Raw genomic sequence first — 54,841 nt, 5'->3', positions numbered from 1 at the left:
TCTTTCTCTCTCACTCCTTTCCTTCTTTTTCTCTCTCTCTCTCTCCCCCCTTCCTTCTTTTATTTTCTTTTCCTTCTTTTTTCTCTTCTCTTTTCTTTTCTTTTTTCTTTTTTTCAGATGGAAAACTAAGGCTGAAAGAGAGGAAGTTATTTTCTCAAAGACCTTCAGCCTTTTAGAGTCACAACCCAGAGCAAGCTGAGCCTCTCTAACTCCTAATTCAGAGCCGCGCTATCCTGCTCCACTCCCAGCCCAGCCCGGGCCCCAGCTCAGCTCTGCTGTCGGCTGCCCATGAATTAGTCTCAGCACCAGCCCTCTTACCTGGTAGACCTCTCACAAGCTGTGGGAGGAGGAGGGTGGCGTGTCCTCTGGCAGAGGCAGAGCCTAAGTGTACTTCGTCAGCTTCAGCACACACTTCCCTTGCTCCGCAGGGGCAGCCACATACCTCCCCATTGGGAGGAGGCAATGGATCCAGCCAAGGCTGAGAGAGTTGTGGGGTATGGACCCAAGCTCGCTGCTCTCCTGGCTGAGCCTCAACTGGGGACCCTGAGGACCATTTCCCAAGCACAGGCAAAGCTCTCGTGTTCCCACCAGCACTTGCAGGAACAGCCTGTCAAAATAAATTGTGTATTATGGATTCTGGGGGGTTGGGGGGACCAGCTGTTACCAAAATGCTTGGGCTAATTTTAAATCTATTCATTATGCATGATTAATTACCAAAGCCCCGAGAGACGTAAGTGAACATAGCTCCTACAGCACATGTCGAAGTCACTCTGGGAATATATTAATGGAGCTATCCCTCTCCTCCTTTCATTGTTGTTGTTGTTTTCATAAAAATTTAAATCTTAGGATAGATGTAGATTTACGCAAAAGTTGCAAAGATAGTCAAGTCTTCACATATACCCCAAATGCAGCTTCTGCTCTTATTAATGTCTTACACTAGTGTGGTATATTTGCCACACTTAATGAAAAGTGTTATGGGCTAAAGTCCATAATTTATTCAGATTTTCTTAGTCTTTAGCTAATGTCCTTTTTCTGTCTCAGGATCCCACCCAGGGTCTCACATTCCATTTGTTATCATATCTCCCTAGGCTTCTTCTGGTTCCAATAGTCTCTTAGACTTTGCTGGGTTTTGATAACCTTGACAGTTTTGAGGGGTTCTGTTCAGGTATTTTGCAGTCTGCCTCTCTACTGGAATTTGTCTGATAGTTTTCTCATGATTCGACTGGTGACATGGGTTTTAGTTAAGAAGACCACAGATTAAAGTGTCCTTCATCACATTATGTCAAGGGTACATACTATCAGCATGACTTATCACTGTTGATGTTAATCACCTGGCTCAGGTGTGTTTGTCAGATTTCTCCACTGTAAGGCTACTCTTCTTTAAAACCCCTTTCCATACTGTCCTCTTTAAAAGAAAGTCACAGTGTGAAGGCAGAATGTTAAGGAGAGGGAAGTTATGCTCTGTCTCCTTGAGGATGAAGTATCCACCTTAATTACTTGGAATTCTTCCGTGTAGGAGATTTCCCTCCTCTCCCCCATTTATTTATTCAGTCATTTACTTGTAGTAGTATGGACTCATGGAGATTATTTTCTACTCTAGGTTATAATCAGATACTATTATATTTACTTTATTGCTCAACTTGGGAGCTCTTTCTATTGGTTTATGTGTGCCTTTGACATGCTTCTATCACTGTGCATGTGAGTGTGTTTTACTACTTCCTTACTTTCTGACACTGCGAGATGCTCCAAGCATATTTTGTATATTTCCTGCCTCAGCCCTAGAATCAGTCATTTCTCCAAAGAGCACTGGTTCCTTCTATTGGGGAATGGTGATAGAAAACTAGATCGGTTGCTAGGTGTGCTCATTGCTACTGGGATGTCATTGCTTCTAGGCCCTCTTAGCTGACAGAGCAAGGAATTTGTAGCCATGTGTATGTATACTAAGCCATATATATATATATACACATGGCTATAAATATATGCATATACATATATCCATCTGCATCTGTATTAAATTCAACATGAACTCATACTGATGTCTCCATCTCTCACTATGAGGATTATTCTAGACTTCTCTCCTTGCTTATCTACAACTTTCCATTCCAACAGAGAGAAACCTGGCTCCCACCTTCTGCCATCCATTTACTTAATTGTTCATTTCCAGGATACATAGACAGTGGCTTCCTCATTGTTAAACCATACCCCTGAGGGAAACAGTTTATCAACTAGAGCACAGCGCTTTTGTGCAGTTCCTTTGCCTTTAGTCTTACAGTCGCCACTCTTTCCAAAGTTGCTTAAGTCAGAACCTTTTGCCTTATCAATCTCAGTGAGGTTGTTTCATACATCTGCAATTTAGTTAGATTCTTTTTTAACATTCTGCATTCTATCCTAGGACCCCCTAATTTCCAAAATGATTTTTTAAAGTTTGCAAGTTAAGGTTCACTCTTCCTGCTGTAAAGTTCTATGGGTTTTGACACAGGCATAATGTAATTTACATCTCCTATTACAGTACCCTACAAAATAGTTCCACTGTCCTAAAAAGTCCCCAGTGCTTCAGTTATTCACCCCCTCTCACTCTGAACCCCTGTTTACCATCAGCATGGTTTTTCATTTCCCAGAATGTCATATAAATGGAACAATACAACATGTAACTTCTTCAGACTGGCTACTTTCACTTAGAAATGTGCATTTAAGGTTCTTCCATGTTTTTTTGTAGCTTCATGGCTCATTCTTTTTTATTGCTGCATAGCATTTCATTATACAGATGTACCACTATTTATCTGTTAATCTACTCAAAGACATCTTGGTTTCTTCCAGGTTTTGATGTTTGTAAATAAAGATGCCATAGCATTTGGCTGGGTGCAGTGGTTCATGCCTGTAATCCCAGCACTTTGGGAGGGTGAGGAGAGCAGATCACTTGAGGTCAGGAGTTCAAGACTAGCCTGGCCAACATGACAAAACCCTGTCTCTACTAAAAATACAAAAATTAGCCAGGCGTGATGGCACATACCTGTAATCCCAGCTACAAGGGAGGCTGAGGTAGGAGGATTGCTTGAACTCAGGAGGTGGAGGTCGCAGTGAGCTGAGATTAAGCCACTGCACTCCAGCCTGGGTAACAGAGCAAGACCCTGTCTCAAACAACAACAACAGCAAAAACATTTACTGTGCAGGTTTCTGTGTGAACATAATTTTTCAAATCAGTTGGGTAAATACCTAGCAGCAGGATTGCTAGACTACATGATAAAATAATGTTTGTCTTTGTAAAAAATTAACAAACCGTCTGTTATTTCACATTGTCATCAGCAATAGGTAAAAGGTTTTGCCGTTCTGTATCCTTGCTATCAATTGGCATTAATCGGTTTTTAAATTTAATCATTCCAGTAGGTAGGTAGTGCCTTTCTTTGTTTTGCATTTTGTTTCCTTTTGTTTTTAATCAGAAGAACCTTGAGGAATAAATAGGGTTGTGTGAATGATACTTCCTCCCCCAATGACTCTGGCCATGTGCTCAGACCAGGGTGCTAAAGTGGGGCAAGGTGTGGTTGGCCTGATCTGAATCTCCCCTTGGGATGGCCCCACTTAGGGGTGATCCTTGACTCAACCTCCTTTTCCTTCTATTTTACCTTTGTGTATTTCCTCACTACTCTATTACTTCTTTCAGTCTAACAAAAATTTTTGGAACACCTCATTTGTGCCTAGCTTTCTGTAGGTTGCAAAGATAAACAATGTCCACATACAGCCTAACAGGGGAGCTAGAGATGCAAACATCCACCATCCTGTGTGATTGTTACTGCTGCTCTGTGATGGCACGGGTAAAGAAGACAGATAGAAAAATGGTTGAATGTGTCCTCTGTGCCCTAATCACCCCATAACTGCAGGCAAATTACTGAAATCCTTGCTGCTGAAGTGTGGACAACAGACCTGCAGCATCAACATCAGCTGAGAGCTTATGAGAAATGCAAACTCTCAGGCCCCACCCCAGACCTGTGGAATCATTTTAACAAGATTCGCAGGTGATTCACATGCACACGAAAGGCGCAGAGAGGGGCAGCCTCTTGCTCAGAATCCCAGAATGAGCTAGGCACAAGGCCAGGCCTGCAGGAGGGCAGCCTGCTGATTTCTACACGAGGCCACTCTCCAATCCTGGGATTCATCAATCCCCCCAGCCGCCTCAGTTCATCTCTGTTACTGCTGGAAACTGGCTGATGCCATTTCCCTGGCAAGAAAGGTGCCTGGAAGCCACCGAGCTCTGCCAGCCCCAGGTTCAGACCCTGGGAGCTCCCTCTGGAGCAAAGTCTTCTGCAGCTGTGGGGGATGGCCAGAGCTCATTCTGAAAAGCTTGTTCTCAGAGAGGCTGGAAGTCAATGCAATCATACTGGAAAGTCTATGCTTCTTGGAAAGTCTATGCTTCCTGAAAAAGGACAACTATTGGAGAATTTCTTCTTTCCCAGCATCTATCCCTCCCCTCAGGGGCAGGACCCACCCCCACCTTGGCTGTGTTTCTCAAAGTGGCAGAGCTCTGACATGAGGGAAAAGAGCTTAGGGAAATTTGATTATATGGTCCTCTCCTACCCGACCCTAACCCACCCCTTTCATCTCCTCCCAGGAAGGCTCAGCTTAGCAATCTCCAATCAGAAGCCAACTGCCACACCCGCTTAAAGCTACCTCCACCCCTAGTCCTGACATGTCTTCCTTAAGTGAAGTCAGCTCTATTCCGCCCACTGTCTTTCAGTGGAAATCTTTCCCCTTCTCATTCCAACCTCCGCGGCGTGTGGAGTTTATTCCTGCACCTCCTCCTCTTTTTACCCATACCACCTCCATGGTGCGGACATGATGCGTGCAGTAGAAAGTGACCTCCTTCCTTCCCAGCTGTCCAGGGCACTTACAGGCAGAGGGGGCTCTGAACTCAGGGACCGGCTCAGCTCCTTCTTTTGCAGATAACCAATACACGGCTCAGAGAGGCAATGAGACCCACAGACCCACATCATCTCGCATCGCATCAAGACCCACAGCTCCGTGGAGACAAACCTGAATGGTCTAGACTAGATGTTCTATCACCAAATTATCTATCATTTATCTGTCTGTCGTCTATTGATCCAATCTATCAATTGATGGATCAATCATTTCTCTATTGAAATCCCCTCTCCTTGCACTTTGCTGTCTTCCACAGTGGAAGCCCTGTTGTGAGCAGGTGGCAATAGCCCTCATGGTATTGAAAGGGCCCATATACCCACCGGTCCTGGGGTCCCATTGGAATCTTAAGGAAGGAAAGCCTTCCTCACTGCCTGTCTGCCCCTGGCAGCCTTCAACAAATTCACTGGCTTCAGAGTCAGATGTCGAAATGTCACTGTCCTGGAAGCCACTGGAACTGCAGGTCCCCACTCTGTATTAGGCAGCCAGAAGAAAGAGGAGCCTTGGTTTCCTTGTCTGGACAATGAGGAACTTGCAGAAAGTGACCTTGAGCAAGGCCTTTTCTATGGTCTGAATGTTTCCTCCAAAACTCATGTTGAACCTTCATTCTCAATGTGGCAGTATGGAGAGGCGGGGCCTTTAAGAGGTGACTGGGTCATGAAGGTTCTGCCCTCATGAATGGATTCATCTATTGATGGATTAATGGATGAATGGGTTAATGGATGAATAGTATGAAAATAAATATATGTTTATTTTTAAAAATGAATATAGGCTGGGTATGGTGGTCACACCTGTAATCCCAGCACTTTGGGAGACCCAGGCAGGTGGATCACTTGAGGTCAGGAGTTCGAGACCAGCCTGGCCAACATGGTGAAACCCCATCTGTACTAAAAAATACAAAAATTATCTGGGTGTGTCATGTGCCTGTAATCCCAGCTACTTGGAAGGATGAGGCAGGAGAATTGCTTGAACCCAGGAGGCAGAGGTTACAGTGAGCTGAGATCGTGCCACTGCACTCCAATCTGGGTAACAGAGTGAGACACCATTTCCAAAAAAAAAAAAAAAAAGAATATAATTTAAAAGCTGCTGGAATCCCCAAACACTTTAAGCCTTGAAAGACATGTCACTGTGAATTGAATCACATATGGTTACAATTTATGCTTCTCAGATGAACTTGATTTCTTTCCTTGTTCTGTACAATGACTAGAGAGAATTAAATGACGTCAGGGACAAAAACCTCCTGCCTCCTGTTCATGATCCTTCTGATAGATTAACTTTCCCGTTGTTATCCTGCTTTGCTTAGATCAGGTGACAGAAAACCCCAGACTGTTACATCCTCTGTAAAAAATGCTAAATGTACCCTTCCCAAAAAGAAACACTGCTTATAACCAATCAAATTACCGTATATGTAACCTTATATGAATATTGTTGCAATCCTGCTAAAAACTCCTTTGTCTCTGCCTACATTAATGAAGTCTTAACTGTCCTACTTCAGAACACTCGTTCCATTCCTTTGGAATTGGTGTTTCCAGGCGGCTCACCCTCACACTTTGCCCTTGAATATGTTCTCTTTAAATTGGATTCCAACCGTTTTGATGATTTTAGGTTGACAATAGGTTTTCATGGGAGGGGAACTGGTGGCTTTGTAAGAAAAGGAAGAGAGACCTGAGGGGCACATTCGCATCCTCGGCCCCTTTGCTATGTGACGCCTTGTGGCTGGACTTTGCACTGAGTCTCCACCAGCAAGAAGGCTCTCACCAGATGTTGTCCCTCAACCCCTGGCTTCTCAACCCCAGTAACTGTAAGAAATAACTTCCTTTTCTTTATAAAGTACTTAGTTTCAGGTACTATGATATAAATGACAAAAATGGACTAACATAGCTTTTGAAGCCACTGCATGGGACCTGTTAAAATGCAGGCATAGGCCTCCCCTCCATTCTGGTGTAGTAAGTTTGAAATGGGATCCACCCATTTTATTTCTACCGAAAGCTCTGGGGGCAGGGGGATCTAAGATCCAGTGCATTTGAAAGTCACCAAGATAGGCCATTTTTGATACCAGGAGAATTTGCAAGGGACAATTAGCCATTGGGGCTAATAGAGCCACACCTTGGCTTCTGCAGTGGGCTGGGGCCTCTAGCGCTGTATGGCCCTGGCTTCTGCTTTTAATGTCCCTCCCTCACCAGAAAGCAGAGCTGGTCTCTACTTCCAAGCAGCTCTCACTCTGGAGCCTCTGAAGCGAATATGCACAGTTAAGTGCTTCAGGGAATGTCCATTCCCAAATCCAATTTTAATACCGATGTGCCGCTAAGAGCACTTGCTACTAAGAATTAGCTAATGCAAGACTGATGTTTAGAAAAATCTATACAGAAAAGTGCAGTGCCTGGACTTGGGAAGCTACTTAGTTTGCTTATTTCCTTCTTTTAATTTTTGAGACGGAGTCTTGCTCTGTCCCCAAGGCTGGAGTGCAGCGGCGCAATCTCGGCTCACTGCAAGTTCTACCTCCTGGGTTCACGCCATTCTCCTGCCTTAGCCTCCCAGCCTCTCAGTCCCTGTAGCTGGGACTACAGGCGTCTGCCACCACGCCCGGCTAATTTTTTGTATTTTTAATAGAGACGGGGTTTCACCATGTTAGCCAGGATGGTCTCGATCTCCTGACCTCGTGATTTGCCCGCCTCGGCCTCCCAAAGTGCTGGGATTACAGGTGTGAGCCACGGCATCCGGCCCCGTTCTTTCATTTTTCCCCCTTTTCCTCTCCTCTCTCCTCCTCTTCTCTCCCCTCCCCTGCCTCCCGTCTCCTTTCTTCTTCTTGCCTCTTTTTACTTGCATATCCAGGGAGCATTTTAAGTTTGGAATTAAATGCTATGTAAGCCAAAGTTCTGTGGTGTGTGAGAGTATGGGATGTGAGAAGGGAGAATTAGAGGAAGGGATTTTAACACCTGTCAAGGCAGGGTATTGCCTTCCAGGCAGTTTCTAGAAAAACAAAGAGCACAGCTGCAGCCATCCTAGAGGCAGGGCTCATCTCAACTCCAGGGGCCAAGCAGCCCTCACCCTGGGAAAGGTGTCAGGCGAGGGTGGTGATCCAGTTCCTTTGGTGCACCACAAAGTAATTCAACCCAGGGATGCTGCGTTACTGAGTCCCCCTGACTCTCCGTCAAGACTTTTGAAACATGTGATCAGTAAATCTTAATATTTCGATTACACAGGGAGAGTCAGAAATATAAAAGTAATCATGAAACTCAGTCTCTCGAAGAAGTAGAAGCAGCTTAGTTCCTGGAGCTGGGATGGTAGGTGACGGGTTCATCAACAGGCTGCGCAGGGTTTAGGGTGGTATCAGGGATATATTTTAAAAAGAGAGAGAGAACTGTAGGTTTACCTGGGGGATGGGTCAAGTAGGAGTCAGTTAAAAGAGCAACCATTCCATTTGAGAATTCCCAAATAACAGCTCTCACAGCATGTGGCTGCCTTCACAGGGAAGCTCGCAGCTCCTGAATGCTGAGAGCCAGGGCTGCTACCTAACAGACCTGGCCCCTTCTGCTCCGGCTGGAGCTGAATGTCTCCCAGGATCAGCTGTGCTTGTTATTGTAATTAAACAGTTTACAAAAACTGATGAAATAAGAGTGCCAAAAGAAAAGGGTTGTTTCCATAAAACTAAGTTTAGTTGTTCAGAAAGGCTCTTTCTATAAAGGGAAGTCACTAAAAATAATTGCAATTAAATTAGGTGTGGGCGAGATAACTTTAAAAGCTTGGGGAGAATTGTATGCATCTAAAAATGCCTGCACTTTCTTAAGTTCTCACTTATTTTAAAGAAACCAAAATCGGAAGTTATAGACAATATGGTTGGGGTGGGGTTTATGTAAGAAAGAAAACTGGAAATTCCAAACAAGGGACTCATTCTCAAAGAAAAGCTCTTGGCAGTCCATGAAATTATTGGTGAATGAATGACATAGGTTTTAAGTTAAAATAAAATGTTGAATGTACAGTTATTTTATGATTAAGGGGAATCATAAACATCATGATATGTCATAGATTTGGATGTTCCCTGCAGCAGTCGAAGCTGCTGAAGAATTCTGAATAGGCAGTGACATGCTGGGTTTGCCTGGTTAGGTGCGTCACTCCAACTGTGTACTGGGGAGCCATTGTATAGCCTGGGGTGGTGATCAGAGGAAAAGAGATCAGTAAAGTGGCTCTGTAATCTGTGAGTGGTAGGAGTCCCAAATCAAGAAAATGGAGATCGAAAGAAGGCGACAGAATAGAGAGATCTTTGGGAGCCTACATAGAACAAATAGGCTGAGATGACTGGATCTAGGGGTTTGTGGTCTGAGTGATGGGTGGGATGAAAATGCCTATAATTAGTTCATGTTAGGTTCCAATGCAAGTAACAAGGACCAAATATAAGTAGGATCTAATCAAGATAAGAGTTGGTACATGGTATGTGCTGTGTCTCAAACAAGCATCCCCTTCTCAGCTGTCTTCCCAGGACCAAAATGTCCACAGGAAAGGGGTCCCAATCCAGACCCTAAGAAAAGGATCCCAAACAGCATGTCTGTGGTTTTTCTCGCCATGGGCCTTCAGGCAGATAAATTTGGGTCCAATATATAAGGGCTGGTGAAATTGCTTTTCCTTCCATTCTGTGCATTTATGTATTTTTCCACTTTATTTTAAGGTAAAATCTGCATACAGCAAAATTTCTCCCTTTTAGTGTTCACTTTTTGCTATTGCGACAAATGTCTCCAGTTGTGTAACCACCATCACAATCAAGATATAGAACGGTTCCATCAAACCCCCCAATTCCTTTGTGTCCCTTTACAGCCAACCCTTTCCCTCACCCCTTGTCCCTGGCAACTGCTGAGCTGTTTTCTGTCCCCATAGTTTCGCCTTTTCTGGAATATCACAGAGGTGGAATCATGTGAATCCATGTCTCTGCGGCTATCAGTGGCTCATTGTTTTCATTGCTGGGTAGATTCCCTTGTGTGGAGGTAACACATCCATTGTTTACCCACTCACTGGTTAAAGAACATGTGGATTGTTTTCACATTTGGGTGATTACAAAAAAAAAAAAAAAAAACCCTATAAATGTTAGTGTATAGATTTTTGTGTGAACATAACTTTTCAAATCACTTGGGTAAGTACCTAGGAGTAGGAGTGCCAAGGCATATGGTAAGTGTGTGTTTAACTCTGTAAGAAAGGGCTACACTCTTTTTCCAGGGCTTAAAGCCTTTGTTCCATAGGAAACTGGGGGAGAAAGGTCAGGGCAGGACTTTCCGCCCCACCCCTAGCGGCTGCTACTCCTTCCCCTCAGCTGGGCACTACTGGAGGGCTTTCAAGGGTCTCCCACTGTCCCCCAGGCTTTCGTGTGAGTACCCAGCATTGTCTGTGGAGAGGACCAAGCACCTGTGTGGGTGCAACTTCCCTCTTCTGTCTGTGACCCCAGGGCCTCAATAGTCTCTCATTGGCCCACATGAAGCCCTCAGAAATTTGTTAAAATTGTAGCTGAATTCTCCTGAGTGGTGTTGACAGCATCTGCCCCAGCTATGTGCATGCAGGCAAATCTATACTTGAACGTGCCAGTCTTTCCTTAGACTTCTGGTTGGTTGGTTGCCCTGTGACTTCAGCTGTGATGGGTCAGGAAAAGGTGTGAGTTTGCAGGCTGTCTGCGTTTGTTGTTGTTGTTGTTATAAGGTTAGGAACAACGGTCTTCCCAGCTCTCTGCATCCCATGTGGAAACCAGGAGTCCTGCAGGTGAAATTTTAAGTATGTGGACTTTTGAACCCTGGTGTATTATTACACAAAATGAAAGATTGTTGTCCTCTATCTCAGGGTATTCAGAAAAGAACAGGTGAGGTCTGCTGGAAGATTGCTGTGTCACTTAATCATTCACTCAGTTTTTATTAAACCTCTTTGAGCCAAGAGCTGAGTGAGGTGCTGGAGTGTGAATAGTGGATTAAGGGAGGTTACTTGTTCCCAAGGAGCTTGCAATCTACCATGGAGACTGACTCACAGGTATTTGCCAAACAAAGTGTTGAAGGCCCCATTAGGGGAGCACAGGGTGAGCAAGGAATATAGGGCCTTGGGGAAGGGGGGACTAGGACAGCTTTCCAGAGAAAGCAACACCTGAGGCTTGTGTGAGATGGCCAGGGGAGGGGGAGTGGGTGGGTAGCTGGGGAGATCATTCACACAGCAGAAGCAGTGGGCTCAGGGTGCCAGAAGGTTGAAAAGAGATGGGTCTGGGGTCCTAAGCAGGTATATTCATGAAGGGATCAAATGTGTGGCCTCTGGAACCAGCTGGATTGAGTTTTGTCCCTGCCCCTGAGCCTCTGGGTGACCTCAGACAAGTTACATAACTGCTCTGTTCCACAGTATTCTCATGTGTGAAATAAAGATATAGTAGTGCCTACCTCATATATGTGTGGGGGGTTTAATGAGTTGCTATACAGAAGGCACTTGGTGCAGGGCCTGTCCATAGTGAGGCCATGTAAGGTTCAGCTGTGGTTAAACAGGGAGAAGACCATGAGGGGTCCTGGGAGCCATAGTAATGATTATGGACAAGGTTCTGAAGGAATTGGGAAGCCACTGGAAGGTTTTAAGTGGAAGAGTGATAGGATTAGATTTGCTTTAGAAAGTTAGCTGACTGTAGAACAGGTTGTTGGTTGAGATGAAAGGAGATCAGCGATTTGAGGGTCTGAGATGATGGGGGCCTGAGTCAAGGGGGCAGGGGGGCTTAGTACATTTGTGCTGTTACAACCAAATACCTGAGACTGGGTGACTTATAAAGAATGAAATTTTTTTCTCAGTTTTGGCGGCTGGGAAATCCAAGATCAAGGCACCTGCAGATTTAGGGTTCTGGTGAGGGCTGCTCTTTTGTTTCCAGGAAGGTGTGTTTTTGCTGTGTCATCTTCCAGAGGAAACAGCCGCTGTGTCCTCACATGGTAGAAGGGATAGAAGGGTGAAAAGGGCCTAGTTAGTTCCCTTCAGCCCTTTTATAAGGCCCCTAATTTCACAACTCTCGTGACTCAATCACCTCCTAACGGCCCCACCTCTTAGTACTATCCCATTATGGATTAAGTTTCAACATATGAATTTTGGGGGACACAGTCAGACCATAGCATAGGGGCTAGAGAAAGAAGAGGATGAATTCAGGGGATGCCCAAGAGGCAGAATGGACACAAGTGGAATGTCTTAGTCCGTTAGTGTTACAATAAAGGAATACCTGAAACTGGGTAATTTACAAGAAGCAAGAAGCCAGCATCTGCTTCTGTTGAAGGCCTCGGGCTGCTTCCACTCATGGAAGAAGGGGGAAGACAGCCAGCGTGTTGAGAGATCACATGGCAAGAGTGAAAGCAAGAGAGAGAGAGGAGGTGCCAGGCTCTTTTTAACAACCAGCTCTCATGGAAACTAATAGCGTAAGAACTCACTCTATTCTATTCATGAAAGATCCACCCCCACGACCCAGCCACCTCTGATTCAGCCCCCACCTCCAACCGTGGGATCAAATTTCAACATGAGCTTTGGAGAGGTCAAATATCCAAACCATAGCATGGTGGTTGACTTAAAATGGAACATGAAGTGGGAGACAGGAGCCAGTGAGGGAACCCAACCTTCTGTCTGTTAAGGATGTTGGACAGTTACAAGAAGGTGTAGAGATGCCCTTAATTCTCAACAACAGGAATCATGTGTTCTAAATTTTATATTCTCTGAGCCTGTGTATTAACTGGTATATAGAATACTCAAAAATACCTGTTGGTGGAAGGATTGACTTTCCTGCTTGGGTAAGCTGACAAGGTAAATATCAGCGGATACCTTTGAAGATCTAGATGGGACCTTCTAAGCTTCTTTAAAGTCTTCATTAGTCCAAAAGATAAAGGTCCGTGCAACAAAGGGATACAAGAAAGTACAAAACAGTAATAAACCCACTTCTCCAATAAATATCCAACACCTTGTAACAAAAATGTGACAGTTTTCTGCAACTGGCATCTCAGCCATGATTACAAGGCAAGTTCCCATCTTGTGCTGTGGGAAAAGATTTTCACTGCTGGGGAAACTGACAGGAACATCATATCTTCTGAAGTTTGATGAAGAGGATATTGTCTTTTACTCTCCCATTGAACTGCATCAAAGAGGCCCCCAAGGCACAAAAGATGACTTTTCTTTCCCACTCTCTTTCTCCAACACCCATGTTCCCAGCTTGTGATCCTCTTCAGGCAAATATTTCAGCAGTAAGATTGGTGTGATTTCATGCTCAAAAAGGGTCCATTTTCCCTGTAGAGAAAAGTCACACACATTCATTCAATTTATAAGAGGTGATTATGATACTTTGTCCCACAAAGGCCTCTTTGGCTTATAGTAGCACCAGAAGGAAATTCCTAAACAGCCCTCTCTGATATGCATTGTTCATGGAGAGGGAACAGGTCCAGCTTTTTCCAATAAGACATTTATTCTGTATGTTTTCTGTGTTCAGCCAGAAACAGTCATGGGTAAGAAGACACACACACACACACACACACACACACACACACACACACACACAGAGAGAGAGAGAGAGAGAGAGAGAGAGAGAGAGAGAGTCTGAATTAAAAAGATAATTTTGTATGTTCTGCCCAGGTTTAGCACTCAAGTTTCAGGGCTCCTAATGGCTTGTTTTGAGGGCTTACTTTGTGCCAGGTGCTGGAGGGACACAGTATGGTGGATGGCAGGGCTCCATCATGGAGTACCTGGAATACTAGGAGGGGAAAATCAGACATGACCAAGTGCCAGGGGTGGAAGGTATAAAATGTGGTCTGCATGGAGTAGAATGGGGAGGATGACATAGGTGGTCAGCTGGGAAAGTCAGGAGTTGCAACGGAAGTTCACAGCTGGGCCACCAATGGTGTGCCAAAGAGTGGTAGAAGGGCTTCTTGTCCAACCCTCCATCCAATCCCTGTAACATCTCTGCAAAATGGATGTCATTACCAAGCTGAGGAGGTTTAAAGAGGGTAAACGGCATGCCTAGATCAAGAGTCAAACTCAGGTTTGTCTTTACTAAAGTTACTATGGTGGCAGGTGGAAAAATGGCCCCCCAAAGATATCCATGTCCTGTTTCCTGGAATCTGTGAATATGTTATGCTGCAAGGCAAAGGGGCACTCAGGTTGTGGATATAATTAAGGTGTTAATCAGCAGACTTTGAGAGGGTAAGATTGCCCTGGATTAGCCAAGTTGGTCCAGTGTTATCACAAGGGTCTTTGTAAGTGGAAGATGAAGGCAGGAAAGAAAAATCTAGAGGGGTGGGGACTAGCGAAGAGCTTGGTTTGCCATTGCTGGCTTTGAAGATGAAGGAAGGGGCCATGAGCAAGGCCTGGGTGGCCCCTGGAAGCTGGGAAAGGCCAGGGCACAGATTCTCTCCTCCAGTCTGCAGAAGGAATGCAGCCCTGCGGCACCATGGTGTTAGCCCAATGAGACTGTGTTGGGCTTCTGACCTCCAGAACTTTAAGGTAATAAGTCTGTACTCTTTGAGACACTAAATTTGTGTTAAGTTTTAACAGCATCAGTAAAAAACTAAGCTGGAACTTAAGCTGGAATTTTAAATTCAGTCGCATTTCAACGGACATTTCACACCTGGAAGCCACATATACTAAACAAGCAAGCAAACAAACAAACAAACAAACCAACAGAGGTAAGTGAGTGAGACTGCCTGATTCACCCTCTGCTAGCTGTACTACCTTGGGCATGTTATTTAAAATTTTTAAGCCTCTGTTTCCTTCTATATAAAATAGAGACAATGAAATATCTGCCACACAATGGTGTGAGGATCAAATGAGATAATGCATTAAAATGGGTTTGCACAGTGCCTGCTGTAAACTAAGTGCTTAGTAAATAATTATCACCATCAACATCATCACCACCACTACCATGATCATTGTCTTTACATAATCATCATCATCAACAGGATTATTGGCATGACAGTATTTCATCACTGTCACTATCTCCATCACCATCGCTGCCACCATCATCTTCACACCACCATCTTCATCATCACCATCATTACTGGCATTGTCATCACCCCCATCATCATGATTGTCATTGGAGAGTCTCAGGGTTGGGGGGAGGTAGGAGTGAGGAGGAAAGGGACCATTGAAGAACATTACCTTACAAGTCCTTCCTCCTCCTCTTCCTCTTCGCTCCACATAAGGTGTCTCTGTATGGAGCTAAAACAGGAATCTCCCTATAGGTTAGATGTGGGGCTTTAGACCCAGGAAAGGCTCTGGCTGGATTTGGGGCACCCTCTGGCATGCATTCTGTGATATATGCCAGTGGGCCTTGCCTATCTTTAGCCCATTCCCCACTCCCATGCCCAGCCCCAATGCCCCAGGGACCCAGGCCTTCTTCAGCGGAAGCGCTAGTTAGGACAGAGCAGGGATGCCTCTTCTTATGAACGGGAACTTAAGTTCAAACTCTCAGAGAAACTCTATCTCCGGGATTCTGCCAGCTTTCCCAGAGATCATACAATTAAACTCAAATGCTTTGAGCTTGTAGGCCTATAGCATCTGTTCCAGCCCCACCCACCCCTGCCCCCAACCCTAGACCTCTGTGGCTCAGGGCCTCCATCCAGCAGAACTCCTGGCATTGTTCTAGCCAAATGGAGCAGAAAGGGCAGCTGGTTCAGCAAAGCGAGATTTGCAGAGAATTCTAGTTAGGGCTTTTAGATTACAAAGAAAGAGACCCACAAGTTTGAGTAAAAAGAGGTAACGCGGGTAAGGGGGATGGTACTGTTAAGATACTGCAGCTCCAAGAACAGAAAACCAAGTACAGCCAGACCTCTCACAAACTGGAAGCAGCAGAAAGTTGTGGGGAAACCAGCCTTGTCTCCCCAGTTCAGAGTCTGTGTGGTCTCCCACCCCTCCTGGGCGTTGCTGCTGGGCAATTCAAAGCCAGTGCCACAGGCCTCTTCCTCACCTTTCCCTCTTCTGAATTTGACTCTCTTCTCCCAGCGAGAACCCTTGTTCTCAATAGTCAATATGTTAATTTGCTTTGTTCTATGGTACAAATAACACAGTTTCAGAATTACTACATTGTTACCAATATCAAAGACACTCCTGCAACATTGGCCTGCTGCCCTTTGTCTTTAGAATAGATTGCCATGAGCTTGTGCATTCTGAAGGCTCTCACCAAAGACAAGTGCAGTTTTACCACCCCCACTGACAGGGCACCCAGAGCCCCAGAAAACAAGGCACTTTGGGTCTCGTTCTATGCCACAGTTGCCTGCCCACTCTTTGAAGCCCAATCAGAGCCCTGAATGGAGATTCTGTGATGCTCACTGATGAAAGCACAAGGAACCAGACCCTCAGCAAACCAGGCTACCAGATGACTCTATTTGAGCTGATGGCTGAAGCCAAATAGAGCTTCCGGGGAATCTAGGTGTTTCTACCAGTCCAGAGTTCAGGTCAGGCAGCTCTGGAGGCAAAATAATCATGCCTGCAACAGGTGGGGCACATGGTTTCCTGGGGCATCTGGGGCTGCTGCTAAGGGAGTTTCTAGGCATTCACTGAGCAGCCACTATGTGTTCAGCACAGAGTCCGTAGCCAGGTATGGCAGTAGTTCACAGAGTTTTGGTTGCACATCTGCTGCTCTCCCTAAGGCTCCACAAGCATCTTGTCACCTGGCAGAAGAAAATTATAGCATTAACACCAGAGCAGCTTCTGATGCAGCTACATGACCAGTTCATCCTGGTTTGCTCAGGACATTCCAGGTTCTAGTACTTAAAGTCCCAAATTCCAGAAAACTCCTCAGTCTTGAGCAATCTGGGCTAGTTGGTCACCCTAGATGCACCCTGGATCTGTCTTTTGTACCATTAAATAGAAACTTGGGCTTGCAGGGACCTTAGAGACCATCTTGTCTAAGCCTCATGCCAGGCTGAACCCTCTCCCTTTGTGGTTTTCTCATCTCTGCTTTTATATATCCAGGGATCAGAAGCTCCCAGCTATCTCAGACAGCCCCTGCTGTCTCGGCAGCTCTGACTGAACAAGGCAGAGAGATGAGTGGAGGAGCAAGGACACTGTAGGGGAGGAACCTGACCTCTGATCCCAGCTTTTCAGTTCACCAGCTGGGTGGTCCAGGCTGAGTTCCCATATCCCACACAAATGGGTACACAGATCTCAACCCTCTGCCACCCCTGCCTCCTGCTAGGTGTGGGGGCCCTGGGTCTGTGTGTTGGGCACCTTTGCTGGCAGCCTTGTGGAGCTCTGAGCTTGTTGGAGCCCCATTTGAAACCTCAGGTCTGCATGGCTCTCATTCTCAATGTGCCAAGCTTGATTCATACCTGATGGACCTCCACTTCAAATTTGGACGGGGAGGTCATATTGTGGGGCTTCCTGAGAGCTAAATAATACTCCCCAGAAGGCAGGGGGCAAGTCTTGATTCTTAGGAAGCAGGAGCCAGGCACATCAGTTCCTGCTGCTTCCCCACTTCCATGGAGTGGAGCATGACAGGCAACAAATGGATATATGGCATCTTTTTGGGGAGTGATGAAATATTCTTAAGTTAGATGTATTGATGGGTGCACAGCTCTGAATGTATTAAAAACTACTGAACTGTACATTTTTAATGGATGAATTTTAGAGTAGGTGAAATATATCTTAAAGCTGTTTAAAAAACAGTGACATAGGCCTGGCGCACTGGCTCACGCCTGTAATCCCAGCACTTTGGGAGGCTGAGGCAGGTAGATCACCTGAGGTCAGGAGTTCAAGACCAGCCTGGCAAACATGGTGAAACCCCGTCTCAACTAAAAATACAAAAATATTAGCTGGACGTGGTGGCGGGCACTTGTAATCCCAGCTACTTGGGAGGCTGAGGCAGGAGAATTGCTTGAACCTGGGAGGCAGAGGTTGCAGTGAGTCAAGACAGTGCCATTGCACTCCAGCCTGGGTGACAAGAGTCAAACTCTGTCTAAAAAAAAAAAGTGACATAAATGACTTATATTTTAAAGTACACATATATGTATATGCATGTATGTTAAAATATATGTATACTGAAAGATACCTTTAATGAAAGACATATATATGTGGAGGGCAGGGAGAGAGAGAAAAAGGAAATGAAGAACATACTACCAATTGTAAATAGAGATGAAGAACAACGTGTGTATGTGTTACAGATGTTTCTTGTACTATTTTTGTACCATTCTCTCAACCTTTCCGTAGGTGTTTTAATTTTTCAAAATGTTGAAGAAAATAAACTTGCCATCCTTGGACTCAGGAGAATATCCACCCATTTGAGAGCCTACCAATGGCCTCTGCCCATTTGGCAAAAGCATCAGCTCTGCTTCTAACTGTTCAGTCTCCCACCCTGAGCTGCCTGTCTCCAGACCTCATAGTCAGAAAACTCAGGCTTTCAAAGCTTGGTCCTGCACACCTGCCGATGGACTCCTGGGCACACTGGTTTCACTTTACTGAGGTAAACAATAACTTGATTTGCAGCCCTGCAGGTCCTTTCTCAGGCGTGCTAACTTAGTGAGAAGACACCCTGCATAGGAATTACCTGGGAGCAATTTTCTTATCATGCAGAGCCCAAGACTTCAGCCTGCACCTTCTGAATTGCAACCTCAGACTGAGAAATTCTAGATGAATAGATGTATCTCAATGTACTTTTCCATCTTCATTTCACTGTTGGTTTGGCAAATACATAGTAAAGATTCCAGGTCAGAAAAGGGAGCAATGGGTGTGACTGACAGATGTAAAATGGAGTCACCCCAGGGAACAGACTCTGTAGATGTCCACAGCCAGTGTCACATAGCCACCAGACATAGCAGGCCCTTGTCAGACAAGATTCCTCTTGACTACATCATCTCCTGGTAGAAGCCTCAGGAAGCCCTGGCATTGTCCCCCCGGCCATCAAAGCACACCTGAGGAACAGTGAGAACAGCACGCAGGCAACACCTTCTGACTTTGGCCAAGAATGGTCCTGTGAGATATCATGGGTCACTGCGTGTGTTTCCTCCCATGTATCCCTCGCCTGGCACCTGACATCAGGCGGATGACTCAGCTTCAGAGGCTAGAACAGGCCTCCAGCAGGAAGCAGGAAATCTGCAGAAAGGCTGCTCCACTGGCATCCCGGGACTCGGGAAGGAGGTTAGCCCTATTTTTCACAAACCTACCTCTAACTGTGAGTTTTATTAGTAACCCAAAATATTACATTTGATTACCTGTGGGCCTTTGACAACAAGAGCGGGAAAGGTAACCTCATTAAGTCCTCTGTCTTTAAATGTTTGAAAAATGTGACCCACTCAGAAGGATCTCAAGTTCTGCTTCATTGAATAAGATGAATCTTGGCAGGTAAAAAACACTTAAATCGCTTGACAAGGTTTTGCTTATTTGCTGTTGAACTATACATATTTTTAACAGCCAAGTAAAACCCCAAAGCGGTAATTGCTTTAAATCACCTTCATGTAAATGGAGAAAGAAAGTTTCTAGTCTGAATGAGGCTCTGCTCCTGGGGTTGAGGAAGATTTGAGGCTTTGCTTGAATAATTTTACGAAGTCTATTCGAAGTGGAAGATTTAAAAATCTAAGCAATTGTTAGTTTACTGGCATCATTAGATGAAACCCATTCAGCTGTTTGCTAGAAGTAGCTGACTTGTTCCCTGCTCTGAAATCTGTCAGGTGAGTCAGGCAACATTCTCCACTTGGTACTTTACCGGGGTGGAAGTTTTGATTGATTGCCCCCAGCAGGCTGACTGTCTCGGAAGAGAGACCTCCAGAGGAGAGGCTTGAGGTGCAATGCAGGCCACTGCCCAATGCTGAAGACTGACCAGGTCGATAGTGACCTGAGTCCAGGCCACATCAAGTGATCCTCCTGCCCAGAAATTTCAAGACTGCAATGAGCTACAGTCATACCACTGCACTCCAGCCTGAGCAACAAAGTGAGACCATGACTCTTAAAAAACAAAATAAAATAAAACAATTTTAAAAAAGGTTTTGATGGGACTTTGCCTCTACTTTTTCTCTGGGAAATACTTGAACAGTGACCCAAAGTAATTCTTAAGAATTTGGAAAAGATCAGGAAATAGAAATGAACTCATATTGATTGGTTTTCTACTGTTTTAAGCATTATATGTGCCAGTTTTTTTCACATTTATTATCTAATTTTACTCTTCAAAACCATGTTATTGTTACCACTTTTCAGACAAAGAAAGTACAGCTTCAGAAATCTAAGCCATTTGTCTGATGCAGACCAGCATTTGATAGCCATGGAGGTGACTCTGATGGCCCGGCTCTACCTTAGCATGGGGCCCTGTGACATTGATAAGTGCGGTATTAGCCGCCTGATTCGCTGACCCACAGTTCAGAGCAGGGGTGGCCCAGACAGAGATTGGAACAGAAATAAGGACCAAGACTTGCTTAAATAAGCAGGCAGCAAGATCGCTGTGCAGGCAGGATCCAGATGACGCAGATGTAGTAACGGAGGGGTTGTGGTCAGCACCGTGGACAGCTCCCGTGGTGCTTCATATTGAGGAATAGGAAAGCGCCGCTATCTCCGGATCCTAGTTAGCTCCCGTCCCTCCAGATTACTGTCTTCAATGGGCTTAGAAAGTTGTCTAGAAACCAAACTCCAGCCTTCCTGGGGCAAGAACTGATCATGCATCACCAAAAAGACTGGTGATGTCTGTAGTGAAGGGCTGGCAGTGGATGTGGGGCCTGCCTGGGCGATTCGGGTCTCTGCAGACTGATGATGGAGATGTTCCCTCAGGCCTCTGTGGTTTTCCTCACTAGTGTCCACTTTGCCTAGGGCCTAGATCATCCCTGGACTCAGGCAAAGATCCAACTGAGAGCCACTTCGCCAAGATATTAGCACACATAGTGTCAGGAGCTCCTCGAAAACATTTAACATTGGTAGAAAAGGTGGGATGAGTAACAAAAGAATCTTTAAATTCCCCAAATGGAAAAATGTCATCTGGCTACAACTCTTTAAACAACATTTCTAAATCTCTGCTTCAAATGCTCGCAAAGCCTGGAAAAGAAACAACCCAGCACAACAATATTGAGAACTAAGATTGATGTTATGTGAGCTAAGGCCAAAATCTGCGAGTATTTATAAGGGATATGAAGCTTAAACAGCAAAACCTAACCAGGTTTTGTCCAGCAGAAAAGCAAATCTCTGGCACTTCCCAGGCTCACCTGGAAGGAGGTTGGTGGCTCAGTGTGCAGCCCTGGGTTGCTCGTTTCCAGGAAGCTTCCCATCCTCTTCCCCTTTCCTCCCAAAATACAGAACTAGGGAAGAAATCCTTACATCAAGCAAAATTGGTGCACATTTATCTCTGATTATGTGTTAAAACACATTTGCAGGCATCTGTGCCCCATGCATTTTTTTGTAGTGGCTCCATGAAGATACATTTAGAGCATATGTAAGAGTTCTTCAGTTGCATAACAATATGAATGTACTTAATGCCACAGAACCTAAAAATGTACACTTAAGAATAGTTAAGATTGTGCTATGATCTGAATGCTTGTGTCTCCCCCAAACTAGAATGTTGAAACCTAACCACCAATGTGATGGTATTAGGAGGCGGGGCCTCTGGGGGTCTCTCATGAGTGGGATTAGTGCCCTTATAAAAGAGGCCCCAGAGAGCTGCTATGTCTCTTCCACCATGTGCAGACACAGTGAGAAAGTGCCATCCATGAACCAGAAAGAGAGACCTCTTCAGACTCCAAATTCACTGACACCTTGATCTTTGACTTCCCAGCCTCTAGAACTGTGTGAAATAATTTTTGTTTGTTTGTTTGTTTGTTTGTTTTTTGAGATGAAGTCTTGCTATTGTTCCCCAGGCTGGAGTGCAATGGCATGATCTCGGCTCACTGCAACCTCTGCCTTCCGGATTCAAGCAATTCTCCTGCCTCAGCCTCCCGAATAGCTGGGATTACAGGGGTGTGCCACCACACCCAGCTAATTTTTGTATTTTTAGTAGAGATGGGGTTTCACCATGTTGTCCAGGCTGGTCTCAAACTCCTGACCTCAGGTGATCCGCCCATCTTGGCTTCCCAAAGTGTTGGGATTACAGGCGTGAGCCACCATGCCCAGCCAATTTCTGTTGTTTTTAAGCCACCTAGTTTATGACATTTTGTTATAGAAGCCTGAACAGACTAAGAGAGTAGATTTTATGTTGTGTATATTTGATCACAATTTACAAAAAAATTAAATAAACGCAAAAAAAAAAAAAAGGAATTCTTCAATTAGTTTTTGCTGTGTAACAAGACAAATTTTCTTGGCTTAAAAAGCAACCATTTTATTGCTTGTGATTCTGTTTGTGCAGGACTTGCGGGGAAGTTTCCTCTCTCCTGCACTTGGTACCAACAGGGCAGCTCACCTGCCACCAGAGAATCCAAGGTGACCTCACTCACATGTGTAGGGCTTTGTCTGGCTTTCAGACAGAAGGCTGTGGTTCTTTTTCATGTGATTGCTCTCTATTCATGGACTCTCATTACTCAACAGTCTAACCTGAACTTTTTTATACAAAAACTGGCTTTAAACGGGCAAAAGTAGAAGCTGCCAGTCCTTTTAAAGTGTAGGACTTTGACTGGCATATTGTCACTCCTTTTACATCCTTTTAGTCAAAGCAAATTACAAGAGCTGAAATTCAAGGTGAAAAGCAGGAAAGACTGCACCGCTTGCTGGGAGAAATCTCACACCTGGAGGGGAGGAATTGTTGGTGGCAATTTTTTTCTTTCTTGTTTTTTTTTTGAGACGGAGTTTTGCTCTTGTTGCCCAGGCTAGAGTGCAATGGCACATCTCAGCTCACTGCAACCTCTGCCTCCCGGATTTAAGTGCTTCTCCTGCCTCAGCTTCCCAAGTAGTTGGGATTACAGACATCTGCCACCATGCCCAGCTAATTTTTTGTATTTTTAGTAGAGACAGAGTTTCACTATGTTGGCCAGGCTGGTCTTGAACTCCTGACCTCAGGTGATCCACCTGCCTCGGCTTCCCAATGTGCTGGGATTACAAGTGTGAGCCACCGTGCCCAGCCTGGTGCCAATTTTTTTTAGATGATCTCCACAGTGAATCTCATCCTCCTCCTTCTTAGTTCTGTACTGAAGTGGCAGGGGAAGCAAGGACCCCAATGTCAACTTTGGAATTGCATTTAGGGTATAATTCACACTAGGGGGGAGTTTCAATATGGGATCTCAGAGATGTACACATATGTGCACATATAGATTAGGGTTTGGAAGAAGAAAAGGGTCTTAAAGTTTATCTCTCTTTTTACATAAGAAGGAAAAAAGCCCACTTGTTACAAGATTCACCATTATTTAGTAGGAGAATAAGAATAGATACTAGGCTGGCAATATCCCACTGCCCTCTACCAAACACACACACCTCCCCCTCCCCACCACCACATACAGACTCACACAGTGGGGAGAGGGCTTTAGAGAGGCATGTTTAGGTCATGGCATCACTTACAATTATTACAGAGCAAATTCATCCAATTTAAAATCTCAATGTGGCAAGTTAATTTCCCATTCAATATTTAGCCAGAACTCCAGCTGGAAGCAAAGTCATCTTCCCCATAATTTCTCCTGTTGACTGAGCTGCACACTGACAGGTGTTCTGAGCATGCAGATTAAAGTTAGATGAGATTGGCTTCTGAGGTCAAACATTTTCAGACAGACCTGAATGACTGCAACTATAGGCATTTTGGATTTTTCCACTGTCTTAACTGGTCCTGTGAGCTTCCTGAAGAAAAACTTGGGCAAGTCATTTCTTGTAGATATTAACATGGAAGAGAAGCAAGATGTGACCTTGGCAGGGTCCCCCTGGAAAGGCTAGGACACCCTGGGGCTTCCTATCTCTGGACCAAGAAGTGATGCTGGGAGAGTGACCAGGACACATACAGCTAAATAATGCACTGTGCTCCCTGATGCTGTTTAAGGACCCAGCAGCCAGCAGGGGCCCCCACAGTTTACGTATGTTCAAACCAGAACGTATGAAAACAGTCAGGGGTCAGCAGGTCACACTCAGCTATGCACACAAGTCATTGCCTTGCCCATCTCTTCTCCAACCACCCTATCTTTAGCAGATCTCACTCAGAGTTTTATTGACATCACCCTGTTTATATCCCTCCTATATTGATTATATGTGATCAACTTGTTTATTTGTTTCCTGTTTATAGTGAGGTTCACCCAAGGGGCTGCAGCTGACTTGTTCATGGCTGTGTCCCCAATGCCTGGAACGTGGTGGGTATCCATTGTTTGTTGAACAAATGAATTGAATAAAATTAAATTCCATGATCTTGTGACCGGGGGAAGGTGTGTTACAAAGTCAGAGGGAGTAGGGTTTATGGGTCTTCGAAAGAGGAGACATGGCGTCAATCCTAGGCCTGCCATTTTGTGTGTGGTCTATTCCTTCAGAGAGGGATTTTAGATGAGAGAATGAAGCTGAAAGGAGTTTATTGAATGGACATTTGGAATTTCACATAATTTTTGAAGGAAGAGAACTGGCTTCTAGGAGCAGTGCTGAAAATGACACTGAAGAACTGGCCTGATGAGAAACCACATCTGCGGCTGGCATTTTCTTGCTGTTCTATTGCAAAGCACTGACTTGTCCACAGTCATTCCCTTAAGCCTCTCTCACTTTCCCCATCCTCACAATGTGTCTTGCAAGGAGCCACTTTCCTCAGTCCAAACACATCCAATATACTCAATAGATGAAGCCCAGGTCTAAGTCTGTACCCAGCTACAGGGGGAGCGGAAACTGGAGCTGGTGGGAAGAAGACTCAGAGGAGGAAAGTTACCCAAACATAGGAAGACTGTTCAAAGGGTCCTCGTTGAACACAAAACTTGGCAATGGTTCATGACAGCAGCTTCTGCCTCAGTTTTTCATTTGCAACACAGGGCCAGCCCTGCTTCCTCCTCAGGGAGTTATAGAAAATTGTAATGTAAATTGCTAGAGTGCCCAAATGGCCTCTGAAATTGCTCCCAAAATGCTGAGGTGGGAGCACTACTCTACTTTTTAGAAGAGAAGGAGAGAAAAGGGAGGAGGGGAGAAGGGGCCGGGGAGCCCTAAAAGAGCCACACTCCCTGTGCCACTCCTGTCCTCGGACCTGTAGTCGCTATGACCTCTCCTAATAACAGAAGCAACATGTGCTGTTACATGGTGTTCACCTATTTGGGGGCCAGCCAGGCTTTTGCATCCCAGCACATCCATCATTTCAATTGATACTGAGAAGGAGGAAATTATGTTCTCATTACACAGATGAGGGGTGCAAAGAGGTGTGAGAGCTCTCAGATACTTGGCAGTTTGGATAAATTAAAACTGGCTTATCTCTTTTGGAAAAAAAAAGGATGAATGGTGATAGTGGACCCTTGGAGAGGGCCTGCTAAGGTGAGGAAAAGAGAGATCTTTCCCTACCTCTCTCTGAATTCGTCGTGTCCCCATTCTCTATTCAGAAAGGCCAAAGCCACTGGTCAAGACAAAGAGATGTGCTGGACCAGGGTACTGGGGGTCAGAGGCTACAGCATGAGGACAAAGTATTCAGACCCCTCCTGGTGTAAGCTTACCTGGAAGCATTTCATCTCTTAGAACCATCCCCCAAATCTAGCTTGTCTTTTATCTCCAGGGCCTCCTTTGGTTTAGAAGCAGAAGCCCACCTCTTCCTCAGAAAGCCAGGAAGGGACTGGCTGGTGGCCCAGAGGAAAGGAGGTGCTATTCAAGTTGTTTAAGACAAGCAGAAGGGGTCCTTGCAACTCCAGTGACCTAGCCATTTTTGCTAGAGAGAGGGACCAGAGAGGGACTGAGGACTGACCTCAGCTGCAGCAGGGCGACTTCTCTGAGAGGTACTGTGCACTCCAAGGACAACAGAGATGCCTGAGGTTTCTTAGGAGGGGCCTATTTGTCAGATGCAGTGCTGGGTCCTTGCTTAGGCTTTTCTCATTTTGGCTCATCATCAAAGTTTCATGACTACCTGTAGGTCAAACGATTATTTTCATTTTAAAGATCAGAATCTGACACTCAGGAGACATGGGCCATGCATGCTGGGAGTCACCTGGGCAATAAGTGACTGAGCAAGAATGGATGGCAGATGTGGCTGCTCCCAGGCTCATGACTCCCAGCTGCCATCCACTTCCTCCATTGATATTTTTCTGCATCCTCGGCTCTGCCTCCACCTGCAGCTCAGTGGTCACTGTTGCTCCACCAGCTGCAGTCTTAACTGCCCTCCAGCCACCAGGGCTGTCTCTGATGCAAGAGGGCACCAACTGTGTCCCCTGGTTAATGCACTCTTGCCCCACCTGGGCCGTGGGACTCTCCCACCCCTATACCACACAGATCTTGACATGTTAACCGCCTGACACCTCAGTTTTCTTATCAGAAAATACTTAACCCACACTGGGTAAGATGATGTGTGTGAAGCCCTTCTCCACTGTCAGACACTCCGTCAGTGCTCCATGCATTCTGCTGTGCTGGTGTATTGTTGCTGCTTCTCTTAGCAGTTCTATTTATCTGGCCTGTTTCAGCCTCACCAACCAGAGGCAGATGTCAGAAAGCCCATCCCTACATCTCTAAGGCATATGAGTGAACTTGGCAGCTGGGTGTTGTGAGGAAATCACATTTAAGCTTCTAGCTAATGTGTAAGTTACAAAGGTTAGAAAATAAAGAGAAAGAGAAATAGAAGGAAAATGTGTATTTTTGTACCATGAGACAGACAGCCTTAGCAAAGTAGCAGGTTCTTTTCAAAGTGCTCTATGAAAATAAGTTTCCTATTTTTAGCTTAATGACATTCCAGACTAGCCAAATGATTAAATATTGAAACAGGACAGGCGATCTTGAGTTTCATCCGGCTTATCAATTTAAGATGAGGCAGCAGAAGAAAATGCAAATGTCAAATTACCAAATCCAAACGAACTCCACGCTGAGCCTTGGCAAAATGTTACAGGAGGCCCACCAGGGCATTTTATATTATTTTGCCCTACAGGTAAGACGCAGGGAGAAAGGATCAGAATTCTCACCACCCAGTTCTGCCCTGAAGGCCAGCACTGCTGGGAAAGGTGGTTTATGTTGGCTAACAGTGTACACAGTGGAAGATTCCAAGCAGTTGGGAGAAAAGCCAAGGAACCAGAGGCATGGCTTCTGCCTGGGCTTCCTCCTGTGAATCTGGAGCCAGTCCTGGCAGATTGACTCTAGAAAACTCACCCAGCCTCCTGAGAAGGCAGTGGGTGCCCTCCTATGTCAGAGATGGCGCTGGTGGCTAGAGCACAGTTGAGGTTGCAGCTGGTAGAGATGAGAATAAGCGCTGGTCTGAGGGTGTACACAGAGTCGAGGCTGCAGGAAAACATCAAAGGCGGAAGTGGATGGTGGTTGAGAGGCACGAACTTGGAAGCAAGCACACCTGCCATCCTTTCTTGCTCAGCCTCTTACTGCCCAGGTGCTTCCGTGTCTCTTTTGGGCTGTAAACACAATTGCTTTAGTCACTGGGATTGATAAGCAGGAAAAGTTAAGAAAACACCACCACCATGCCCCACATATAAAAATATTACAGCTATGATGCACAAGAAATACAAAACCAGAAAAAGCCCAAATGCCTGTGGAATAGGGGGTCCACTTAAAGGCATTGCGGTATGTGCCTTTTCAGTGGAATTCCTTGCAAGAGAGATGGGAGAGGGATTCTTTCCACTGAATACCTTTATATGCTGTTTGGGCTTGTTAAACATGTGTGTGTGTCACCTGTTTAAAAAATAAAATATGCGATATTTAAAACTTTAAGATTACAAAACACAATCAAATAAGCTCAAAGACTGTTCTTTCTCAAACCCGCCTTCTGTTCATCATGCCCTCCCCCCCAGCTTGCATCTACACAATGTCAAAACCACAGATTTATTGAAGGAGCAGAGTCTGCATGGTTCAAGAATCATATTACTCACATTGTGAAATTAACTTGCCAAAATAGTTACCCCAGCAGCCCCATCTGGACACAGTTCTGTGGACCCAGCTGTCATATTTTCAAAATCAAGTCACATCCTTACTTAAATTGTTTCTGCATTGCTCTTCTCCTGGCACCAAATTGACTTTATCCTGTTCCTCACACATGCACCTCTATGATTTGACCCTTAACAGCCTTCCTAATCCTCTTGCCATTTTCCCCCACTGTCCAGCACTGTGCTTAGTCAACATATATTCATTGAACAAATAACTGAAATTCATCCTTCATGGACTATTCTTCTCCAGCCACTGTTCTACATCTGTTACATGAAACACACTTTCTACACTCCCAACTTTGCACCTGCTGATCCCGCAACTTCAGGTGCCTTTCCAAGTCCTTTCTTCTCCACTCAGAACATCCTCATTCGCCTTTCAAAGCCTGGTGCCAGTGCTGCATCTCATGTGGGCCTTCCCCTTTTTCTTTCCATACAGTTCCAGCTCCATATTGAGCACAGGGCTGGGATGTGAATGGGGGAGTAGATGGCATGTGCTGGGGTCTTGACATTGGTGTACAACACCCCCAATTCATACATTGGAAACTAATGCCCAGTGTCATAGTATGAAGAGATGGAGCCCTTAGGAAGTCATGCTGGCCCTCATGTATGGGATTAGTGCCCTTATAACAGATTTTGAAGGGGGTGTTCCTACCCTTCCTCCTTCTGCCATGTGAGGATGCAGCAAGAAGATGCTATCTATGAGGAACAGGCCCTCACCAGACACCAAAGCTGCTGGAGGCTTGATCTGGGACTTTCCAAAGATCAAAGAATTTATTGCTCCAAAACCATGAGCAACAAATTCTGTTGTTTAAAAATTACCCAGTCTAAAGAATTTTGCTATGGCAGTCTGAATGGACTAAGCCCACATGCAGGTAGCATCTCAGAGATCTGTGGCTCTGGATGACAAGGTCATCTTTTGCCTGCCCTCCTCACCCTCAGCATTTCACCTGCTTGAACCATTGGTCATTTAACCAAAACCTCTGGAAGTGAGGGGGAGTGTATTGTAAAGAAAGAGGTAAGGGGCTGATGAGGCCAGTGATGAACACTGAAGCTGGCAAAATATTTCTACAGAAAAAGTAGTCATGTTTATTTTGTGAAAACGGTAGAGAATATCATTGTCATTTTCAGAGAATTGTGATGGTTGATCTGCATTAAATGGTTCAGATATGTTTTATTGCAGTAATTGTCATTTGTGGCAAACTCATTTAAGAATTCTCCTAGGTATGGGGGAATATCTAAGTAATAAGATTCAGGTGCTTCCATGTAAGTTGGTGACATTAACCTCATATTTTTCCATTTGTATGAACAACTCTTGGAGTTGTATGTTTTAAATTACATTATGAAAAATGTAATGAAAAGGGAAAATGCATGTATAGAGTAATGCTTATCTTTCCATATATATGCTGCAGTTTTGTTTTTGGTTTTGTTTTTAAAGAGATGCTGATACTGCTGCTTTACCAATATATAGAAAAGATTTGTATTAGGAAAGCAAAAATGTCTTTTACTTTTACATTTTAAACTTTACATTTCTAGAAGTTACTTTTTAAGTTAGAATATTTAGTTTTCAATATTCATTTACTCAAAATAAAACACATTACATTTTCAGTGGTGTAGTTGCATCCCCTACACATTGCTCTTATTCTCCAGCATCTTATATTCACGTATTTAAAAAAAATGGTTGCACATTGGCTAACTTTAAACTTCATTTCATAGTTGGTGTAAATGTAACACTTGCCCTTTTTTGAGTATTTTGCCTTAAAAAAAGAATCAACACACTGATCTGAATTCTAAGAGTTAAACACACAAAACATTGTTCTAAAAAAAAGTTGATAAAAATTGCATACAAAAGGCTTGAATTACTTTAAAAGCTTCAAGAATATTGAGTAATTTAAATCTCTTCACCAAATGTTTTCAATAATTTCAAATATTTATTTTATAATATTATGATAATATAACAAAATTTTATATCTTAATAAATGATAAACATGAAAAACATGAAATTTATATGTGTAGAAATGCTTGATTTAGTTTTTTATCTCTAAAAACATTAGTTATCAAAATAAAAAAGATACTTTGATTATAGGCACTTATTTATAGTTTATAATTGTTCTACTTGAATTTCTGTAATTTTGTGGGTTTTGTGTTCATATAATTAAGTTTTAATTTGTCCCATATCTTTCTCTGTCTTTTACTGGGTGCTTTTTAAGAATAACCTCAATTTTTAAGAGATTGGATTTCTTATAAAGCTTTTTCTTGTGGTTATTGAAAAATTACTTTAGGAAAGAATTGTGTAGCCAAGTTGCTTATATAAGCTAAATGGAAAAAAGAATATATAAGATTTTTCCTCCATATCAGTTGAATGTTGTGACTGAGTAAAATGAGATTTCTAAAAGCTTTTCTTTTCTTTCTTTCTTTAACTATTAGGAATCTTCAGTGGGAAATAAAACATAAGGTAACAAAAAAGGTGAAAGTAATAAGAAAGGGGAAAAAAGATATACCAGGAAAATACTCACAAAAAGAGCTGAGTAGCTATATTAGTTTTAAACAAAATTAACTTTAAGACAAAAAAAAATATTAGGGATAAAGAAGATCAATGCATAATGGTCAGATAAAAACTTCCCTGAGAAGAAATAACAATTCTAAACTTATATGGACTCAGTCATAAAGCCTCAACACGTATAATAAAACAAAAATGGAAAGAATAAGACAGCATCCATCAGTGTGGCAAAAGTTTTATTTGTTTTAAATACGTGGGCTTGGCTGAAGGAGGTACAAGTTGCAATAACTTTGGAAAAGAACTTGGTATTATTTAATAAAGCTGATGAAAGCAAACCCTTAATGCTTTCTTTATTCCCATGCCTGGAGTCACCGCAAAGACACTATTCACCTTTGTGCAGGGGCAAGGACAAGGGTGCTTGATACACAGAAACATGAAAAAAATGCCTCAGTGTCGCTTTTTTAAAAAACTTTTAAGTTCAGGGGTCCATGTGCAGGGTGTGCAGGTTGGTTACATGGACTAGGTAAGTGTGTGTCATGGAGGTTTGTTGTACAGGTTATTTCATCACCCAGGTGTTAAGTCTAGTATCCATTAGTTATTTTTCCTGATCCTAATGGATCAGGATACCAAGTCTAGTATCCACTAGTTATTTTTCCTGATCCTCTCCCTCCCCCAACCCCCCACCCTCCAGTAGGCCCCAGTGTGTGCTGTTCCCTCTATGTGTCCTTGTGTTCTCATCATTTAGTTCCCACTTCTAAGTGAGAACATGTGGTATTTGGTTTTCTGTTCCTGCATTAGTTTGCTAAGGATAATGGTGTCCAGCTCCACCCATGTCCCTGCAAGGGACATGATCTCATTCCTTTTTATGGCTACATAGTATTCCATGGTATATATGTACCACATTTTCTTTATCCAGTTTATCACTGATGGGCATTTAGGTTGATTCCATGTCTTTGCTATCGTGAATTGTGCTGCAATGAACATACCTGTGCATGTGCCTTTATAATAGAATGATTCATATTAATTTGGGTATATACCCAATAATGTGATTGGTGGGTCAAGGAATTGCAATAAACTAGGTATTGAAGGAACATACTTCAAAATAATAAGAGCCATATATGACAAACCCACAGCCAATATCATACTGAATGGGCAAAAGCTGGAAGCATTCCTCTTGAAAGCTGGCACACGACAAGGATGCCCTCTCTCACCACTCCTGTTCAACATAATATTGGAAGTTCTGAGCAGGGTAATCAGGCAAGAGAAAGAAATAAAGGGCATTCAAATAGGAAAAGCGGAAGTCAAATGATCCCTGTTTGTAGATGACATAATCCTATATCTAGAAAACCCCATAGACTCAGCCCCAAAGCTTCTTAAGCTGATAAGCAACTTCTGCAAAGTCACAAGATACAAAATCAAGGTGTGAAAATTACTAGCATCCCCATACATCAACAGTATTCAAGCCTAGAGTCGAATCACAAACAAACTTTCATTCACAATTGCCACAAAAAGAATAAAATGAGGAGGAATACAGCTAACAAGGGAAGGTCTCTACAAGGAGAACTAAGCGTGCCTTGATGGGAGAGCATATCAGCTATGGAATATTCATATGACTGGATCACACACAGCAGCTAAAATGAATGGAGTTGCATGTCAGGATATGGATGAATCTCAAAACTGTAATGTTGAACAGCAACCAAAAGCTATAATTATTTATTATGTCACTTTAACAAATAACATTTCCGGATAACGTTTCCTTCGGCTGATGGCACAAAGATGCTTGGCTTCTAGGTGGTGTGACTCAGGGCCCAGGCAAGTGGCTGCACTTCCAATCTTACTGCATCTTACCAGTGTGTCCCTTAGAGACAGGATGCCACCCAGCAGTGTGCCCACTCTCTTAGGAGTGAAGTGAACACAGCAGCCTGGGAAGTGGGCACTTCTGGGGGAGAAGAAAGTTCATGGAGAAATTCCCCTTAGGAGACTCATAGAGAAGCCTCTGGAAGAGAGTTTTAAACACCCGGAGCTACCACCTGTGTTCTGCAGGTAGCGAAATGAAGGCTTGGGGAGGAGAAGGACCTCCCAGCATCCAAGTTTGTGGGTTGTCAGGTCTGTGAGCAGCACGTGTGGATGCTCATCACCAGGCAAGGTGGTCAAATTCTGCGATGTATTCTGTGCCCTGTGAGCGGAGGAGTTCCGTACTGTAAACAAGGCAAAGTCAGCAATGTGACAGCTGTCTCTGCAGGGTAAGGAGCTTGGGGTGAGTTCTCTCCTTACCACAGGGCTGGGGTATTCAGCAAAGAGTCCAGAAGATAGGGCAACCTTGAGCTAAGGAGTTTGTCAGGAGAGGAAGGCAGAGGAGGAAGAGGAGGGAGCAGCGTGCCAGGTAGAGGGAACCAGATGAGCATGACCTGGAGGCAGGAAGCTGTCTGCACATCCATCTCAAGATGAGGAGGGCCTAAGGAGGAGGGCGAGGAAGGTCAGCAGAGTCAGGACCTTGGTGTCCCATCACTGTCCCCTCACGAAGTCACAGTGGGCAGAGAGGGTCCTGGGTGTGCCTTTGCCTCCCTAGAGTTTGGAAGGGGGTGGGGAGTCTGATCCCTGATTGTCAATGGAGCAGGGACATCTGTGATCCAGGCCTTCCCACAGCTCACCCTTTCTCTGATCCCACAGCTCTGGGTATGACAGCCAGGGGACCCTGCTGAAATGGTGGAGTTCCACTGGAGTGGGGCTCGTGGGGGTCAGACAAACAAGCTGAAAACACAGCTCAGGGCGAGGAGTCTGTGTCGCCTGCTGCCCACTCAAGGAAGGTGTTTCAAACCCAGACTGATCAAGCAGCAGTAAGTGCAAGGTCTCCCTGAGGGGTCACAGGACGGTGCCGGGCTGGCAAGGGGCACCTGAAGAGATATTTTCACCTCAGATGGCAGAATCTGGAAGAACATGACAGGAAAATCTCAGAGGAAGCAAACGCCACATGGTTTTGTCTCAGAAGTGCCTACAGTTTCTCTGGACCTTAGGAATTCCGGGGGCCATTGACCAACAGGGCTTGGCTCAGTTGTCCCTGGCTCAGTCATGATGACATTTGGCTGAACCCCATTCACTAAAACCCCGCTCTGTGTCAACCCTGTCAGGCCTGGGTGCATGGGTGGGCTCCGAATGGGCTGACTCTGCCCTTCCGCTAAGAAGCCCAAGAACTAAGTTGGCTCCCCACAGTTGACATTTAACTGGAGTTTCAGTGAGTTGACGTCTGATGTGCCAAATGGACCAGAGTTTCCGAGAGTAAATGTGTAACTGATGGGGGCTTCTTGGTACATTCTTCAGAGCCACAAAAATGGTCAGCTATGACAGCTCAGCCCTGGTATTTCCCCAAACAGAAAGGCATTCAATAGTTTCTTCCTTGATCCATGGGTCTCAAGCTTGCAGTCCACCACCGACCCACCAACGCTCCTCAGGCTAGAACGACAGTACCAACTGCTCATGGTGACAGTCCCCCTCAACAAGGAGGAGATGGGGATTGGAGGGGGACGGGGAGAGTGAACAGGGAGGAGGGGAACATTCTGGTGGGTCATCACTGCCCTAAAGCCCCCTTTCTGCAACCTTGCTTTTGAAAGTGAAGCTACGAGGGAATGGACACTCCTTGCCCTTGAACCCTGGGTTTTCTCTGCATATCCTCCCCCCATTGAGATGAGACAATTATCTCCATTTTACAGATGAACACACTGTGGTCCAGAGAGTTAGTATGGCTTGGCCAAAGTCACACAGTAAGTGAGTAGTGGAGCTGCTTTCACATCCTCGTGGATTGAAATCCAAAGCTCTTTCTACCCCTACTGGCAGCACCTACATCACATACAAAGTGGATGTTGCATCAATCTGGTGATGAGTGCAAGGAAGTGCACGTGCCGGTCACCCTCAAAGGAGCTTACAGCACATCTTAAAAGAGAGGAGAAGTAATCGCAATTGCAGTTATGGTGCATCCAAGTCCCCACATAAAATTGCATGGGAGAAGAGAAAAGGGATAGACATAGTGCCCACCTCAGTATTTAGGGAGGGGTAGATGGCAGTTAGGGAAGGCCAGTGCTACTCCTGTATTTGTCATGCTTAGTTAGGTTTCCCCCCTCTAGGCTAGGGATCAGCTCCCATATGTGTCTGTGTTCCTGGCACCCATTTATAGTGCCTGGCACAGAGCAGGTGTTCAGGGGGCATCAGGTGAAGTAGGGAACGTACAAATGTCTTGGTGGAAGGGAAGCACTCCCATTTAATTGACTGAGAAGGCTTTTACTATAATGATTTGTGGCTTCTTTGCAAAGTGGAAATAATAATAATACTACTATGTTTCTGATCTTTGTGACCCAAAGGAGACCAAAAAAAAAAAAAAAAAAAAAAAAAAAAAAGAAGAAGAAGAAAAAGAAGAAAATATTGTCACTGTTCAGGCTTTTCAAGATTAGTCACCCAGCAGATATGCTGGCTCCAGGTGACGTCTACCAGTAGCATAGCCCCCAACAGGAGATTCCCAGGCTTGGCATTAATACCTGCCAGGTGAATAAGCTCGGCTGAGTTTCGTGTGTTTTCAGAGCACCTCTAGATTGAATTAATTTCAAAAGATGTGCAGGGCAGAGGACAGCCTTGGTGAAGACCATCATTCTTTAAACGTTTATATCTTGCCTGCCCAATTGCACTCCTTGAGAGAAGAGTGTGTCTTGTTTTCTATACAGTCTATTGGTACCAAGCAGGACCTGCCATAGTTGTTGGTAACTGAGTGGCATTCACCAACCTCTGCTTGGCAGTTCCATGTAGGCACACAGGCATTGACTTCATTTATTCATTCATTTATTCATGGATTCCATTACTGTAAACTGATCATCTGCTTTGTTCCAGGCACTAAGGACATAAAAATGAACATGCCATAACTTAGTCTTCAAGGTACGCAGCTCAGCAAAGGATGTGGCGGTATACACAAACATCTTAGGCACAAGGGTCAGAGCTTCCAGAGCGGGATGCTCAGTGTGATGCAGCCCAGAGAAGGGGTTCTGGGAGGACAGTCCAAGGCTGAGGAGCTGCAGGAGGCTTTAAAATCAAAGTAGCATTGGAGTTGGGTCTGGAAAGATGGCCAAGGCCAGGAAGGACAAGACTTGCAGAATTATGGAGATGTAAGAATGCTAGCTAGTGATCAAGTGATTTCATGGGAGCAGAACACATGGTGCCGAGGTTGAAGTTGATGGGGCTGGACGGGGAGATGAGGTTGGGTCTTGGGCTATTGGGTGGAGTTTGGAAAATGGGTAGGGGGAGGAAGAAAAGTAGTAAAGATTTAAGGCTATAGAGGAGAAGGACTCAATCCAATGGTGGAGTGGGCAGCAGTCAGGAATAGGAGGAAGCAGCATAAAGGAGGGTGATCAGGACACTGTCACACACACCCAGGCTTGTGACGATGAAGTTCTGAACCAGGGCAGTGATGCTAGGCTGGCCGAAAAGGTGTTCTGGTCAGCTATGGCCAAGAGGTCACACTGAAGGGTGACACTCAGCTCTCCGACTCCCTTGGCCTCTTTAACTACAGACTTAGGCTGGGTCAGCTTAACCTCAAACTACATTAACTTAAAATATCAAAATTGCAATCATTTACTTAGATGGATAAGCAGCTTTGGAAGTGCAGAAGCTTGAACTGTGGGTTGACTTTGCAGCAGGTTGGCCCCATAATGGGTGACTAATTGAGCCGGTTACTCATCGCTGAAAGGGTTTGAGAAAAAATGATAACTGGCAATTTGAGGAATACTTGAGAGTTTTTCTCACAGTGTGACACTGACTGGATGAATTCTAAAACTTCACTAACGTCCAATAGTCTATGATTCTAATGTCCAGACAGATGGTCAAAGGAAAACCCTGTCTTTAATGGGTTCATGCTCCAAAGACTGACTTATAGCTATAGGGCAGAGTTGGGTTTCTAAATCCAGTTGGGTCTGTGTGCTATGACTGCACATGAAAAGATTCCAAGTGAAAACCAGTGCTGCTGGTGACTCATCTTACTGAAGTATCTTTCTAAGCTATAGGAGCTCAAGGAGGTGACCTACAATCACTCCGCAGAAGGAGACGCTGGGCAGGGGGAGAATCTGCTGAGGTCCCCGCCCGTTCTCTCTGTGTCACTTTTGACAGACTCTTGCCTCTGTTCGCATCCTCTATGTGTCATCCATTTCTAAAATGAGGAAGGAAGTCCCAGTGGGGCCCGAGGAGTCTGGAACGTCACAGACCCATGTGGGTCAGGGCTGTTCTCTTGGATAAACTGGGAGATGCCTCCCTCTACACATATGGAAGAGGCTGTGCGTCATTGGAGTAGAAAACCACCTAGACACGAGTATCAAGATCTCTCCATGCTGGAGGCAAGGTTGGCTTGCATTGGGTTCCACATTTTCTGGCCCCCGCAATATGACTAAGGATAGAGCAGAAATGTCAAGATTTATTCAGGCCACCCATCTTGCCTTTCATTCTTTCCTTCCCAGGGCCCCTGCTCACATCAAACTGGGTCTCTTGCTGTCCTCCTACACCCCCAGCACCTCCCAGCCTCCAACACCTGACTCCCTTGGCATTGTAATTTCTCATTTACTAATTCAATAACTTCTCTGTGCAATACTCTGCATACTCGGAGTGCATCCCTTTCCCCTAACACACCCAGAACTTCATACTGTGTCCTTCCTCACACTGAGCCCTCACTCCCGTCCCCATTTCATACTGTTGAATTCTTGCCCCTCCTTCAAGGCCTGCTGGAATGCCACCTCTTCCATAAAGTCTTCTCTTAATCCACAGTTGAAATAAAAGTTCATTTGAGGCCCTTATAACATGTTGTACCTATAATGATGTGATGATCTCTCTCTGCCCATATTACAGCGACTTAGGTAAATGTCCCATATCAACAACACAAGCTCCTTAAGATCATGAACTGCACCTTATCCTAACTGGTATCTCTAGCTCCAGGCATGGTGCCAAGTATATAGAAGGTGCTCCAATAAGGATTATGGAAATATGGATCATGATTCCTAAAATCCCCACCATGTACACATGCCTCAGATCCCTTAGGAGACTGGAACATTTTATTCAGGACATGTATTACCTGTGGACAGCTCTCTCCAAAGCTACAATGAATTTATCAATATGATCATGAACAGTCTGAATTATTTATATACAAGCATGGGCTTAAAAGTTTCTTTAAAAATATTATCCAAATGCATCATATCCTTTCAGTTTATGAAAATTTATTTTCTTTTATGCCATGAAAAATCCATTTAAAGACAACACATACTCAAATGAAATAAATAGAGCAGAAAGGTCTCTGTGAACACCTTTGGGCTGGTACTAGCTCTGTGTAAACTTCAACCCACATGCTCTGGGCCTTGTGTCTCTAAACACAAAAACAAATAGCCTAATGAAAATGGAGACCATCTATCAATTGTCTGCATGCAGAGAATTTGCCCAAGTATTTGAAAATGTAATTGGCTAAATGTTTACAGGTCTAATGAAGTGTTTTCCATCCCAATCCAATGGCAATATTGGGCACCAATCAAACATTTGAGGAGGCCAAACGGTGCACAAAGTCTGTATTTCAGTATTTTTCCCCGGCATTAAAAATTGATAATAACTGAAAATTCAGGGAGGAAAAAGAAGCATTTGTCTGTATCAGACAAAGAATAGAATCAGACCATTCAGTTGACCACAGAAAAATGGAAGAGGAAGGATGTTTGAAATAACTTCCTTATCATCTTTGCCTACAAGTCAGAAGTCTTCTCCCCTGCTTTATTTTGCATATTCTCAGTCCCAAAGCCTGGATGCCTCCCGCAAGGTGTGTGAGGAGCACCCACATGGGAAACTTCCAGGGACACAGCTTGGTTCTCTGATCCATCCTCAGCTCCCTGGCGTTGCAGCCTTCCTCTTGCTGTCTAAGGAGCCTGCGTTAGGATGCTGTTACCAGCCGGGGCAGAGGCCAGTGTCCTTGCATGAGACTTTGTCACCGTGATTTGAGCCTTCTGTGGGGCTTCACATGTCAGTCGAGAGGGAGAGAGTGACATTTTCAGAATCCCTGAATTGAGGTGATCCCTCCCTCATTTCTCCTGACAGGTTCCTGTTAGAAGCAAAAGCCGAGTTCCCATTCCTTTAGAAGAGATTGGGCCCACGCAAAACTCAGGGATCAAGTTGTTGGATTTTTACCCCTAATCAGAGAAGTTTCAGCTGCTTTAACAGTCAGTTTCTACAAACTTACTTGGGTTCACCATCCATCCACCCCCTTCCGCCTTCTGATGGCAGGGATACACCATGGACCATCATTGACTATGATAAGAAGGTTTTCCCTGATCTCTAGTCTGACATCAGGCTCTGACACTGACCTTCCTTAAATGAAGCTCCTGGATCAGATGCCTTCTAAAGCTGCAGAAATGGAAGCCTGTGGAAAGCTCTCTTGGGGAACGTAGAATGCGACAGCCATTGAAGTGGTTGGGTGTGGCAGACCAAAGCCTTCTGAAGAAAAGGAAGAAGTGATACCATTGCAATCCACTAGCAGGCCTTCCACTTAAAGAGGGAAATGAGAGCTGTGGGGAGACTTCTCTCAGCCCGTGTGTCTGTTATGCTTATGCAGGTTGGTACAAAGTAGAACCAAGCTATGGAACTGGTGATGCTGGAAAGACCCCTGCCCTCAGACCTTATTAGAAAATCAGCTCTTCTCTAAAAGGAGCAGGAGGCAGAGACTGCAACAAACTCTGCTGAGGGGTCAGGGCTGACGGGCCTTTGTGATGGATTCCAGTCTCTATGACTCACTCATTGTAAATTGGCAAGTAACTCCAATGGTCAAATAGACAGCATTGCTGTTTGGGAGCAGCAGGACAAAGAGGCAAGCCTGGGGCTTTTGAGTCATTTTATCTAAAAAGGAATCCCAGCTGGTCCTTCACCTGTGGCATGACCTTGGGCAGAGATTTCCTCTCTCCCAGCCTTAGTTTCCTCATCAGCAAAATGAGATGCTAATAACCATCTTGCAGAGTTGTGGAAAGGATGAAATGCAAAGTACATGGAATCTAGGAAGAGCTTACTTAAAGTTAGATTTTATTCTTCCTTGGCAGAATCTGGGTCAGAACTTGGGCCAGCTCCATGAAGGGTGCAACACTGGGTTTTTTCCTAAAAGTGCTGCAGACATAGGGACAGCCCAAGCCCATACAATCTGGGAGTGGGGACAGCTGCCAAATGAGGGAAGAGTGGCTTCAGAGGGCTCAGGGTCAAGGGATGAAATTGGCGCACACATATTTGTAGGCAAAGATGGTAAGGAAGCTATTTCCAACATCATTTCTATTCCATTTTTCTGTGGCCAACTGAACTGCTTGATTCTATTCTTTGCTAATGCAGACACATGCTTCCCCTGCCCCCCCCCCTCCCCGGTTTTCCATTCTTATGTATTTTTAATGCCAGGGAGAAACACTGACTTTGTGCACTGTTTGGCCTCCTCAAATGTCTGATTTGTGCTCAATATTATCATTGCACTTGGGGCAGAAAACCTTTAGTTAGCCCTGTTATTTCGTGAGCACATTTTATGTGCCAGCTCAGGCAATGCAATGGTGAATAAGGCAGGTGCTGTGTAACCTCATGGAATTTATGGGCTAAGGCTAGTCTTGGAAAAATAAAAGGTTACTTCTTAGAGGAAAGTATTGATTTAAGTTATTCTTATTATAATATTATTTAAATATATTCAAATATAAAACTGTATATCAATTCCCTAATTTTGTAGGTAGCTTCTAGAGAACTATAGAAGTAAAGCACATTTACAAAAAATAATTAAAACTATAAAGCAATAACATTCGAATTATTACATTAGTTTAATGTGACATGACAGAAGATGCAGTTTTGCTGAAACTAAATGTCGAATTTGGGATTCAAAAGTAGAAAGATATTGCCTTATGTCTAGTTATACATTTAATTTTGACTTTAATACAATGCATGCACACACAGAATGGGAGAAAATATTTGCAAATCATATCTGATAACGGACTTGTATCTAGAATATATAACGAACTCTTACAGTTCACAAAGAAAAAGTTAAATAACACAATTTTTAAATGGGAAAATAAATTGAATAGACATGTCTCCAAAGAAGCTATGCAAGTGGCCAAAAAGCACACAAAAAGATGTTCAACATCATTACTCATCAAACACAAATCAAAACCACAATGATATATCATTCTGAACTCATAGAATGGATATAATCCAAAAGTCAGATAACAAGTGCTGGCAAAAAATATGGTGACTTAGAACCATTATACATTCCTGGTGGGAATTTTAAATGGTGTGGTCATTGTGGAAAATAGTTTGGCAGTTTCTGAATGTGTTAAACATAGCATCAACATATGACCCAGAAATTCTACTCTTAGATATATAACCAATATAATTGAAAGCCCACATACATTCACACAAAAACTTGTACACAAATGTTCATAGTAGCAGTAGTCATAGTAGTGACAACATAGAAATGTCCTCAGCTGATGAACGAATAAACAAAATATAGTGTATTCATACAATGGAATATTACTTGGCAATAAAAGGGAAGGAAATACAGATGCATGACACAAGGAATCATGAATGAACCTTGAAAACATTATGATAAGTGAAAGGAGTTAGTCACAAGAGACCACATGTTATTTGATTTTATATATCGTGTCCCTTGAACAACATTAGGAACACCAACCCCCATGCAGTTGAAAGTCCACATTAACTTTTGGCTCCCCCAAAATGTAACTGTTTACGATTTGCAGTAAACAGCCTGCTGTTTACTGGAAGCCTTACCAATAACATAAACAGCTGATTAACTCATATTTATATGTTTGTGTATTGTATACTGTTTTGTGTAATAAAGTAAGTTAGAGAAAAGAAAAAGCTATTAAGAAAATCATAAGGAAGAGAAAACGTAATTCCTAGTCATTAACTAGAAGTGGATCATTAAGTGGAAGTGCATCATCATAAAAGTCTTCATCCTTTTTGTCTTCACATTTATTGGCTGAGGAGGAGGAGGAAGAGGGATGGTCTTGCTGTCTCAGGGGTGGCAGAGGCAGAAGAGATAGAAGTGGTGCAAGGAGAGGAAGGAGAGGCAGGCACACTGGGTATAACTTTTATTGAAAAAAATCTGCTCATAAGTGGACCCACACAGTTCAAACCAGTGTTGTTCAAGGGTCAACTGTATATGAACTGCTCAGAAATAGGCAAACTCATAGATACAGAAAGATTAGTGATAGCCTTGGCTGCCGGGCGTTGGTTGGGTTGGAAGTTGGAGATGGAGTGGGGATGAGAATAACTAACTGTTAATGGAAATGGGGTTTCTTAATTACAGTAGCAGAGGGGATCCAAAAGCTTACAGATTTAGAGGTGGTGGTACTAATATTTAGTATATTCAGTATATTTAGTATATTCAGAGTACTGAATGTACTAAAAAAATTGAATTGTATGCTTTAAATGGGTGAATTGCATGCTATGTTAATTGTATCTCAATAAAGTTGTTGTAAAGCGCAGATAAAATGCATGCCCAGAATGTTTGAAAAAATAAAGTGTATCCAGTGGCATCAGTTCTGCCAAAGCTCTGTGCTGGATATTCACAGCCTTCATGAAACCGAAACTTTCCACAAACAATCTGCCAATGCCAATATTTTAATGAGGTGTCCTGTCCCTTGATAACTCTAAAAAGCTACTTTATGGCACTGAAGATAGTTCGTGTCACAGAATTATTTAGGTCCTAATTAAAGAGGCGCCTAATCCAATTATTGCTGGAATTGGAAACCAAACATTTTTTTTCATGATTTACTTACAATTGTAGCTGCACGTTGGTGCACATAGAGATAAGCCCACAGAGTGTACGTGGTTCACTGGCAATATTCTCTCACCCTAGGGCTGGAAAGAGCCCAGTTCTTTGTTAAATGGCTTCACTGGTGCCATATGATGTCCCGCTTTTTTCTTATCCAATCCACCAAACCTTCTATACCGAACACACTGGTATGGTTGGTGTTTGCTTGACCCAAATGTGATTGTCAATACATAAGCTGACGTTGACATTCTAGACTAGAAATAGATTATTCAGTGGTCATCCTAGAAATCGTGTGTGTGCATATGTGTGGTTGCCATGCACATATATGTGCACACTTGTCAGAGAGAAATCTCAGGCCTGAACTGAGAAATACAAATCGAAAGGCTCCAGAATCAGGGTTTGGGCAGAAGGTAATAAAAATGAGCCACACAGGAGAACATGGATGTGTGTGCTGGTGGCAAGGGGGGTAGGGGTTGGTACAGGGTCCGGGACAATAAATTAAGCATTTGAACCGCAATGGGCCAAGGTGAGGCACCACAGGTGGGAGGGGCCAGGCTTTAAAGGCCAGAAACTGTATTTGAAGAGGAGAATTTGAATGATAAAATGTCACCAATCTCTTCTGCTCCTTTAAAAGACCCTGGAGGCAGTTCCTGGTCTTTTTGCTTATCCTGCACAAGGATTTGCAGCCATTTTTAGGTAAAGAGAAGAAACCACAGATGCAAAAAGTCTTCAGAAGCTGCCAGTGGTGAGCTGTTCCAGAGAGTAGCCAGAGGGGCTGACCTGCAGCCAAGGCCTGGTGCCTGGGTGTCTTCACATCTTCTTTTGTTCCCGGGGACGGAAGGGAGAGAAACTGACTCAATTAATGGAACCTAGAGCCACTAGTGAACAATGTGGATAAATAAGGACAGAGATGTCAGTTCCTTTCCTAAGCAGCCTCAATGGTGAGGAGGTGCTGGCGAGTTTTCCATGCTGTGTAGCCACATTCGAATCCACAGACTCCTCTTAGCCCCATGCCTTCCAGAGTGAACACACTCTTTGCGAAGTGCAAATCATACTTGAACAGGGACTCAGAGCAAATCCTCTTTTGTATCGAGCACACATAAGGGCCTACGTTTTGCTTCCAGAAGGTGGTGCTAACTGCAGATGCTGAGCAATGGGAAGTTCAATGGTGAGTTTTCATTGGTACTTGGGGAGTGGAGAGCAGCGGCAATGAGGAGAGTTTCCTATCCCAGCAAGTCAGTTTCCTCTGCCCCAGCACCTGGCTCAGGACCTGGCCCACGGTGGGAGGCAGCACCCATGGGCTGGCATGCCTGAGTGATGGGGAGACTGAATACCCACCTGTAGAGGACCCTGGTGTGGACAAGTGCCCAGGATCCTGGTGTCCAGGCACCGCCGCCTATAAACCTAAAAATAGGGGTTAGGCACTTGCCTCAGACTCTTAGAAAGGAGAGGTCCTGCACTGCCACCCTGGGGTCACATTCTGCACCTTACCAACTGCATGTTCTTGGGTAAGTTGCTGAACCTTGTTTTCCATCCATAAAAAGGAGCTTACAATACCTAACAATGACTGTGACAATAAATAAGGAGATGCTGAGTGGCAGTGAATGGCCACTCCCTTCCCCATCCTCACCGCCCCCTCCACCCTCCGCCCCAATCTGTGGTTTCCTCCCTGTTCTTCCACTCACGATGGAGTGCTGGTTCCACTCTGTAGCATAGTAGTAGGAATCCCTTACTTGCGCATCTGCATATCCATCACCTTATCGGGTCCTTCCCCAAGGGCACGTGGCTCATTATTTCTGTGCAGCTGATGAGTCAACCGAGACTTGGGAATTTAGACCACCTGGCACAGGTTCACTGGCTCTAAGTCAGGTGTCTGTGTCCCCTGCTGCCCCCTGGCGGAAGCGGCTGGTGGAGCCACTGTCGCGCGGAGCTCGCACTTCACCATCAGCCCTGCAGCCCCTGCCTCAGGGCTAACAGCCCACCACCCACCGCCCACACTCTCACCTCCCAGCCTCAGGTATCAAGTGTCTTTCACAAAGGTGACATCAATGTCTCTTGTAAAAGAGGCAAAGGGATGCGTAAGTAAGAGCTGGACATGGAAAGGTCACTTTTTGGCCCCAACCCCTTGCATGCTTCCCCCCACCCCAGCTCCCTCCATGAAGGTTCTGGAACATCCTTCCAGCCCTTTTCTAAGCATTTACATACATATTCATGTGAATATATTTTAAAATGAATGCTGCCATATAATATATATCATCCTGAATTTGATCTCACCAGTATGCCCAAAGGAGCCTTCTCAATCAGCTGCCTCACTTTTTAAAAGGATTTTCAGTGCTCTATTGTTGGCTGACCTCTTTTTGTCCAGGTCCTTAATGATGGATTTTTGGTTGCAATAATGTCACAATGACCATCCCTAGACAAGCATTTTTGTGCACACGTGTAGAATTCTGCATTACACTCATTTTACAGGTGAAGAAAGTAAGGTAAGACAAGGTGAAGGGATTTGACAAAGGTCACCTACTACCCCATGTGGTACCACAGACTATGTGTTCAGAATCCCCCATCCATGCTCTGTTCTCTGGAGCACAAAGCAGGGAATTGTAGGATTCCCACGGAGGAGCGATTCTCATCCTCATGTGGAATTCTGCACACAGGCCCTTCCTCCCACAGTGGTCCCATGCTTGCAGCTCTGCCTATGCCTTTCTCTGTTTAAAACAGCCTGAGGTTCCCACTGTCTTCAGCGTGGAGCCACACCTGGAAGCCTGTGGGCCCCCTGCCCCTGTCGTGTGCATCCTGAGCTCCTAATCCACTGGGAAGGAGCCAGCCATGCCACACGCTTTCCTGGAGTGCTCTTCCCATTTCTCCACAACGTTGTTCTGGGACATCCTTTTGCCATTGCCCCCTGGGCCAACTCCTACTCAGCTCTCAGGTCCCCACTGACCCGTCACTCTACCCAGGAAACCCTCCTTAGGCCCTCTCCGCAGACCTTCCATCCTAGACTGTTGTGATTCCCTGCTTCCCTGCTCTTCTCAAGCCAGGTTGCGAGCTCCGTGAGAGTCAGGCTGCATCTGCCATCTACCAGCACATCTCCAGTGCTATCAGCCTGATAATGAGTGTGGATGTGGGGAATGAATGAACACATGCATGCATGCCAGAGACACACTGTGCTCCACCTTTGGTGCCCCTGGGACACTGGAGATATACCAGTAACTTGAGAACACTGACATTTAAACTCAAGACCACCCCCTGTATCCCAGGACAGTCCTGTATGCACAGAATTAGGCCACTTCAGTTGATTTTATTTCTACTGTTGATGTAGCCATAAGGTCTGAATTTCCCTCAATGAAAGGGGAAGAGAGAAAAGAAGGAGGCCAAGGAGGAGGATCAGAGATGCCCTGAGGGGTCACAGGTGAAGATGTCTTCAGACACTGGCATCTCAGTGGTTGGGAATGTCATATACTTTTTTTGTGAACAGCTTGTGTTTGGGGACCATGAAGTATGAAATACTCATGATGGGCAGGGTGGTGGTGGTGATGATGGCACTTGGGACTCAGCAAGGTGGGGAAGGAACAGGGCAAGGAAATGAGACAATATTGTGCTTACACAATGAGCACCTCCCTTTAGCCTCCATTCTAAAAGGACCAGCTCCCAGGAGCATATCCAACTGACAAGACCTGGGAGAGCTCACCTTCTGGCTCATCTACCTGGTGTTGGCTGGTTTTATGAATGTGAACACAGACAGAACCATTCCGGGGCTTCCTGCTCAGGTGTGTGATGTCTCAGCACCGTCCGCACATGTGTTCATCTGTTATTCCTGCACTCATGCCTTCCCACGATGTAGTTATTATTATTTCCATGGTAAAACTGAACAATGAAAACCGGAATCTGGAGAGATGAGCAGTGCACCTACAGGCCCAGGAGCCCCAGCATGGTGTCTCTGACTCCAGGGTTCGGACTCTGTCTGCAAGGCATTGCTGCTGGATCTTCGGGGTGCACAGACTTAGTCAGAGCCACAAATGAGACCTGTGTTTCTCTCTCCCTCTCTTCTTATCCAGGCTTCTTGCTTCTTTTCTGCTGCATTCTATGCCAAGCCTCTCCTTCAGAACAGACCCCATGAGTAATCGTTCCTAGGAACACACAGTCTCCCGGGAAGAGACCCCTGCTGGCCTTGTGGAAGGGTCTGTGCAGCTAAAGCAGATTGAATGCTCAGGGACTGGAATATTTTTTATTTTGAGGCAGGTGGTTGAGGCAGAGTAATCCCTAAAATTAGAGAAATGTGTAAAATGTATGCTTTAGATTTTCTTTGAAGGAAGATTATTTACCAGAGACTGGTATACCTCTCAGGCCCCAGTTTTCAGCCCAGTTCAGCATCTTCCCAGGGAATTTGCAATGAGTTTCAGGTCCTTCACAGGTGGCTCCAATGTTAGAGTAATTCAAAGATTCCTCCAAATTCCAGAAAAGGCCAGATGGGAGCATCCAACCCATAGGGGAAGAAATAGAAGACAAAGAGATAGACTTTCCACTGTTCACAGTGGGAGGCGCCCAAGTCCAAAGTGAGAGACAAAACTAAAGGAGAAATCAGTGAACTCATGCATGTCAGTTACAGGGAAAAAAATGGTTACAGAAAATTCAGGGGAGAGGGGAATTAGTTAATGACATCATGAGAAAGCAGCTGGAAAAAGGCTGGGTGCGGTGGCTCATGCCTGTAATCCCAGCACTTTGGGAGGCCGAGGCAGGTGGATCATTTGAGGTCAAGAATTTGAGACCAGCCTGACCAACATGGTGAAACCCCATCTCTACTAAAAATGCGAAATCAGCCAGGCATGGGGGCACATACCTGTGATCCCAGCTGAAGTGGGAGAATTGCTTGAACCCAGGAAGCAGAGGCTGTAGTGAGCTGACATCAAGCCATTGCACTCCAGGCTAGGCAACGAGAGTGAAACTCTGTCTCAAGAAAGAAGAAAAAAAAAGGAAAGAAAGAAAGAAAGAAAGAAAGAAAGAAAGAAAGAAAGAAAGAAAGAAAGAAAGAAAGAAGGAAGGAAGGAAGGAAGGAAGGAAGGAAGGAAGGAAAGAAGGAAAGAAGGAAAGAAGGAAAGAAGGAAAGAAGGAAAGAAGGAAAGAAGGAAAGAAGGAAAGAAGGAAAGAAGGAAAGAAGGAAAGAAGGAAGGAAGGAAGGAAGGAAGGAAGGAAGGAAGGAAGGAAGGAAGGAAAATGAAAGAAAGAAAGTAGCTGTAGACACTGACCTGGTCTCTTCTTCAAGCTTGTATCACTTAATTGGGACATTGCTGAGCTCAGAGGGACCTAAGGGCATAAAAATATGATCTGAGGGGTCCTGCATCAAATGCTGCTTTGGGAAAGTCAGCTCTAGAAGACATTGTTGGGTCAATCAGGAAAATCAGAATATGGTCTGGGTATTAGATAGCATTAAAATGTTCCAAACAGACAGCATAGTGGAGATCAATTACTGAAAAAATCAGATTATAAAACATTATGTGCAGAATGATCTCATTTGGTGAAGTAAAAAGGGAACGATATGTGTACTGAGGTGTTAAAAGTAGAAATTTCTGGGTGGTAGGAATGTGATAATTTTCCTTTTTATTTTTGTTTGACTGTATTTTCCATTTTTTACAGTGCACACGTGGAGCTTCTGGAACAATGAAAGATTATTTAAAATTTATAGACCAAAGAATTTGGGCAATATTAGTAAGTGAGCATGGCAGAAAAGGGTTCACAAGCAAGTGTTCCCGGAAACTAATAAGAAAGCCAAGGCAGAAATGGAACCGCGGGCGTGGGAGGCAACTAGAAAATCCACCAACGAGGAAATGTGAAGGACGCGTCTACTTAAAATGCTCAGCCTCATCAGTAATCAAGGAAATGCAAACTAGAAAGAGGAACCAAATTTCTACCCAACAAATGAACAAGCACTGAGAAGAAAAGGAAGATCCTGCCCTGAGGATGGTGAGAGGGGGCGCCGGTGGGCACACTCACTGGCACCGCCACCGTGGAAGGTCACTTGGCAATGAACACCAAGACCCTTCAAGTTGTCTGTGCTCAGCAATTCCATCTCTGGGATTCTTTCTTTTAAAAAAAAAAGAAACCATAATATGAAAATGTGATGCTCATTACATTATTTATAATTCTAAAAAATTACAACTCCTCCCACCATCCGACATTTGGAGGATGGTCAAGTAGACTGTGCCAAATGCATTGAATACAGCACCAGGCAGAGGTGACAGTGTGTCCGGAGAAAGTCGAGATGTACGTGGACTAGTTTTGTGATAACATAAGTAAGTAAAAGAACAATTAACAGTATAGTCCCAACTGAGAAAAATGAATAGTTAAAAAGAAGTATTTAAAATACAATAAAGAAACACACGGAAACGTTCACACCATTGGGTTGTGGAGGTGGAATTACATTTCTCTATTTCCAAATGTTGACAAATGCCTATTACTGTTATAATGAGGAGGTAGAAAAGAATAGAAGGCTGACCGTAAAGTCTTTTGGGGTTTGGTAAAGTTGTGAAAGTTTTAGACATGTAAAAAGATCAACATAGCCAGGGCTATAAATGGCAGGTGCCAGTAGGCTAAGCAATTCTTATGGATGCTTGGGAGCTGGCAGGAGCCCCCACCTCCCAGGAGGGGCATATGAGTGACAAAGGGAAGGAGGCCTGGCCAAAGGCAAGACCCAGGCTGGAAAGTGGGACTTTGGCAGAGGCTGGGGAGTAGCCTCAGGGAGGTGAAGATAAGAGCCAGACCATAGTAAGCTCCGTCCCAGAAGCAAAGCCACACAGCACAGAGTGGGACCAAGGACACTGTGCCACCTGTTCAGCGGGTTGCCTGGGATTGCAGAGGCCACTCAATATGCAGGACTGAATGGCAAGGCTGTGCCTGCTGGCCTGCTTCAGACCGTGGGCCCCTGTTCCTGCCCCCGACATATTCCACCTCTGTCACTTCCTGGTCCTGTGGCTTTGGGCAAGGTGTTTGTACCTGTCTGTGCCAGTTGCTCCTCTGTAAGCTGGTGCATTCGTTTCCTAGGGCTGCCATATCAGAAACATCAGACACTGATTCTCTAACAAAGGAGGTTTGGGCTTCCTTTGAAGGTAAATTAATTAAGACTTGAGATTCGCAAGTCTCTGGCTATCAGACCAATGAAAACAGCATGGAGAAGAAAGCTGACATGGAGTAAGAGGAAGGGGTGAGTGGTGGGGAAAGAAGGTGTCAGAGAGGGTGCGTTCCAGCACCGGCTTCCAGACATCTGCAGGTCCAGATGCTTCTGGCTCAAGGGTACATGAAACCCAAGAACTCTCTTCTGCCTGAAGTAGTTAAAATTGGGTTTCTGTCCATTACAAACACAAATGCCCTTACTAAAATAACTGGCTATGTACTTGGGACTTGGATGTAGTCCCTGTCCTCTTGGGACAGTTTTTCTGGGGAAAGGAGAAAACTGAACAAATAATTCCTACTGTAGAGAGAGTTATAAACAAGAAAGACATCAGGGACAGTGTAGTCTGATGCTACTGCCATGGGTTTTAGTTCACTCCCTTGTTCCTAGAGGGAAGAAAACAAAGAGGTGTATGTGCATGTGTGTGTGTGTGTGTGTGTTTGTGTGTGTGTGTGTGTGTGATTAAACACAAAAACAGCATCCTGTCTGCCCTAGCCAAATATTCAGAAATAGTCAGTCTTCAAAAACAGAAGTGTTTGCCCAGGGTTTTATTTCTCAGGTGTTGGTGGCTGACAGGTGTTCTCACATCCAGCTTGTTTGTCAGCTCCTCGGGATGTTTCTAACCGTATTTCACAGGGGAAAAGACTGGCTAGGGGAGATGTGGGAGCCCCCTTCTGATTGGAGAGGAGCTCCTGCCTGCAGGGCACCACCATGGAACAGGTTGCCCACGCGGCTGAACATGGTCCTGACAGATGGTCTCCCTTCCAACAGGGGCAGAGAGTGGCTGTTGGCACCATTTTTCTGCAGTTAGTGGTGTCTGTCACCTTGCTGGGGCCTTTCAAAACCTATTTTTGTGGATTTTTTTTGCTCACTCCCAAGTATGAAGCAAGGCTGAGGAATAAGACGTCTGGCCCCTTCGCCTGAAGCACTAGAGATTCTCCCACTGTTTGATCTGCATTTGCACAAACCCTGCCTTCTATGGAAGATGCCCTCCTCATGGTATAAGTTCAAAGCATAGCTCATAGCTCAGACATTTCTCTTTCTTCAGCCAACACATCTTTAGCAAGCAGGTACCTACGATTTGCCAGGTACCAGCCTTGGGGGCAAGGCCTGGAGCTTCTTGGTCCTTGTACTTTCTGCAAGACCCAGAGACCTTCCGTAGTCTGTTGAGTAAAGGAATGGACAGCACGTGGGATGCTGAACAAATGGGACAGAGCTTTATGATGACTTGGAATTATTAAACGTTTCTGGATGCAGAGCTGATGTCCCAAATATTTGATGAGACACTAACTGGAAGATCTTGGGAGACAATAAACACTCTGATGGGGCAAATTTTCCCCAGGTTTTCCTCTCTTCTCCTGGGTGGATCCCGAAAGCTTCAAACCCAAGAAGCCCCACCCCAGCCGGCATGGGCTTCCTGTTGAAGCTCCATTCCTTCCACGGGAGAAAGCACCAGATTGCTTTGTGGATTTACACAGCGAGCCTTACCCAGCCCAGGGGAGCCATGGCCCTGGGTCTTGGCTGAAGCACAACTGTGACCCATTGTTAGGGTTTAGAACCCTTTGGGATTCCCATAGCTGAAGCTGCAGTGACGGCATAGGGTCAGCACAGAGGGTTATGCAAGATTTCAGGGCCCTGGTGTTGAAGTCTCTTCACCCTTTCCTTGACTTCCTGCTGTAGGACTGTGCCCCGGTGATGAGGATTCGAGGTCTGTGCATTGCCAGGAAGTTCTGGAAGCTGCCTTCAAGTCCACCTGGACATGACTAGCCAGAACCTGGAGGGAGTGAGTGGAACCTTCCAGGAGCTGCTTGAAGAAGCAGCCAGTAGCAGTGAACCCCCATGCTGGCCAATTTGATTCCCTCTTAGAATTGACAAAAGAGGTGGCCCAGCCCAGAGATTGCTTGGCGTGGCCAAGGACATGGGCTTTAGAACAAACAGGCTGGGCATGGTGGCTCACGCCTGTAATCCCAGCACTTTGGGAGGCCGAGGCGGGCGGATCACCTGAGGTCAGAAGTTCAAGAACAGCCTGGCCAATATGGCGAAACCCCGTCTCTACTAAAAATATAAAAAGTAGCCAGGTGTGGTGGCAGGTGCCTATAATCCCAGCTACTTGGGAGGCTGAGGCAGGAGAATTGCTTGAACCCGGGAGGCGGAGGTTGCAGTGAGCTGAGATCACGCCATTGCACTCCAACCTGGGTGACAAGAGCAAGACTCCATCTCAAAAACAAAAACAAAAACAAAAAACCTAACAGGCCCTGCTTCTAACAGTCCTGCCGTCTCTTGTAACTCACGCCAACTGTCTCATGATGGGCCCCTCAAGGGGCTGTGTGACAAGGACAATGACATTGCAGGAGAACCCGCATACACTGGCTGGTACACAGCAGCCTCAGCAACTGGGAGCCACCCCACCCTTTCCTCTCTTGTGATGCTTGTTGACATGGAGGAGAGGGGAGCTGCCTGTGCTCTCCTGAGAGGACCCAGTTTCCTGACAAAAGCTGGAAGCTGGGGGCTCTGACTGCTGGGTATTTAGGAAGAAGGGGTCTTGCAAGGAGCAGGAGACAAGGAGCCCACAGGAAGCCAGAAATTCATCTTAGGGTGAATCCGCCTGGGTTGCAGTGGGGGCAGCTCCTCCCAGGGTACCATCATGGGAACCATCCCTCTGGCTTGCCCTGCAGGCATGTGGGCATCCTGGAATGAGTCCCTCACTGCAGCCAAAAAACCTTGAGGCTGACCCACCCAGGAAGACACGGGCTCAAAAGGAAGAGAAGCCTCACTTCGGCCTGGCATGGCCTGGCTCACTTCCCTTCCCTCAATAATCACAGTGTCAGCCCTCAAGGATACCACTTGTGGGACTTCTGATTGACCTCCTCTTTGAAGGCAGGGAAGTTACACTCTCTACAAGCAAAATAGAGCTCTTGTTTTATTTTATACTTTTAAAATAGAAACAGGATTTCACTATGGTGCCTAGGCTGGTCTTGAACCCCTGGACTCAAGGGAACTTCCTGCCTGGCCTCCCAAAGTGCTAGGATTACAGGTGTAAGACACCGTGCCCAGCCAAAACACAGCTCTTATCCCAGATTTCTCAGGGCCCATGGGTTTGGGAAGAAGATGGATTGCCTTCCTATGCTATCTCTCTATTATATAAAGTGGAAATAAGGAAGGATAACACACAGCTGGGGAGCTGGAGGTAGGGATCTGGGTTCTAGGTCCCAGCACTGTGTGACTTTCACCAGCACCCTCACCTTCACCCAGAGCTTTTGATTTCCAATCTGTAAAATTTGGGGGGTGCAGTAGATTATCCTCAGGGTCCTAGTAGCCTTCCATGGATGTGACTCTGAGGATATGGGCTTGCCTTATTGGGGACTTAGTGAAAGATGATCAAGAGGGGAGACGGCTGGGGGAGCCTTGCAGGCATGGTTGAAATCCAGACTTGTGCCTCTCCAGCAACTTGGGCATGAAATGAAAGATCCCATGTATGTGAGGAAAGACAATGAGTTACCAACAACAACCAGAAGGATCTTGCTACATAAAGCTACAACAAAAGGGTTCTGCTAAAAAACAAAGAAAAGATTTTATTGACAAACCAGAAATCTTCTTTTGAGGTTTTGTGCTGACTTAGCTGCAGGATTTAGTGCTGGCAAAGATGTTGCAAAGATGAGTCTGATCTCAGGGTACAGAAGGGCTTTGGCAAGAACCCTACTGTCTTGAACCTATAGGCCCTGTCTCCGTCCCCAAACCTGGCTGGTAAACCTACGTTTTCTTATATGTTGCTAGTGCTTTAGATCAGATTTTCTCAGAAGGTAATGATGGTGGAGTGGGAAGAGTAGACAGAGCATTAAACCCCATCTCTGCCACTTGCTACCTGTGTCACTTAAACTATATTGGTTTTCTCATCTGTGAAATGGGTATAATAATACCAAACTGTCTTCTTTTGCTAGGCAGTTGGGGTTAAAACAATACTTGCAGTGGTCTTACTAATACTTACAAATGTTTTATATTATTAAGAGATGCAAGACTAGAAGGCCAGTATTTGGAAAATCCTGAGTGCAATGCAGGAGTCCCTGGAAGCTGTGGGCTACCTGCCTCTTCATTCAATAGGAGGCCTCAGTCCTGAGCCATTCTTTTGGGTTCTGGATGCTGCTTGGCAATAAGAAGTCCAAGGTGCTGGGCACAGTGGCTCATGCCTGTAATCCCAGCACTTTGGGAGGCCAAGGTGGATGGATCACTTGAGTTAGAAGAGTTTAAGACAAGCCTGGGCAACATGGTGAAACCCTGCCCTTAAAAAAAAAAAAAAAAAAAAAAAAAAAATTAGCCAGGTGGCCACATGTACTTCCAGCTACTCAGGAGGCTAAGGTAAGAGAATCACTTGAGCCTGGGAGGCGGAGGTAGCAGTTAGCCAGGATTACATCAGTTCACCAGAGCCAAATCCTGTCAAAAAAGAAAGGAAAAGAAAGGAAAGGGGAAGTGGAAGGGGAAGGGGAAGGGTAAGAGGGAGTGGGATGGGGAGGGGGAGAAGAGGTATGGGAAAGGAAGGGAAGGGAGTGAACAAATAAACAAATAGAGAATAAAATTTACAAAACAATGATGCATAGAATAACATAAAATCATATTTAGAGATAAAAGGGAGATGTGTTAGCCTGAAAATGACAAATATTGCTGAGAAGAATTAAAGGAGCTCTAAATAAGCGAAAAGATGTACCATGTTCATGGAATGAAAAACTCAATATTGTTAAGATGGCACGTTTTCCCAAATGTATCTATGAATCCAGTGCCATCCAGTCAAAATGTCAGCATGTTTTAAAAATTTTTAAGCCAATTATAAAATTTATATGGCAGTTAGAGAACCTAGAATAATGAAAACAATGTTGAAAAATAAGAATAAAATTGAAGAACTCCTGTAGCCTTATTTTGGCACTTGGAGATCCCACTAAGGGGTCTGATGGGATTTATTTTAAGGTGATTATTTTAAGACTTACTACCAAGAAAATGTAATCAAAACAGGATAGATTGATGTCAAGATATAAAAGAGATAGAACACAGTAAAGAGTCCAAAATAGGATCTCTCTTATAGTTAGTGATTTTACAAAGCCTCCAAAGTTATTTAATGTAGAAAACATTTGTTCAACAAAAGTTTCTTGAACAACTAGATATCAAATGGAAAAGAAATAAACCTTAACCTTACCTCACCGTCATATACAAAAATTACTTTGAACGAATCCTTCACCTAAACATGAAAGTTAAAACTGTAAAACTTCTAGTAGAAAACATATCTTTGCCAATTTGGGATAAGAAAATTTTTCTTAGCAGAACCAAGAATCATAAAGATATAGATTGGACTTCACAAATATTAAAAGTTCTGCTCATAAAAGACACCATTAAGAAAAGAAATATGTAAGCCACATATTAGAAGAGTATTTAAAACACATATATCTAATAAATTGCTTATATCCAAAATATATTTTAAAACTTAGTAATGAAAGATAACCTACTTTAATGCTAGTTGCATCGTGAAATTGTACAGACATTTTGGAAAATTGGCATTTTCT

At 44.6% G+C, this 54,841-nt stretch overlaps 1 long non-coding RNA gene across 1 annotated transcript; it reads right to left on the bottom strand.

The window, feature by feature from the left end:
- Positions 1-12,833: 12,833 nt before the first annotated feature.
- On the bottom strand, positions 12,834-39,007 carry LOC108519548 (uncharacterized). The gene is made up of 3 exons (XR_001882652.1): positions 38,688-39,007; positions 27,049-27,302; positions 12,834-13,164 (listed from the first exon to the last, which is right to left on the bottom strand). It is a non-coding gene; the product is annotated as an uncharacterized LOC108519548 (long non-coding RNA).
- Between the last annotated feature and the right edge of the window lie 15,834 nt (positions 39,008-54,841).

The sequence above is a fragment of the Rhinopithecus bieti genome, unplaced genomic scaffold (assembly GCF_001698545.2).
Source record: "Rhinopithecus bieti isolate Rb0 unplaced genomic scaffold, ASM169854v2 scaffold_42745, whole genome shotgun sequence".
Lineage (NCBI taxonomy): Eukaryota > Metazoa > Chordata > Mammalia > Primates > Cercopithecidae > Rhinopithecus > Rhinopithecus bieti.
The sequence above is the reverse complement of the archived record's forward strand: the minus strand, read 5'-3'. Positions and strand labels throughout refer to the sequence as shown.